This window comes from Psittacula echo, assembly GCF_963264785.1.
Source record: "Psittacula echo genome assembly, chromosome: 12".
NCBI lineage: Eukaryota > Metazoa > Chordata > Aves > Psittaciformes > Psittacidae > Psittacula > Psittacula echo.
In genome coordinates, this window is record NC_137747.1 from 1,950,273 (window position 1) to 2,019,321 (window position 69,049).

The 69,049-nt window shown below is 40.1% G+C and overlaps 2 protein-coding genes across 2 annotated transcripts; one reads left to right on the forward strand and one right to left on the reverse strand.

Annotated features, from left to right (window-relative positions):
* Positions 1-37,289: 37,289 nt before the first annotated feature.
* Positions 37,290-40,038, reverse strand: PFDN4 (prefoldin subunit 4). The gene is made up of 4 exons (XM_080628233.1): positions 39,811-40,038; positions 38,817-38,924; positions 38,040-38,183; positions 37,290-37,708 (listed from the first exon to the last, which is right to left on the reverse strand). The coding sequence occupies exons 1-4, from the start codon at positions 39,991-39,993 to the stop codon at positions 37,577-37,579; spliced, it is 567 nt and encodes a 188-aa protein (XP_080484359.1). The 5' UTR covers positions 39,994-40,038; the 3' UTR covers positions 37,290-37,576.
* A 12,552-nt stretch (positions 40,039-52,590) lies between these two features.
* CYP24A1 (cytochrome P450 family 24 subfamily A member 1) lies at positions 52,591-59,695 on the forward strand (the record flags this gene model as incomplete). Its single annotated transcript, XM_080627725.1, has 11 exons — positions 52,591-52,812; positions 52,915-53,105; positions 53,458-53,551; positions 54,220-54,316; positions 55,499-55,590; positions 56,416-56,527; positions 57,945-58,090; positions 58,418-58,584; positions 58,772-58,850; positions 59,280-59,474; positions 59,585-59,695. The coding sequence occupies 11 exons, from the start codon at positions 52,591-52,593 to the stop codon at positions 59,693-59,695; spliced, it is 1,506 nt and encodes a 501-aa protein (XP_080483851.1).
* Positions 59,696-69,049: the final 9,354 nt, after the last annotated feature.

The window sequence follows — 69,049 nt, forward strand, 5'->3', positions numbered from 1 at the left end:
GTGATTTGGAAGCCAGAGAATGTTTGTAGGTAGAACTTAAGTTGACAAATGCCAGTCAGTAATTGTGAAAGACTTTCTATTGTGGTTGCCACAAAAGCTGAAATGTGTACGCAGAGACTTGAATTTGCAAATCCAGATGGACTAAATACACTCTTGCCTGCCATTTTCACACATACTGCTCCAGTCCTATAGCCAGGTTTAAACTCAAGTTTTTCCACATTGAAAATTAAGTAATATTGCTTCAGAATCATTCCCGCAGTCTTATTTTCCTCAGTATGCATGGTTACTTATGATCATTTCAGGTTCCATGTCTAGATTTGCTTTAACCTCTGATCATAAATCACAGGAAAATAAACAGAAAAAACACCCTAAAAGTTTGCATATGTATAAGAAAAATCTATGCCTGATCTTTTTTAATGCTTTGAAGGGAAACTGAAGCTGTTCGTTTATGCAAAGTGAAGTCATTTTGAAATATTATCTATTATTACATCTGTTGAAAAAACCAACCATACATTCCATGGAGTTCTGTATATTTTGACAGTTATTTTCATTCTGTTTCAGAACAAAGTGAACATTTGGATGCTCTTCACAGACTAAAAATTCCATATTGTTATGCGGGGAATGTTTAAAATATTAAAGGTCAAAATTAATCATGACATATCTTATTCAATATGCGATGACTAACATTAATGCATTTAAAATCTGAAACCGAACAAAATCATTAAGGAGCATCAGAACAAAATAAGGAAGCCTAAATGATGTGTTTTCATAAATTCCTATCAAAAGCATTGCCAAAATTCATACATCCATTGAAATACTTCTAACACTGTTCTCTGGGAAAATTTATGATGGAGAAGAAGCAGATTCAGTTACAGTTTGTGTATGGCTCAGTTCATAGGATAAAAACCCCATGGATCTATTTTCCAGTGAGGTTAAGAGCCAAAATGACAGAAAATGCCCTGGAGTAGGCCGATGAGTTGGCAAAATAAGGGCTCAGTGCATGACGGCTTCTCAGCTGTGTAGTCCTCACTCATGCAAGCTGCTTCACACCTATTTGCATGATGGGGAATGAAGGTCAAAGACAGACGATCTATGTAAGGGGTAAACACACACACAACCCAACTCTGTGTGCAAAACTGGGGGGGGATAAAACCATGCCCATAACAGAAAGAAAACGAGTCAGGGAAAGAATGGATACATGCAGCTTTACCTGGCAGGAACTTTCCTCCTAATGAAGTCTGCCTGTGCAATTTCACACAGAACTCACTCTAAACTGCACTCCTCACCACTGGCAGGGTAGTGAAAATTACTGCCGGGTCTATGTTCTTCTGCCTTGTGGCAATTAGGCTTACTCAATTTAAAGACCATTTTTCTTTCTAGTTCTCAGGATGAAGGGAAAGAAATGCTGCCAACCTATCCACAGAGCTTCAAAACTGCATTTGAGAATAGTGAAGCAGAGAAAGTCCCAATTTAATCTACTGCAATACTCATTTTGAACCAATCTTACCCTTTCCAATTTCCTTCTCCTTTTATAACAGGCGCTCAACTACGAAAGCCCTAAATGGAGAATAATGAAATCTCCTCTCAGCACTGCTCCCCACGATGCTATTAAAACTTGGGTGTGTCACAGCTCTACTCCACAGTTATGAGTGTTGTCATTCAAGGAGGAAGGATACAGAGATGCAATTAGCAACATAGAGGAAAGCACGGCATTATTGATCCTTCCTTTGAAGAAGTTATTCTCTCTTAACTCTTGCCAGCTAAATGATCGCAATTTTACTATCTTCCTAAACATCCCTAATCTATTAAGTACAACTAATAATCCAGAGGAGATTCCAACATGCCACCTGAGTAAATCACTGTATGCAATTGAATCATAGGTTGGTGCTTGTGAGTCTCACTCCAAGATTAATCGACATTACACTATTATCATTTTTACCAGGTTTGCTTATTATCAAGAGATGGAGTTACACATGTTCTAAAAGGAAAAGATGTTATTTAGGCTAAACTAAAGTACTCTTTAGTGTTATTAAACTGAAGGCAACTGGAAAAAAGAATTAAAGTCTTCACTATTATGTTCTTCTATGCTGTTTAAAAAGGTGGCTAATAATTCACAAACTGAGTGATTTGCAATGCAGGTAGCATCTAGATAGGAGTGTTGCTCAGTTTTCCATATGCTGTATTGGCAAAAAGGAGCAACAAGAAACATGCAGTCTCTGCATTTGCCATTTCCTTGCTGAAATAGAATTTAAATTTGGCACCAGCACTATCCCTGTTCTAAAAAAAATGGCACTGCTAATACATTAGAATTTCTAAATTTGTGTATTGATGCAGACCCAGTGCAGGAAGCATCATGGTGATATTAAAGAAATTATGAAAAGAGATCAGTATGTATTATTTAATTAAAAAAAATACAAGGCTGGTAATTAAGTCTATAGCTCCTGAATCACAGTCTATGACAGTATCTGAAGTGTAAATAGCTTAGATATCAGGTCTGAAAAGTGCATAATCACATTTCAATGCCATCGAGGCAATGATTCAAGGTCAGATTTCTCTTGAATAATGATATTTCATTCAGTGTATGAAGGAACCTATTTTCTTGCTTCCTATATTTTTTTCTACCTCTGCAGAATAAAAAGTCAAAAGGAGCTATGCCATGCTCCTGAATGAACTAGAAGTCTAAGTGGCAATGTAATATTCTGAGAACACGTGAGTTACGACAATGATGAGACATGACTTCAGTTTCCTATTTATGAAAAAGTGAAAGAAATGCAACTACTGTTACAGTTTATTTCCAAATGCTTATATAAAGAGCTTTGGGTTTTATACTATCAGCAAACTACCTTCATAATGAATTTGGTTACACCTATGAGATGGCCATAGTGGTTAGGCCATGTCCTGTTCTAACCCTCAAGGAATCTCAACAGCCCTTTAGACAGAGCATCAAAACCCAGGCTGTGCTATTCATTCAGTGGATTATCACTGCTGCCAAAGATTCACAGTAAACTAGTGTGCTTTGTTCCTGAGCCAGGAGATTTTAATTGCTTCTGCTTAAGCAAAAATTTAATAGATACATCCATTTCCCTTCCAGACCATTATTTGATTAATAAGGGGATGAAGAAGGCCAGGTGTCCTATATTAGTAAGCTGTTTAACTACCAACTGGTTATTAAATGCACAAGAAAATGTCAAGAAGGGAGTCTATTGCCATGGGGATTAGAAGCACCAGGCTGCATGCCATTACTTCTGGAAAGCCTGAAACTGCAGACCACTACAACTGTGAGACTTTGATTGAAATACCATCAGTGCTCCAGAAAGGTGGTTTGCAGTTTAAGGTTAGCTTTACTTCATCATAAGTAATATCATTTCCAATTATATGTTGATTTTTGCTGATATACAGATGCATAGTAGTTACAGCTGTTCCATTGGGACCATATTTACCAAGGCCATAGCTGCTAAGAATACAGACTAAGAACAGGATAAGAAAAACTGAGGCATCCTAACAGGCAGCCACCAAATCATGAAGGGCAGGACACAAAGCAGAAAGCTGCATAGTTCTCAGTTTTGCTGCTGTCAGAAGCAGCATTCAAATGTCTTTGATAGCTGCTGTGAGGATTTATGTGCCAAGAGAAAATACTGTCAGCATGGAGGTGTGGTTGCACAGGAAAGTAGAAGACAACACAGGAAGATACAGACAGCTGTGGGATTTTATACAAACTGATTGTGATTCATTATATAGACCCGAGTGAACATCATCAAAGGGTGTTTTTTAACTTTACCTGAATTACTATGAGTGAAAGAAGGGAAAAATACCAAGCAAACTTCTATGATCATATAAACAAAACTAACGCCCACAGACATCGGCACATTCATTTGTCCTGCACAAGGGTGCAACAGCCATTCGTATATCCTATGCCCTCACTACACACTCTCAAAACTTGTGCAAATAAACCTGGCAGCATCTACTCTTTTCCAGGAGCAAGATTTAAATTGCACACAATCATAAGCATTGTGTGGGCTTCCTGGGGAGCATTCAGCAAACAAAACTCATGAACAGATGCAGCTGGAATTCACTGCAGGATGATTTTATTTGCCTAATCAGGAGGAAATAAGAATCTGTTTAGAAATTCCAAACTCTATCACTGTTAGCAGCTAAGCCTTGGAACCTGTGCAGTCACAGCATACCAGGTTTGTGGGGTTGTTTTCAAGAAGAATTAGAGTCAATGGAGTTGGATTCATCAGTTCAAGGTGTTCATGGGTTTTGCTTTCAAGGTTCAGCTGTCATGCCGTTTTATTATGCTCTGTCTATCCTAAATTGCTTAAGAAAGTTCCACCTAACAGAATGATCAGAACAAATATTGTGGCTAAAGATGCCACTGAATCACGTCAGTGATAGAAGCAAACGTCTAAGACCTGACCGTTGACTAGTTACAACCTTTCCATTTCCAAAGCTAGATGCAATTATTTGGTTATTTAATACATCTTCTAAGCCTTAAATTTTTGCTGCAAATCCAAGTTCCCAGGCATTTAAACCAAGTATTTTCATTGCTCCCTTTGACCAGTTCTAAAGAAGTGGTCATTTTACAAACCTCATTATATAACTTGAGGCTCTAAGCACGCTGATCTGAAGAAACTAAAACTAAAATGCATTAAGACTGGAATGTCTGCATGCTTTTAAACCCTGCTGAAATTTGGAGGGTGGATAACAGTTATTTCAATCCTCACCTCTGATTTTCCTTCTATTTATTAGCAGCTGGTTCAGAGAATCAAACCATCTGCTCTTTGAAAAATGAGTATTGCCAAAAATAAATAGTTTAGCCTTGGCAGTAAATTCACCCAGACTGCAACTTGTCTTACCATTGCTGCTTCTCCTAATAAGATTACAGCTAGAATATTATATCTGCCAAGAACCCTCATAATTGCTTTTAAAAGTGAAATATAGTTCAGAACAAAACTGTTAGCCAGTTGTTGAGGCATCTCAGTGCTCAGTTTTCAAACGTTTGAAAGTGATTTCCTTGTAACGCAAGCCAAGTAAAGCAATGGGCATAAATGTTCGTTAGTTTAATTAACATTATTTGAGGATAAATACTAATGGAATACATAAACAATAGTCTGTTTTCTGTTTGTAGTTTATGGAAACAAAACTCTACACTTTATAGGAAGCAAATTCTGAAGTTACTACTTGTCTGTGCAAACCACGTGCCATGATTTAACCCCAGCCAGCCACTCAGCCACACACAGCCAAACACTCATTCTCCCCCAGTGGGATGAGGGAATCAGGAGGGTGAAAGTGAGAAAACTTGTGGGTTGGGATAAATACAGTTCTGTTTGTTAAACAAGGAATTTGCTCACCACTTCCCATCAGCAGGCAGGTGATCAGTCATCTCCAGGACAGCAGGGCTCCATCATGCATAATGGTTTCTCAGGAAGACAAACATCATCTTTGCAAATGTCCCCTCCTGCCTCCTTCTTCCCCCAGCTTTATATGCTGAGCATGATGCCATGTGCTATCCATGTGTCACCCCAAAACTCCTTGTGCCCCCCAACCCACTTGCTGGTGGGCTGAGGAGCACAAAAGGCCTTGACCCTGTGCCAGCACTGCTCAGCAATGACAAAAACATCCCTGCATTATCAACGCAGTTTCCAGCACAAATCCAAAACACAGCCCCATACCATTATCCCAGCTAAAACCAGCACACCAAGCAACCGTAAGAACAAACATTTGACTTCAATGAACACGGATAAAACCCTACATACATAAATAAAAAACCCTAACTGGAAAACTGGGGATGATCTATTGTTCATTTCCTTGTTGATATTTCCAGATAATATATCTCTTGCCATACTACAGAAGGCAATTCAGTGCGCTCCATTCACACTTAACGCAAGTCACTTCCCATTAGCTTCTAAGTCTGGAAAAAGGGAATAATTATGCCTTTGAAATCAGATTTAGAGAGAAGTCTAGTCAGTATTGCTGCTGTAACAGCTCAAAACGCATCTTATCACAGAACCTGCAGGTGTTTGCGCATACACGACTGTGAGCAGATCTCACTCCCCTATGTTCTAACCTCCCAGCCTTCTGGTTTATGTTATCCCTGGTCACCTAGCATGGGTGTTGACCTGATAAGTAAACAGAGCCACTGAAGCCTGTGTATTGTAACACTGCTGCTGCTCTTGCACTTCACTCCCAAAACCTTTTAGGGATTTCAAAAGGCATTAGCAGCACTGTAATCTTCACAAATTCCTCCCGAGGTAAAACCGCTGGTGAGGTAAAAGGCTAGGATTTTCAGATGTGGGTGCCTGGCATTATCTTCTGAAATGTCCCAGGATATAATGAAGATGTCAGTGGGATCTTTGTCACTTCTGAAAAATTAGGCCAATTATTTCAGTGCCAGCTCACTGCACGGCTTCAGAAATCTGCTCTGGAAATGTCAGCCCAATGCTGGTCTCAGTGAGTCAGTGATAAACAAGTTTAAAGGCTCGAGAGCAGCACAGACATTTCAAGGGACTGCAGACAGGAGCAGAGAAAGACTTTTCCTCATGTCCTGCAGAGTCATAAAGCTGCATCCTTTCTTGCTTTTCAAAACGCAAGGTCCAAACAAGCTCCCCCTTTTGCCCCAAACCCGGCAGTTTCAGCAAAGTAACCTATTTCCCTGCTTTCCTGCTCTAGTGTCTGGAAGCTTCTCACGTCAGTAACATCTTTCTTACACAAGAAAACATGCCTGTCATAAAACCAGCCCTTTCTTTGGGTTGTTTTCACAAAATAGCACATCTTGGGCATAATGGTTAGAGCTCAATCGTACCATTCCCAGTTTTGGTGGACTCTCAGCAAGAAAAACTGTGCCGAAAGCATATTCCCTGTATACACTAGATATAGGACTTTTTAGAAACTATAACATTATAGAGTTATAGAATAATTTTTTCTGCTACTCTTCTTGTCTCCAAGGAGTACAAACTGCCAACACTGTTAGTTTTGAGGCAAAACAACAGAGGATGGAAGCAAGCCTTTCATGCAGTGGTCACCATTTTGGCTTAGGGGATGAGTAAATAGACCACATTTCAGGCAGCAAACAAAAATGAATTACTTAAAAAAAAAGGCAAAGTGAAAATCAATCTGCTGAACTAAAAATATGTTAATATTTTAATTGACATATTGCATGTCAGCAGGAGTTAAATGAAATAATCTATCTTTCTAAACACATGATCATTCGTGTTGTTAGAAAACTGTTCTTGTTTTTTAAGGAAGAGAGCGTCCCTCTATCCTTCCCTATACATGGAATATGCCATCCCTCTAATGATATAACTATATTTAACTACACCAGAAAGAATGGAATTTATATTCATGAGATACAGATGGCTTCATAATTCACTAGCAATGGAGTCCTGCGTGAGTAATTAGGCCTCCCCTATGGAGCAGAAAGCAATTCCAAATCTCAGTACAGCTAATAAATAAATTACATAAGGAGACAGAGGTCCTCTTACTGGCTCTACTTTGACCTGCTCTGTGACATTGGGCACCTCCTCTCCCCACCTTTTTTCCAACCTCTTCATTATACCCATTTAGACTGGCAGGTTTTGTTTAAGGGAAAGCTGAAGTTCAGCAGTGAACAGGTCTTTATCCTGCATAGAATTAATTGCAAGGGGTCCTGGCTACACACTGAACTTTCTCATTTAAAGGATTTCTTCCAAAATATAAGGCGTTCTGTATACATAATAGGGATTATGTTTACTAACATACTATGTATTAAGTCAATTAATGAACACTCAAAAAACCCCAAATAACCTTATATTTTTTCAAGTTTTTCCAAAGTGGTTATGAAGCCTGCTAGGCTTCTAACATCCAAGTGAAAAAAGTAGTGATAGAGTTCATGTAAGAGTTATTCCTCAGAATATTCCATGGTGGCCAGGGAATTTCCCCCGCAAAGGTAGCAATAAAGGTTATTGCTACTGCAGGTTGTGGCTGAACAGTAGTAGCTTGGGCTGAACAGGGAAACAGGAGGTAAGTGGTTAGGCTCAGGGATCTGGTTTGTTTCTAATTTGTTCTACCCTGGATTATAGAAAACAAGGCATCTGTGAATGCAGCTGTATATCTTTAAAATTCAGACAGCAGGCTCTCTCATCTTGAAGCAGAAACGTGAGAATCAGTGTATCTAAAGTAAATATACTTCAGCTTGCTTGCTTTTAAAACAGCCTTTTCATTCTCCCTTTTCCTGAGGGTTATATTTTTCAGCCAGGAGCAACTTGTGCCTGCTTCGCTTCTCCTTGACTTGCAGAATAGACCTATAAAATTCAGGAAAAGAAACAAATACGAGGGCAGATCCTGGAATATACAAATCCACAAGATATAACCTACAAACACAGTTTCACCTCTGCTTTATGTTAGACACATACTAAACATTAACCTCAATTCATCTGAAGAATCAATTCTCAGTGCTCTGAATTAGTGTCATTGTCTCAGTCAAAGGTAGATATGATTTGGAGACAGTCACTATCTCTTTATGTTTCAGGTATGACCTGGAGAATTTCACCTAGCTCTGACTGTTAAATCCTTCAATTGCATATATGATCTCCAACACCCAGCACAGTGGCAAACCAAATAGATGGATAGTAAATTCAGGTTTCAGTAAGCAACAGAAAAAGTTAACCTTGTTGAGAGGAAGATCACATTTGCATGGACACACCTCAGCTGATGGAATTAGGGGGAGTGTTACAGTAAGAGTTAGCAATACAGAGGTGTCTAAATTTAAATGAAACTGTCTGGAGCATTATTTCATCTTCAGAGCCACAGTGAACCAGAAGAGCTTAGGAACATGTAATGGTCATTCTAATAGAACGTATTCTCCCAACTCTACAAATTACAGCTTCCACCAACCAGACAACCGTTTAAGGAAGGCAAATCACTTATTTATTTTTGGCCTCAAGATAATTTTCTTGGTGTAAAGACCAGACCTGCAATCAACCAGCAGCTAGCTGTATTATCAGAGGCTCTTTCCCACTGATAGGAAGCTGATGATATGATTGAATCACTTTGCAGGGTGGCTCTCAATGCAGTGGCTGGTGTGATCCCTGTTTCTTGCCAGTTTTATTAAGATAAAGGCTGTATGCTGAATGACCTGGCTGCTGCCTTGGTTCCTGTCACAACTTCTCCCAGTCAGTTCAGTCCCTGACATTTACTTCAGATAACCAACAGAGCTATGAAGGTGGAGGAGTTGTTACAGGACCTGGATCCCTTTCTATTTATTTTTGGTTGAAATATTTGATATTCTGTAAGGATAGTTTTAAAATTTCATTACCCTTTCTAAAAAGAGCCCAAAGACGATGATTAACTCTTAAGCATGTGATTGATGCCATTTCATTTCAGTGTAACTTCAGCACATATTTAAAAATTAGCCATATTTGTGCATTGCTTAGCCCTGTAGCTCTATTAGAAGCAAACTGGATTTGTATATGTGAGCTGTCAGCTTATTTGATCTGTGCATTCACTCAAATGCTATTTGCATGCAAGTGCAATTACACTTGTAAACTGCAAAGAAAAATGGATCAAGCAGGTCTGGAACCTCTCTCAAGAGAAAAATCACTCTTAGTGTATTTTAAACTAACCTCTTCAGAAAAGCTAAAATAAATTCTACTCACATGTATTACACTTGCCAGTATCCTCTCCAGAATTATCCACTGGATGGATGATGGTCTATTGGTTTATGTATGATTTTGGGATCTGTGCGCCTGAGCTCTTCACTGATTTGAATGATCCTGAGCAAAGTACCTGAACTGTTCTTGCTCCTTGTCTGTAACCAAAAGATTAAAGAAATAAAGCAGAAAAATAATTTCTACCCTCAGTTGATGCAACAAAGAATTGTGGAATGTTTGAAGTATTTTGAGGTCCTTGTATGAAAGAATAAGGATGTAGTAGTATTAATAGTACAAATGTAACTAGGCTCCAGCAGCGGTAGCTGAGTGCATCCAGGGCTGAGTCATGACACTTTCTACATATATAACATTTTCCTAAATAAAAACATTACTCGACAAACCAGAGCTGCTTTCTGGATCATAGGTTCCCCATGGACTCCTTTTATTTTTCCCTAGATGGGCTTTTGGCATGGGATCTATAAAAATCCAAACATGCTACTGAAGCTGATATTACAATTTACCTCTTTAGGGCTGAGAAACAAACAGATGTTCTTCCTGTCACAGGGGACATTAAAAACCCCATGAAGATTTCTTGAAGCAGTTAACTTTACCCCCAATATCCTTACACTGTGTTCCTAGTCCTTGTCTGGACTGCTCTATATACCACCAGACCATTAAGGTGAACATGTTTAATACCTTACCTAAGGCTGCTCATACTTACTGTATATACTTAGTATTTATCTGTCACTTTGCCTATTTCAAACCATTTATTGTAACTCATAAAAGTGAACTTTTACCAAATCTACTGAGACCAAGGTTGTCATGAAAGAAAACATGAGGGAATACTGCTACTCTTGCAAAACTGCCACATGTGAGGATATTTGTACTTGCACATAGAAGAACTGCACACTAAAAATGATTCAAACACCAGGGCTGCGTACAGATTCCAGTTATCGCAAAACAAATACAAATCACTGTAGGCCTATGAAAAAGGAAACTATATTGTAAGTGTGTAGGGAAACAAAGAGTGTTTTCCAGATCTAGGAAAAGCTACCTTCTCATTTCAGCAGTGATACCAAGATATCAAGATACCGGTGATATCAAGACATACTTGTGCTTCTTGATACAAGTATTTTTTTAACCAAAATGAAGGAACCCTGACTCTTCTATGCATAGAATGTTGTGTTTCCACAGAAATAAAAATAGGTCAGTATGCTGCGTAAGTATGCTGAATATGCTCTGCTCCAATCACTTCAGTGGACTGGGGTACTGGATTACCAATATGATTATTGAAGGGGATAGGATCTGATGCTAGTTTGGCATCTGCTGGGTAAGGCAGTGGTGTAGAACTGTGCTCTCTTGGGCACAAAGGGATTAAAAACATACAGACTTAAGCTGTAAAATCTGACAGTTGGTGCTGGTCAAAACGTGAGTGTTTCATTTGACTTTTAGAGACATTTTAGAGCAATACTGATCTGCATTACAAAATAATGCAACCTAAGTCTACTGAAGTTTTACAGTCTGGATTAATTCCATCTCACAACTTCAAATAACCTATGTGATATTCTGCTTTATATAAAGGGGACCAGGATGATCATCCTAAACTATGCATTTAAGTGTGATCACATATGTGCTTACATGACTTTTCCTGGGTCATACTTTTCCCAAATATTTTTGCCATTCAGGTTTCCTATCACTGAACCAGGAATGCATTTTACAATGCTGAAGCAGCTGCTTGCTCCTATCAGTTTTATGCTTGCTTCTTGACAAATCTAGATACTGCTTTTTGATTATAACAAAAATCAAATTTAATAAAATTAAATCAGTTTATACAAACTGACTCTACTCCACAGTCCAATTTTTAATTTCATGTCTCCTCAAGGCTGTTTTTTATACAATGAATACTTTAGTACTTTTTTACTTTGTGTTCTAAATCATTGAACTGAGACCCTGTGATAAATTACTATTCAATGACATAAAAAATTGACTTCAATTTTTTTGTATAACCACTTCTGATTTAATACATGCCATACATTACACAGATCTTGCTGTACTAAGAAGCTTAAGTAGTTCCAAAAAGCTTTGGCTGCTTCAGACAAATGAGGTATTGTGATGGCAAACAAACCTACAACAGCTTGAGGGTAATTAGGGCGCATGTGGGGCAGTGACATTGTTACCTGGGGAATGCTTGAGTTCTTTGGACCATAATTGCCAGTAGGATGGGTGACTCTGCAGCCTTTCATTCTTCCTTGAGTATGAACTAGAAACTGGGTTTGCACATTCAATAAGAGGTGGAAAAAAATACACAGGCAGCTAGGAAAGTATCCTGTATGATCACCCAAGTACACATATAATTTGGCTGGGCAGAAGAACCTGTATTTGGACTGATCTTTGATATCCTGGATGCTATGCTCCCTGAGCGATGCTTTTTCTCACACTTTTTGTCTTCATTCACAGTGTAGGAATGTTCTCTAGCACTAATGAAAACCATTTATTTGGGTCACCATTAGCATTTCAAAATGCCCTGAAACAATTACTAGTCTATTGGTCTGCAGGAATGGATCTGAAAATTGAACTCATGAATATTGCTTAGAATACTGAGTCACATCATGTTTCTTTGTACGGGCCTGGTCATTAGTATTTCAGATGCTTAACTAGGTTCGATATAGCTCAACTCAAAACATCTGTCACTTAAACTTACAGATGACCTACGTGCCTATAGAACCCATTTAAGCAAATCGCTGGAACCATGTCAGTGGTACGAAAGAGACCAAGCTATAGTATATATTCAGTATAAAATCACACAGAATAAGCCAAAAGTGCAACTTTTTTTTTTCACTGACAGCTTTTCACTACTCACATAATAATCCTATCTGAGCGAATCTACCTCAAGTGAATCTTCTTCACAGACATCTCTTGTTTCTTTTTCATCAAATCAAATATCTCCAAGTTACCTTCATTGTGCGGTGTGGAGAAGAGGATCATCCTGGCCAAGGAGCAGCAGAGGGGTCCGAAGGCCAGGAGGATCAGGTTTTCTATTTAGCTGTCACGTGAAGACTGTTGAGCTGGTTTTTGGAGATGTGCCATTCTGTATCCATCTTTTCTGAGATTTGGGAAGTCCTTCACTCAGCAAGACATGCAGTTTGTGACTGAGCAGACCCCAAACAAAAGGGTCAGTAGAATTACCTACTAACTTCAGAAGAATTAACTGCTCCTCTAATTAAAACTCGAGTTAGATATACTGTTTCCTGGTTTTATTTGTTAATAAAGCCAGTGGTAATAAAAGCTTACGTTTGAGCTTTCACAGTATGTGGTAACTACAGGAACTGGCTGTAAATACCACCTGTCTAAGCATTAGTGATCTGGTCACATATACTGAATTTATTATAGCAATAAAAAATATGAAATGTCTAGATTATATTCCGTTATTACAGTGGCCAGAGCAATGTATCTCTTATGAAAAGCTCACTAATTAAAAAACTCACTGTTTTCACAAGTGTATGGGTATTTTCATCTCAGGGTAATTTTCTTTACTATTTTCAAGCTTCTCTTGATCAAAGTCTACATTTCTCAGTGACAGCTCTTTGAATTAAAAGGGTTAAACTTGCCTAGCTTATGTTAGGCAGATTCAGAAGATAGCTACATACCTACATGCTGCAGTTATAGCTTTATTTTGTAGTCAGCTACATCCTGTATGTCTGTACAATGCAACTGGCTTTACGCCAAGAGCAATCAAATACACAAACTAAAGACATTAATTTCTGCATTGCTTTTAATTTGTTTTTCATACATTCATTTTCTAATAAATTTAAAAGTTGTTCTCTGGCACTTTTCTGTTCTGGTTTACAAACCCAGACGCAATAATTGTTATGGAATTTCAAAATAACACTGCCTACAGATTTCCCTGAGAAAGGGTATAATCTTCTATTCAACGTTTTGGTTGTGTTCTCAAGTATTTGATAAGTTAGAGAGTTAATACAGAATTAAACCTTTATGAATTTTATAGCAGTCAGAAGCTCTTGAGTATTCTTTGTTTTTTCAGGAAGAAAAGCTAAATGATATGCAGGAAAAGTATCTCCAGACTTGAACCACACTGGTCAGGAAAGACAGCTGTCTGGGCTGGTGGCTTGTCATAACCATAAAAATGTTACACAGAACAAAGCCTCACAAGAACAAAAGTGCTGTTTGGTCACACTGGGCTTTTTATGTCGGGATTATCTATGAATATATATTTGTTATGGAAGAAAGTGTATATTAATTTTTTACATGAGCTTCCAGCATCCACATAACAAATGGATTATCAGTTCAGTAATTTGCTAAACAATTGCTGCCACATCATCTCCTTCCTCTGCCCAATGCCCAAGTGAAGTACAAAGATGGGGGTTCAGCCTTGCAACTTCAGGATAAATAATCTCAGTAGCAGGCCAAAAGCTAGCCACTAAAATTTACAATTCTTTCGAATAAAGCGTAATTGCTTAAATTCATGTTAATTCTGTCACTTCTCTTTTTGAGGAGTTCTTTTTCTGTATGCGTAAATTGTAGCAGGCACAGTAGGACTCCTGGTTTGAGTCACTGGGGTTACACAAATGCCTTATTAACTGCAGTCAAAACTGACACACTCAGCATGATTAACTTGTAGCTCTGTTACAAAATGCTTAAGTAAAAAGCAGACTACTAGTTTAAACAGAAAAGGGCTTTTAAAAGGAAAAATATAAAACCTTAAATACATGGAGGGAAGGTTACTGCTTTAACTGTATTGTGATTGCTCTGGCTCAAACACAAGTGTACTGTAAAATAGATTCACGATAGCTCCAGGAAAGATGGCGGTAAACCTTCTAAATTCAGACTAAGAGCTACTTGGCCAGGACAGTTTCTAGGTTAGAAATAACGGTTGTTGTCTTTTCTTGTCCAGTACAGGGATAACTTCTACGAGCAATAATCTGCTCCATTATTAACAGGACCCAAGCCATGAGTCTGCAAAAATGTCACAAGGTTCTGTCCTGTATTTTTAAATGATCAATGTATCTAATAATTTAATCCCATGCTATTCTTTATGCTCTCCTATGACTTATACAACCCTATCAGTTCATCTGCAAACACTGTAGTGATCCTGCTGTGATTAATCACTGCCTTTTCCTGCCCTTTCTAATCTATAAATTAACAAACAGATCCAACGTGAGATCAAAGGCTAGTGAAATATCTCTCCAACTCTGATGCCTGTTAAATGAGTGATGAAACACCAGTTTTCAGTTCAAAGGAGGCCTTCGATAGCATGGAAGCTATTTTAAAAAGTGTTAAGAATTTTTTTGGTGTCCACAGCACATAATTATCATGAGAAACAGAATTATACTCTGGTATAACTATAAATGCAACCGGTGGAAGCTGATAGTTTGCTTTTAGCAGCTTTTTGTTTTGAGCACCCTGATCCATAAACTTTGTTGATTTAGCTATTGAAATTTTGTATGGTCTTCAAGATTGACTTGAAAGCCCTTGGTCCAATGGTTCTCCAGCTTCTGATGCCTTTATGGTCTTTTAATTTTTTTACTTGGGCTAAATTGTTACGTGCCTAAGAATCCTCTAAGGCATATAGTAATTTTTAAAAAATAATATAGAGAAAAATACATCTGAAGTATTTGTTAATCTGCACCAGGTAACAAGGTGTTTGTTGTCCAGGGTTTAAACGTGCTTGCCCTTTGGCGTATATTTGGCGAATGACTGTTACTCCTTGGTATTCTCAAAGCTGAAGACACCTTGCACAAGGGGTAATGGGTATAAACTGGAACACAAGAGGTTCCACTTAAACTTGAGAAGAAACTTCTTCTCAGTGAGGGTGACGGAACACTGGAACAGGCTGCCCAGGGGGGTTGTGGAGTCTCCTTCTCTGGAGACATTCAAAACCCGCCTGGACACATTCCTGTGTAACCTTATCTAGGTGTTCCTGCTCTGGCAGGGGGATTGGACTAGATGATCTTTTGAGGTCCCTTCCAATCTCTAACATACTGTGATACTGTGATACCTTGTTCCCACGTAGTCCTCACATTTTATACTACCCAAAAGAAGACATGAGGTATGCCCCTACTTTTTATGGGGGGGAAATGTCTTAAGCAGGTACCTTTTAAGTTCAACAATAACGTAACCAGGTTTTGGTATCTAGAAATCCTGTCAGAACACTTATGAAAAATTAAATGCTTGCTACTTGTCATTTTGCAAAGCACTGCAAAGATTTGTGATCCAAATGGCAGTGAAAATAATTTGAAGTCATTCTAGTAAAGTTATAATTAAAACCAGTATGCAGCAGCATGAGGGGTAAAGGAAGACATGCAGGATGTGGTCAAGTATGTTGACTTCGGTTCTTTATGTGCCTCATGTCAGAAAGGTTAATTGTTCATACAAAGGATATCAACATTTTTACCAATCCAAACAAAAACCAAATTCATTAGTGCCATGATAGAATAATTATCAGATTGTCCACAGGTAGTTATGCAGCTAATGATCTGAAGATGGGATTGTAATTACAGCCTTCACTCACAGGCTTCACTCACTCTAATATCCTTTCCTCTCTCTCCATTTATGTTCTGTTCATTAAAACCGTACAGATCATTAACTCATTAATAACTGCAGAATGCAAATGCAGTGAAATAGAGTGAATTTAATGTCTCCTTGGTTGTGAAGTATGTTCCAGTGCTGGAATGATAATTTTTTACAACTGCTATTAGAGTGTTTCTTTCAAGGAAAGAAGCTTCTTCAAAAAATTGAAGCTAACAGGAATTAATATTTCACTGTTAAATAGCAAACCCAGCTGCCAAAGGAAAAGAGTGAACTGCTGTTCTAAAAGACACATTTCAGAATGTTATTCTCTCCACTTTCTTGAACTACAGAGCTGTTTCTAAAGGCGCTGATCTTGCCTTTTTTTTTTTCCTATAGTACTGTAGGAAAAACTACCTGTGTTTTCACCAGAATTAATGCCGTTAACAGAACTATGACACATGTGAACAGAGGTCAGGCAAACTTGTGGGAAAACCTGCAATGATTTGTGCATAATAATTAGTTCCATAATGTAATGTATGTCAGAGGGTTTCTTCCTCAAGTCTGAGTTGCGCTTGGGCCAGCTGAGAACTCTGTTGAAGACAAGCATCTTGCCACCTGATCCTGCAAACCCTGCATTCACTCAGCTTCCACATAACTCACTGGAAATCTTTCCAGTCAAGAACTATTAGTTAAAGATCTCATAAAGCAAATGCTATTTTGGAGCTATGTGATTTCCTCTTGTTTTTTAAAAGCCCATTTTGAGGTAAGGAGATAGACTTAACTCCTAGTGAGAAGGGTGGCCTTACAAACTGTGTTCAAGAGACCCGAGGTCAGTCCTTAGCTATGCTGTACCTCCTCTGAGCATTCTTGCCTAAGCTCTTGAGGGCCAGAATTTCAAACCAGCTCCACTCCCACTGTACTGATTACAAGAAATACATCACTGTTAAATGGGAGACCTTCGCATGCTTTTCTGGTGACCTTTAATTTTTCTATGCCTCATATTCCAGTCTGTAAAAGGGAAATACAGGTTTTTCTCTCTCACTGTTGCAACAAAGTTTTGCTTGGTGGCAGAAGAATAGTAAGAGGAGGAGTGCTCATGGATGTACTGCTGTAATAATAAAATACTCCCTTCAGCTTTTGCTTTATACAGTGTGTATAATGAAGTCACTGATGGAACAACAGTTCACCCAGGTCAGCCCACTGGTCTTTTTCTAGGCAGTTCAGTTAGCTTTAAAAAATGATTATACTTTTACGAGTAACATAGTAAAAAAAGTCAAATAACAGGGCACTTAATCACATTTTTGGACACCAATACCTCAGGTATAGATGTCATCTGCATTAATATCCTCCGCTACCTGTATTTCTCAAGACTCTAAAAATACTGTTAATGGACTTGAAAAGAAGAGATAATTTTCTTGGTGACCTGAGTCTGTATGATTAGGTGCTCGGTCTCTGGTAACAAATGAATGCAACAACCTTTAAACCCTTTCCAAACAGACAAATTAATGCATTTCTCATAATAATATTGCTGGAAATGTAGACAGGCCAGTGTATCTTTGTGACTTTCTCTGCATGAGTCAGATTTACACTGCTGCACTGAAAAAAAGGGTGATGATGACAAGTTGATAAACAGGTTAAAATACTATAATTTGCCCCGTTTTGTCATTTGTATGTTGTCAGCATACATAAAATTCCAAAAACCACCATGGGTAAACCCATTATAGGTCTGTTAAGTACTGCTGCTGGGTACATTGAGTCCTGATGCCTCATCATTCATTATACCCGTTAGCAATATGCATGGCAGGGCTACATAGCTCTTATCTGAAGGATGAAAGTCACGCTTCCTACTCCAGTAATGCTGACATTTAAATTTGATGTCAGTGTTTCAATCTCATCCCAATTTCCAAACCCTTTGTGCTAATAGTGCTTAAGCCTTAATTGCACATTTAATAGTAAGAATTACAGAATCACTCTGGTAAGTTGGATAAAAAAATGCAACTGACACAGATACCGAAGCAAATCAAATAGGAAAGAGAAAGGAAAGAAGTAATTTTCTGTTTTATAGGAAAGGTTAAACATGTTTTTCAACCAATCAATCAGCTCCAATGGTGAAATAAGAGATCTTGCAAGTATCACCTTTGCGCTGCTAAATGTTGTGTGCACACTGTAACTAAATAGCTACAATTCTAAAGTGGCTAAGGGACTTATTGCAATCAACTGAATTCAAGAAATGGACATGGGTTTTTCTGGCTGGGTTTTTCTAAAGCTCTGCACACCCCAAAAAAAGACATTAAAATCCACAGACTTTTAAGATGGCAATTAAAATACTTAGCCTCAAACAGGATATCAATCCCATCTGCAGGTGCTCTGAACCTAACTTTTCAAGACTATCAATGAACTTGCTAAATGATTACAGGCACCAAGGAAATAAATGTTACAAAGTCTGTGAACTAATGAACTTAAACTAGAAGCTAAGATAGTCAAGAATGTTCAGTGTTAATGCTGAAGTGTCAGAACTACAACTTACATATCAAAACATGGATATAATGCACATGGATATAATGGACTATTTTGGGAGAAGTAAAAATAAGATTGCTGAGCCAAATTCCACAGACACTGGAGAAAATCTCACTTCATGTGATACTCTAGCATATTTGTTACTGGCATATGAAAGCCTTTGTTAGTCTGTATTGCTTAACAAATGATATTCTGGTTTTGTAATTTGTTCATAAAAACTTTAAAAAGCTTATTATAAAGAATCCAAAAGTATGAAACTGGTCTGGAGGCTGACCAAAGACAGGATGAACGACATAACCTAATCCAGTTATTGACAGTGGGAATAGGTTTGCTTTTTTAATTCAGCTAAATTCTACAGTCTACACTCTGAAAATGGATGAGACTGCTTCTAGTTTAACTGCCATCAAAACCAAATTGATACTATGAGAGAAAATAAAAGTGATAAATTAAGATGGTTTTGACAACAAAAATTGTATGTTTGTTCATTATCTGGAAGCAGATATACTGAGCTGAACATCTATCTGATTATTACAGTTGTTGCTGTTAGCATTCAAGATAGCAGCACAAAAGCCAAGAAGAGAAGCTCAAAGTGCAGAGCAATGCTGGGTTACAGTAAGACTAAAAAAAATTAGAGGTGTTTAAGGTGTGAGTTTTCCTTCAGATGTCAGAGGTGCATCTTAAGGAACGTCTCTGGTAAGCATCATATTGTATTTTGCTGCATCTTGAGATGCTGCAGTAATCGATGGCATTCTAGTGATTAGTATATTTTAATCACATCACAGTGTATTTTTGAATCACTGTGTTGCATCTTGGCTCATCAAACCCTTAAAAGTCCAGTGCATGAAGGGCATTCATTCCTTTCTATGATCAGGTGTAAATCAAGTCAGAAAACTTTCGAACCTCTGCCTTGTGACCCTGTCGAGTTTCAATGTCATTTGCTTTGACATTAGCTATGTGTTGTTGGTCAGATCAAGCCATCCCAACATAAACTGCCAATACCAGTACACCCTCTTTGCTGTCAATAATTCCCTATATCAATATCATATTGCTTGAGGTTGTGCTTCACTATATCCTGGAAAATTTTCATCTGACTACCCTGCTGACATACTCCCTCTGTTAGTTCAACAAATAACATCTGCCTTGGCAATCTTCCCAAACTGTTGTCTTCAATTCCAGGTATAAGACCCGGCAGGTGAAGTGTGCTGTAGCGATCACAGTTTCAGCTCCCTGGAAGATTGCTATGCTCTAAAATGACTTAAAAGAAAACTTCTTCCTTCCTTGAATGCACAGTGTGATAAGCAGATGAAATCTCTCCTGAGATGTATGTATTGTCAGTAGCAAATCTGTGCCTTCTTGTATAGAAAATTAGATAAAGCATCCACTTTGCAGACCCTTAGTTTAATCTAGAGACTGATAGCATATTGCTTCCAAGCTTTAGTTCTTAAAAAACCCCACCAAAGATGGACAGGCTGTGCTAACGATATTTGACAGTTCTTTGTCCAAGAGAACACTCTCCAATAATGTATTTCCAAAATAGCAAACATTTTCATGGCTAACATATGTTGCGAACTAAAATGACTAATGACAGGCTGTGATACAAAATGACATACATAATGTCCTTTTCCACCAAGTCACCTGTAAGCAAATACCTCTCAAACCAGGCGCACGTTTTTTTGTGTACCTGCTTACTTCCTTGGGGCAGTTATCAGCAGATCAGGGGCATTCAGTCCTTGTAAAACTTCACAGTCTGTTCAACTGTGTTCACAACACAGTGCTGGCCCATAAGTGGTGCAAGGACAATCGTACACCATCTGTCGGGCTTTCTGTCACAGAGCAATCTCATGATACTGCCACAGCCACTCAGCTTCACTTGTGGCAGACGCTTTCCTGGATTGCATCTGATTCTGTCCCTGTCTGAGAAACAACCCCCTCCCTCTTGCCATGCTGAAACCCCAAGGCCTCTGAGGGAATTTTACAGCTGGTTTGGATACTTTTTTCTTGGAGAGCCTAACTTGCAGGTCATTGTGAAAGTCCCGGTCTTGACAGTGTCAAATGCTTCGGTCAAATCCACTGATAAGAACTAGAACAAGGATGCCATTCTGTACTTCTACAAATACCTCACTGACTGCATCTCTTCCACATTTTAAGCTATATCATGAACCAGATAGCATGTACTGACTATATTCTTCTCAAGAAAGCATTTCAGCAGAGTGCTATTCGAGACAGGATATTTTCTGCTGGTTTTCCTTTAATTGTTAATGGTAATGAAAATGGCACTTTTGAAATCCCACTTTTCCTATATTTTCCAGTTTGAGGGGACAAAGCAAGCCATGAGAGACCAGTTTGAGGAAGCAAAGGGATACATACAACTAATGACGATTGCTGATGGGATATGCCTTCAGCAAGGTACCAGTACATTGCATTTTCTAATAGGTTCATGTATCTATTCATCAGTTCATTCACTCAATTCTTTCTTAGTATTTGCCAAGGTTTTACAGACTCTGAACATACCTCTTTTTGAGGCTTTTTATTCCCTCTGACAGCCCAGCAGAACTTTAATATTAAAAGCTATTGTATTTATAGAAGTTATGCATAGATCCCCATAATGTTAACTGAAGTCCCACAAAGCCTGTGGTGGGTTTTCTTCATTTATAACTACTTTATAACTCTCATTGCTTGACTTGGATTAGGTATGAAATAGGTTTTGCCTGCATACCTACCTCTTTAGCCTAGTATTGCATACAGAGCCCTGATTCTAGATCAGTTCCTCTCTTCCACTCTTTATTGATGCCCCTTCACAAATCAATCTGGGCTTAGTTTTGCTGTGATACTCATGAGCTATGAAGTCATGAGAAGCTTGCAGACATAAATCATGTAGCCAGGGCTCATTGTGCTTTCATTGTTCATGCAACAATGGCTTGAGATAAAAACCCAGGTAAAACATGATAAAAAGCTCTACAAGCAGGAGGATACTATTCTCTTGGCAACGAAACACCTTGTATATCATCTTTGTTATTTATAAAGGTCAGTGAATTGGACCACACACACAATATTCAGAGGAAACAATGTGCCTGCCGGCTTTCTGACAATTTTGGTACCTATCTGGCTGTAAGTACAAAACAAAATATTTAGAGTAAATAGTCACTATTTGTCTGATCTCTTCCCAGCTGCTGCTTAATACTTGCAACTCTCACCAGTTTCTGGCAGCTGATGACTTTCAGCATTTGTAAATGTCAAACAACATTCTCTGTTGATACAGAACAGGGTTCCTGCTCTAGAAGCAGATCCTTAGCACGACTCGGAGAAGTACCTAGGCCACAAGCTCATGTGTAAAGCTCTCACAGAATCTGTGTAATACACATTAATATTCCTTCCCCCAGATAGGAAGAAATCTGGAATTGGACAATACATGACATACAGAGCTCAGCCTTCATTCAGCTTTGATCTGCTGAGAGCAGCCAGGCCAAATACAGGCTGCTATAGCCCCAGCTTACAACATTTCTGTCCAGGGTTTTGAATAACTTTAAATCTATTGCAAATATGCAGTAGTTTTCTTTTACATTCATACTAAATCTGACGCAGCCATGAATGCTTCTGTTCAGTGCAGACGTACAGAGCTTCACACTCTGGAACTACTGGATTTCACAAGCTGGATTTACTATTGAGATCTTCAGCACCTCTAAATAATGACTAGCATCTCCACTTACACTGGAAAATGAGACTTTTGAACATGTGCCAGCCCACTGAGGGTTCCTGAGCACATACAGAACTGTCTCACGTTTCCATCTGCTAGTTCTATCAGGTCACCCATAAGTTCTTCAGAAAACTACTGGACAATTCTGCCTCCCTAGAAGTCAAAAGTAGGCTGGAGAATGGACAGGTCCAGCATTGTCCTAGTCCAACTAACTATTGACTCATAGAAAGAATTTTAATGAATGCCATAAGAAAAAATCATTATCACCTTGAACATAAATGTTTCATTTGAACTATGCAGTATAAGCAAACGGAATTACATCCTTGTTTTTAGAATTAACTAGTGAGCTTTGAAAACACCTTTTGCCTTTGCGCCTGCCGCTCTGTGTATCAAACAATCAAATAACTCTTAAATCTCATCACATGAACTCCCAAAGTCATTGAAGAGATAATAAACTAGGTTACACCACTTGTCTGGTATACAGTTAAATGTCTTTCATATATCTTTAAGTGGTTATTAATCTCTGAATTAGTTTAGAATACATTAACCTTCAAGGTAAATTAGATCAGTCAAGAAAATGACTCACAAGACTAGGTCTATCTTTTTTGCTCAAATTTGGAGCATGTGCCAAGAATATAATAGAAGCGGGGAAAAGCATTCAAACGCAGCTTTTCCCTGTATGACATTTATCATGGAGAGGGGCTGGATGTTCATATTATACTTGATGCTTATGGATGAAGTTGTTCCTTAGGATAAGAGGAATCAATGACCAGGTGAGAATGTTTACAATTGTGCTAAAAGGGAGCTATACTGTGAATGAAGAATGACATGAAGCCCATGAAAATTAGGTGCAATCATATCCCCAGCTCCATTTATTTTCCACTCTTCATTTATTTTAGCCTTGTTTACTTTAATTATAGAAGTGGCTGAGAAGCTTATCCTGTTCCATTTGCAAATGGCACACAGTCCAGACATTTGTCACATTCTGCTTCAAAATTACTTCAATCTTTAACTTTTTGATTTAAGATCTTTTGGAAAAGAGGTACTTAAATACTCATGTGGGAATGGAGCACCATTACAGTTACTTTATATACTGTCATGCTGTGCGTTGTTCTAAAAACCTGTGAATTCAATGTTTAGCCACTATTTTGCAATGTGAATGATGGGTGGTGAAAGCTTTGTGGTGGTTTAAGCTAATGAGTTATTTTGCTGTTGGACAATGCCATGCATAGTTATCCTGGCTTAGTGGACAAGTGATAAATCACTGGGACAAATTCAGGCTCCAATTTCTGTGAGAAGATGGTTAACTATTTTTACAGGATACTTCAGATCACACCGGTGATCAGCATCACTATTTACAATGCCATATTCCAAATCTACACTTCAGATCCTTAGCTGTGATAAGTCTCACAAGAGGTGTATTTCCTCTAACTGTAGTTAGTGAAGCACAGCTTTTGTGCATAGTCATAACACTGGAAAACTGAAGGAAATTGATACCTTGAAAAGCTTTTCTTTGGCTGGTAAGGGGATTATTGTACTAAAACTTCAAAGACTGACATTCACCTTGACACCAGAGTATCTAGAAGCATGAGATTTAAAGTGCTGCTAGATGAAGGATTAAGAATCAATGTGCTTTACAAATGGACAAAAAAATCTAAAATATAAACCAGAGCTTTTAATACCAGTGTAGCATGTTCCAAGGTAAAATAAGAGAAAGAACTTGCAAAGTGAGATCTGAGAGCATGATGGAAAGGAAGTAATACTTAATATGGGCTCTAGTTTGCAGATACTGCACATTAGACACCAGATTTAGGAACACATTTTGCTGTTATCAAGCTTCTGACATACTTGTATGGTCCTGTTTTCAGTGAGACTGCTTATAGGCTGGGATTTTGTGCACTCTTCAGGCCTTTGTTTGACTAGAATCTAAGGGCTGGAGCCTGCCCTTCTTGCCTCCAGGGTACAATGTGGTATAACCCAAGTAGTCTCATTTAAACCGTTCTTCCAGTCATAGAATCATAGGTTTGGACAACGGACAGGGACACCTTACACTAGAACAGGTTTCTCCAACCCCCTCCAACTTGGTCTTGAACACTGCCAAGGATGGGGCAGCCACAGCTTCTCTGGGCACCCTTTGCCAGGGCCTCACCAACCTCGTAGTTCACCATTACCTTCCAGCAGCATCAAGAGCATCTTGCATGACACAGATTAGACTAGCCTCAGATGAACAAAATGAATATTTCTCTTGTTTTAGAGCATTGTGCCCTTACGGTCACACAAAAATCACACTGTGTAGACTATGGGGAGATTAGGAGCCCCAACATCGTCTGCAATAGTGCTGCTTCCACTATAGTGAAGAACTTCAACACAGGCTGGTGAGCTCTGCAGTAGGAGAGGGGGCTCTAGCTATCACAATTCCAGCTTTTCCTGAGCTGTGTTTGCAGATTTTAGCACAATAAATGCTGGTAACCAGATCCCAGTTTGGGGCTGACCTCTAGAATACTACAGCCACTCAGCCAGCAGGGCCACAGAAACCTGCTCCTCAGCTCTTTCCTTTGGAGCTATTCTGCACCTTATGATTTAATATTCCTACTTCATCCCAATTGCAGAGCATTGAGTGAAAGCTTTGTCCTTGTGCATCTAGGAATACAGACACCATTTCAGCAATCTTGCTGCAATTAAATGCAAGTCTGAATGTGCATGCTGTAATTAAAAATGTCTGTTTCTTTAAAACAAATCAGTTTTAATTGTCATTCTAATTGAAAGCCTATTACATATAGTGATAAATGTTATCTGAGAGATTACTTAACATCTTGACACCTACATGATGCTTTAGAAAGCTCTGAAAACATTGACTAATTCACACTTGCAATAACTGAGACAGATAAGTAAATGCATCCAGCTTATTTGAGGAGGAGAAAAAGAACTGGACGGAATATTAATCCGAAGAAAAATTAAACATTTTCAAGAGCATACTGATTTTGGTTAAATGTTCAAAAAAATACAAAGTAAGCTGTATTTATATTGTCACAGCATTCAATCAAAATCAACAGTTATTGCTGCAGTAAGTCAGAATGCTATCCTGAAATGCCCTGTGTCAGAAAGGCCACACCAGCTTAGCTTGAAAATCATTCTAGCTCATGTCACTCCTTTGAGAGTAATCCACTGTGATGAAAACAAAGGTGGCTACGTGAACAGAACCAACCTATGGCAGTGGTTCTCTTTGTGTAGCCCCTCAGCCTGGAGAACTATTGCCCTGACTTCCTCAATCAGAGGTGTTACTTTTGTGATTTGTATGTAGAATATAAGAAAATCTTCAGCCAATGACTTTGAAGTTATCTGGAGAGAAATTTTCTCTTTCCTGTGTATATGGTTGGCTTATGCCTTAAAACATGAAGTTTAGGGCATGAGTTATATGACTCCATTAATATTAAGTAAACTCTGAGGTCTCATTGGGAATTTGTCTTAATTTTAACCCTTGTAATACTCTTATCTCACAGAATTTGGTGGTGGTCCTCTGGTGTTCCACTGTGAGGGATAGTATTTCCAGGAATACTGGTAGCTATAGGAAACAAATTTAAAGCAAATACAAAACTCAAACATCAGATGAAAAAGCAAAGTAACTTTAAGTAAAGCAAAAACTCTAATCAGTTGCTCTCACAGAATCATTTAGGTTGGAAAATACCTTTGAGATCACAAAGTCCAACTGTTCACCCAGAACAATCAAGTCTATCACTAAATCATGTCCCTTCATTCAAACAAGATCCATAGTGTTAGATTTGCATCCAACTAAACAGGTTACTTTACAAATCTCTCTTACTTTTAATAAAGCTGATATGACAGCACTTGAGACCAAAAATTATGTACTGAATTTCTTGAATAATTGATCAAATAAAGTCACTCAATTTGTGGCCAATTTGTGAACAGAATGGGAAACAATGTGTTTGAATAAACTGTTCATCATGAATTATTTTTCCATTCTAGTAAATCTTTGCACGAGGATGCTTTTCCTTACCTGTGTCAATTCTAAAAGATGCATTATTAAAACAGCACACAGTTCTGTATTCATTATAACTGAAGAAGCAAGTTAAAGTTTTCTGTCATCCTACATAGTCTCCTTTGAAACGGCCAACGTGAATATACCAAAAAGAAAATACTTTATGTGCTAAGGAAGAGCATCTGCAACACTTTTGATTCCTCTGTGGGTAAACTGTCCAGAAAGCTACATCAATACATGCCAGGTAAAGCTCTTGCTAAAGTTTTAGAATACACCCATCCCTGCTTGTTTTTAAATGGCTGGAATTCATCCTCTGCTGAGGACATAAGACTTTGAGGAGCCTCATTTATTTCAAGTCTTGGCTTCATTGCATATGTAATGGTGGCATTATTAGTCTTTCCATGAGGATTTTCATGTCCATAATTTAATTTTCCAAATTCTGTACAGTGGTGAATTCTCAGTCCCACACTTAGACAGTCTGCAAGCAGAGTGTTTGATAGCAGAAGGTAAGTCCCTCCAATGAGATTTATCCCTTCCACTTAATCCACAGATTTCAAGTCTAAATTACCAGATGAAATTACTGTAAAATAGATACTTCCAACAGATTTAGATTCTTTTTTTCTTAACTGCAATTCTGGCCTAAAAATTACTTTTTCATTGCTAGCTCTCAGTTTGGAAAATGTTCATATGTAGCTTCACGAAACACTTGGAACAGTTGCTGTGATGTCCCTGAGACACAGAGTATAAATATTTTTTATACTTTCAGTGAAGCTTCTAGCACCGATTGGATCTTTATGTAAAAGATAGGCTTTTTATGATTAACTGAGAATAATGGAAACAATCTCTAAAAGAAGGCCAGCAGAGTTATGGAGCTTAAACTTCTCTCAAGTTATAAATCACACTGTACTGTTCTGCATACCTGAATATTCATCTGTCTTCAACTTTCATGAACTAGTTCAGACACAGTATAACACAATTTGAACCTCCTCTGAAAAGTAAACCCAAATGGATTAGTGTATAAATGTCAGCATGTCTTGTCTTTGCTTCCTCTTTAATGACTGCTCTGACAAGGAGACTGTGGCTAAAAAACAGGCATTCAAATCTCCAGCTCTTTCTCAGGCCAGACACATGGCTAGTCGAAAACAGGACAACTACATGCACTTTAAGTCTTTAGCTACAACAGTGTGGACATCACAGCTGTCTGCCTCTATTCCGTTAATACTGTTATACAAGTTACAGGAAAAGAATTTTCCTCTCCTTAGGGACTAAGAAACAATCCTGCTTTTTTGCTTTAACACTTTGCAGGCATTAGGGATAGGTGTGTTTTTAGATGCAATGACTGTAATGTATACTGCTTTGAAAACCTGAAATAAGCATTCCAAACACCTGCTTCACAGAGAACAGAGATGAGATACAATTAGCTTTTTTTAAAAGGCAAGAGAAAAGGAAGTGGGGGAGAATAAAGAAATAAATTCCCAATTTCACTTCTTCCTGAATAATTACTTGTGATATCCTCTGAAATACCAGTGTCACTCTAAGGGGTTTACCATTTAAAGTGGCATTTCCATGGTAGTCAGTACTATGACTATTATTCCTTCCGAGCTTTTAAATACTCTAATAAAGCTCAATATCAATAATCAAGGAAAGAACAGTTGTAGCTTTTACTGTATTTTTCATCTCATTACTCTTTATAAAGTGGCTGTGTCCTTTCTTCTCACAGTAATGCTGCCTTGCCTACTGATTGTACACCTTTTTATGCCACAGGGTAAAAAGAAAATACGAATAATGTGCTTTTTCAGATTTTCCATTTCTGAAATACATAATCTTGAAAACTACGTTGCAGAGACACTGAGAGACTTACACTTAATGTCAGTCAGCTTTTTTTTCAATTTCTGCTTTTTCCTTTTCTCTTAAGAGATAATGCCAATTACTGCTTTTTGTTCTAAAGCAGCATTTCTCACAGACTTTTAGCGCTGATTTTGAAGTCAATTTTAATACAAAGTCTAGGAAAAATGTGAACTATTTAATTAATGTGAATCACATTTAACTTTTGCAGACTTTGAGTTGAGGACATTTGTTTTTACTACAGCAGAGTTCTTTGCACATGTGGTTTTACATTCACCATATTACAGACAGTGCTGAAGCTTACGCTCAATTTGCTTCCTTCCTCTAGCCTAATGTGTCTGGGGCATTCAGTAATGGTTTAACAGACCAGAGTCAACTCCAGAACTTCAACAGAACTGAAGTGTTAACCATGGGGAAAAGTGGGCAGATTGTTGAGGGTTTTTCTGCTCTGCAGTGCTGTTTCTGTTATGGCCAAGATTATCAGCAAAGCTGTTTCAGACATACAAAAGGCTTGGAAGTCTGAACATCTCTCTTCTTGTTCCCAACTATAATCAAAAGATGCCCTATAAACTCTGCAAAATTCCACATCTAAGTAAAAGAAAGAATATAGAGGGCATGCCACAGCTTGCTTTGTGTGGGAGAAAATCCCAATACCATGAGATTCAGTGACTTTGAATAAATCTACTAACATCAATACAAAACCCCAACAGATATGACAGGAAACTATTCTGTGTTTCCACTCCCAGTTCCACACATAGCAATTTCACACAAATGCAACAGCAACAAATACAGGAACTCTGCACAAGTATACACAAAAAAGAAGCTTAGGTGTTTTTCCGTTTGTTTTCCCAGGTGTGCTCAGAACCCTTTTAGAAAAAGCTGGAATGGAACTCATTAATGCCCTGTGAACAGAAAGCCCTACTGCACTTCTGTTGTCTATAAAATACAGTACAGACACGTCAAACATTGCTAGCGTCACCTTTTCGCTGCAAGCTGTAAGTTGTTTCTTAATCTTTCTTACCCTGTTGCTTCCAAATGAACCGTAACAGCTGTGAAATGGAAGTGACTATAGTTTCTGAGTTGTTCCAAATTTCCATGTTTGCTTTGTGCCTTAAATCAATTGTTCCTGTATAATTATGCAGACTACCATAGCTCATTAATTCAGTTCTATTGCACAACCAAAAGACCAAGATAGCAGCATTTTCAAAGCTGAACTAGATCTTTCTACCTTCATTATGATGATAAACAGAATAGAATGTGACACAATTTGGTTCATGTAATTCAGCTAGGTGTAAGTGGTACACTGATGCATAACAACCAACTTTGTGGCCTTCTTTGAAAAATAGTATGGAATAAACTTAGAGGTATACATTAATGAAGTTAGTTACTCTTTTTCCATAGCTGAGATTTCTGTTTCCATAGTGAGATTTTTCAGAGAAGTTACATTTACTGAGAATCTCTATTATTTGCTCCCTTCAGAATTCATTATAGCTAAGGAGAATTGACTTCTGTTGGCTCTGAATTAATCACTTTTTCATTTTAATGGACTAATTCACTTGTTTTTACAATTTGTGAATAGTGTTCATTATTTTAGCATCTATACACTTCCATTAATTGAAATACAAACATTTCAACAGGAAGCTACAGATCACCATGGAAGCAGAGAAAAGTAAGAGCCTAAATGCATATTTTTCAGCATGCTAGGAAGTGTATGAACTATAGAAAAGCCTGATGCAGAGCTCACTATCAATGCATCAAACCTGCTGTGGAATAAAAAGCAAACTCCATATTCTCCACTGCAGTACAAAGGACAAATGAAAATAGCAGGTTAGAAACAAATTACTCTGAAAAATCTCCTAACTTTTATATCAAGTTTGACATCAAGAAGAACTTCACCTTTGAAATAAATGGGAATCAAAACCAGCATTTAAGAAGCAGAGGGAAAGAGCCTCTGATCTTTCTCCCACATGTCTTGTCTAGTACAAGGAAAGCTTTGCAAGTCATTCATATTTGACATCAAGCTCAGGAAATTCTTGAGATAATTCCTATGCTAACCTCAAAGTTACTGCATGTTGTCATAGCAACGGGCATTGGTTGAAAATTTATGATGATATTAAATAAATCTTTGCTTTGATATAAAATTAAATGCATTTTATTAGATGTTTGTCATATCAAATATAACGGCAATAAAATTACGTGTCAAGAAGCTCTAGCCAGTGACAATAAATAAAAGTCAACCTGATGTGAAATTCTTGTGCTGATGTCACCAAACAGCATTATAAATACATAGAGCTACTTAGCAGTCTGTTGTCTGGAGAAGTGAAAGCATACAAAGCCCAAGCTGGATGTAAAAAAATGAAAAGCAGCAGCTCAGTGTCACAGTACATGTGGCTGAAATGCAAAGTATTGTTTGGGAAGTGTTAAAAAGATCAAAGTTCCACATCTCATTTGAGATCAAGGTTGTTACTAGAAAGTAACAATACCATACAGATAAAATACCAGCTTTTTAACTGACAGATACCGTATCCAATTCAAAGCTGACGACAACATCCTACTTTGTGCCCTCTAGTTGTTTTTTATTTCAAGAACTTAAAAAAAAGAGAAAAAAAGAAACCCACAACCAACCAACCCACCCATACTTAGCTCTAGAATATGATATATGGGTCCTTCGTCCCATGGTCCTTTGTACCTGCAATAATGAGGTGCCAGAGAAGTGACCGCACAGGTAAGCAGGACTGCTATAATGCACTCCTTCACTATTAATCTTGATGGCTACCTCACATAGGAATGAACTGCAAGGAGGATAATCTGGGAGAGAAGAACTGCAAAACCTCTGCAACAGTCATCTCATAGTAACAAGCACAAGCAGAGAGCTGCTGCATATCACTAATGTCCAAAGCTGGGTGGTGAAGAGAACAGAAAGAAAAACATCCTCAGCTGTAGCTCCATCAAATGTTGTAGAACAAATTAATTAGTAAAATAAACTACAGTTGATTTTGCCACCACTTTCAGAAAATCAAAGACCATGGCCACAATAAAATGTGTAATCATGGAGAAAACACTTCTGAAGTCAATTCCATTTTGCTCCTTTATCAAGAAATAGTAATTCTTAATATTTGTATTTGTGCACATACGAGCTGTAGCAGCATTTTCTGCAAAGTGCATAGCCTACCAACACAGTCCCATCTGTTCAGACAGTCTATATGTATTTGTGCACTACTACCTTGCTCCAGTAAGCCTACCAGATTTACTGTCTGTGTCAGTGGGAAAAATAGACAACACCTTTCCTCACTTGTGCCAGCTGTGTTGAGAAAGCAAGCAGGAAATTTTCCCAGTATCTTAAGGAAACGGCCAGGTGCAATACTGGCCAAGCCTGTATTTCAACACCAAGTCCATCTTGTCTCCCCTCTTCCCTGTACAATGCCAGACCAGATCACAATGGTTATCCTGAAGCAATCCTTTGATGAACTGACATTATAACCCTGTACCTCAGCACTCAGTATCACCAAGGCTGGGGTTTGCTGGCCTGAGTATAGACAGCCACCTAATGATACCTGCAGATCATAAATGGAGATCAGAGTAACAGGATACTAACCAGCTTTGGAGAGCAACAGCAAACAAAAGATTTTTGTAAATCTGCATGTATTTACTCAGGTTTATAATATTTTATTACATCTCTAACAGCTTGATGCAGTTAACAGTCCCCTTAACTGTAAACCTGTCTCATCGCTTGCTGAGGGAAATCCTTCATAACTATTTATGCCTGCCTGGTGCACTGCGTTCTGTGCACTCCCATCAGCAGCTAACTTTTAATTACAAAATAATTTGGTTTTCTGTATGACTCATAGAATCAATATAAAGACAAACTTGGTTGTAAATAGTTTCTGTCAGGCCTTATCATGCCTATATATATTCTTGTTTTTTCTTTCATGAATCAGTCTATTAGAATAACATTAGATAAACTATCTGAACTACTGACTCATGCAAACTAAACTACTTAATTCTGTTGCTTCTACAGAAAAATATGGCTTCAGTATTTAGAATTCAATTTCTTTTTGATCGTTGTGACAGTTAATACCATAAAATTATCTGTACTTTGGCTACACATCACTTCCTATAGTTATTGAATAATTATCAACCACATTTATATTATGGAATGCAATGATATCCCAGGATCTCCTATACAAAAGCAATGAAGGTTCTACAGGAGAAAATTTGCTAGAGATCATCATGTGGAAAACATTTTTTCATCAGCTGACAAAATACAGAATCACAAACAAGCCTATGAAAATATAATTGTGTCCTACTATGTTTAACAGTTTCAAGCAAGCTACTTTGAAAACTGGCAAGTTAAGGCTCCTGGACCTCCTGAAATGAGCTTTCTTTCACTGCAGTCTTGCTAGGTCACCTGCTTTGACTGCTACAACCAAGTGAGAAGCCAGCCACTGGTGGCTATATGACTCACAAAACAAAACCAGTATGGAAATGGTATTTTAATACAGTGATGGAGCTAATTCCTAAGAAATCTAATTCCCTAAGAGATCATAAGAGATCATTGGCCCAACATTCTATATGAAGCCCTTAGATTAAAATTAAACCCCTTTTATAGTGAATTTAATTTTTCAAGTGCTTTACAAATGTCACTCCCTTGACAAAACAGAGAATGACAGTAAACTATTTACATTCTGACAACAATATTAAAAAATCTATAGTCAAGTGCAGCTAAATGATTTATGACATGTACACAGGTGCACAGAGGATCAGGGGGTTTTAATGGGCTTATATTATCTGAAGACAAACATCATTAGAGATAAGAGAATTTTCCAATCTACCAAAAATAAAAAGTACTTAGAAGATGGGGCTTTAAACAGCATAAATGCCAACTGAAAAACAATTGCATGTATTCCCTAAGGAGGAGAAAGGTTATTAAAAGAAAAAACTAGGACTCTGTCAAATACTTCCAAGCAACTGATGGATGATCTGCAAATTAACTTCTACAATGACAACTGAAGAACAAAAAAAAAGTTTCCTGCATGTTCTATTTTACGCATATAAAAATAGCGAATGATTGTCTGGGATAGTAGTTCTCTAAACTACAAAAACCCAGGGACTAATCTGGAAAAGTCTGTTGGATAATTATTTGCCTGACTTGAAAACACAACTGTCCAAATCATAGCAGAAAACTGGACACTGCATGTGCAAAAAGGCACCTACATTTTCAAGGCTGCATGGACATACAATTTGTAGTAAGGACAAAGCAAACAGGAAAGATGCATCATACATATAAAAGCCTAAACTCTAGTAGTGCAGGCAGGCCTAGTGAAACAGTCTAAAATATACCAACACTATGATAACCAGTAAAAAAAGGAAGAAAATCAGGGTGTGGGCTCACGAAACAAACCCCATTGGACCAAAATCCAGCACTAGAGAGTAAAGACCTTTGGTATTCATAAGAATAGTCTTAACAGGCTTCTTTTCCCTAATCACCAGGGCTGTCATATATGAACAATTCAATTTATAGGACACCAAAGAACATCAGGGATAATGCAAGCTCTCCACACCTTGCTAGCATTCTCCCTTTGGGTCCTTTACTGTAGAAAGGTCCTCGTCGGTCTTATAGCTGCCACTGGAATCAAAGTTAAGCCTTACTAGGTGTCTTTTTCCTCTCCATAATGAAGCCACATCCACACTATTTGCCCCTCTGGAAACCACAATCATTTTAAATACTTACAGTCTGCACGGCCATGAGCATGCTCACAACAGCAGAGCTGGCACAGCAATCACTTTGGAGTGACTTTTAAAGTGTACCAACCAGTCAATGAGAATAGGATCACTGCAACTAAAGTTTCATGCTACTAACATCAGCACTGGTACTCAAGGCCGACGCATGGGCGCGCCTTAAAAAGGGCTTCCGCGTTCTTTGATGCCATCTGCTGGATGCTTCTCATCATGGGTCTAACTCCATCACTAGTCCAGTTCTCACCTGGAGAAAGAAGTCTTTTACATCTTGTTTGGTTTATAATTATATGACAAGTGCACTGGATGGTTTACTTTAACATACCAAATGAATGGTTTGGCGGTTTAGCAAAAAAACCTCAACATACCACCAGCTCCTAAGACTAACCTTGCTCACAGTTTTGGACTGACAGCTGTATCTAATAAAGGAGGATAAGGCAGAGCTGACTCACCCAAGTCACCCACAAGACTCTCATCAGCTTCTATCAAATAACTGGCCACCTTCTTCTCCCTTTATTGCCTAAAATGACAACTCTGGGTCAACCCAAAACTCCTCTGAGCAGTTTGATGCCTAACACAGGAAACTGTATGGAAGGTTCAGAAATTATGTAAAGGGACACCTGTATCTCCTTGAAGGCCCAACACTTGTTTTGCAACAAGCATTGGCTGGCAGATAGAGCAGCACAGTTGCCACGGCTACCAGATCCACATTTTACTTAAGAGTAACTGAAGTATTCACTCAGGAAGTAACAAAAAACTTGATCTCTTTCCTGAGGCAAAGACTTGAATTAAAACCACAGTCAGCTAGAAAACAAAGTTAAAAATCTGTACAGTTATAGCCAGGTGTCCTGGGTTCAGCAGTAGCAGTCAGTTTTTCTCCTTCTTAGTATTTGTAAACATGTCCAGCAGCAGAAGCATACAAACCACTGGAGTTCTATCAAAAAGAAACATGGGAAATGCCAGGGCTAGACAAGCAAGACAGAACATTAGCACAGGTTTTGAAACTTAAAGCCACCAGTTGATACACATTGTATGCAACAGAGGTGCTTGTGCTGACGTGTTAGATCTCCCCAGTCAAAACCAGTACTTTTAAGGTTATGCTAAATCTTATTCAACATTAAATAAATTTATGTAAACAACTATGTAAGTTATAATGATGTAATACATAAGTAACAGTGCACTGGTGAGATCTTGTTCAGATATACTAAAGATCAAGTTCAGCATCACTACCCTCTTAAAACTACTTCAACAATAAAGCATGTGCTGTTTTTTCTTCCTCTAAGTTTATCCTGTTTGAAGAAAAGATGCCACATAACTGACACATGATAAGTAGGTATTAATCACTTCATAAAAATGTTCTAATCTCATACTCTATTTATATTAAGAACAAATATATTAAGTCATTTGCTGAGGTGAGTAGCTCCAAAGAAAACGCCTTCAACACCAGAGTGAGGGAAACACAGCGTCCAGGAGCCTCAATTCTGAGCGGCAAGAGCCACCGAGGGAGCCTCAAGTAGTGGACAGGACTTGCCCAGGAGCCGGCAGCTTAGCTGATGTGAGCAGTTGACTCACAGGGGGCAGCACCAGGAGGGACAGCATCAGTACCCAGACAAAACTGATGAGAGGGGAGGCTGCAGCACAGATCTCGGCGTGCAGAAAGTGCCTCAACTGGTCTCTTGAGGCAAGGGTATATAAATGGACAATGTGCACTCGGTGCACCCTGGTGGAGGCCCTCCTGCAGCAGGTGGCTGAGCTGTGGGAGACTGTCAGTAGCTGAAAGGTGTCAGGGAAGCCAAGAGGGAGCTGCACTGCTTGCTCCAGGCCCAAACTGTGCAGGGGCCACAAGCGTGCACCATAGCGCATACAGAAAAGGAGGAGGGCATCAATCCAGGGAGCGGGGAACTAGTTACAAAAAAAAAAAAAAACCACCACCAAAAAAACCACACCACCACAACAAAAAAAAGAGGAAAAGGACAATTAAAAGCAAAGGGCTTCCTCCAAAATCCGACATCTCCACCCAGAACCGCTGCACAGCTCTGCAGGGGGCTAACAAGGAAGTGCCCACTGCACCAAATGAACATCCTGCTGATGCACCAGTAAAGAGGATTACTATTAGTGCCTTCAGGAAAAAGCAGCTGGTCATAGTAGCAGATGACTCTACTCTGAAAGGCAGAGAGGCATTCACCTGTTGGCCTGACCGTCTCAATGGAGGTGTGTTGCCTACCAGGGGCTCGGATTACAGAGGATGCCTGGTCTGGTAAGTCCTGCTAGTGATATTGACAGCAGTAGCCTGGGAATCATTAAGGACTACTGTGCCCTAGGAGATGTGGTATGGGGCTCTGGAGCTCAGATAGTTTTTTTTAATCAATTCTCCAGGTCAAAGGGAGGACCCTGAAAAGGCATGGATTTGGCAGGTTAATAAATGGTTAGAATGGTGGTGCCATAGTCAGGGGTTTGGTTACTTAGAACATGAGACTCGATTTGGGAGGCCAGGTCTACTGGAAGATGGCACAGCTGGCCTGACAAGCGAAAGAGCTGCTTTGTTAGGAGACTTGCCATGCTGGTCAAGGCAGCTTCAAAATAGATGTGCTGGGGGAGGTGGGCATCAACCCATCCCAACACTCCCAGTATGCTAAGATTTAATTTTTAAGACCAAAGTCATAAAAAGCAAATATTTCCATGGAACAGCACATTTATCAGCAGGCAAAAGTCCAAAAGCAGAATTTTAGAGTGAGCCAGTACATAATTTTTTGAAGGGTGCAAGGAGTCAGCAAATTAAGACATTTAAAAATTACTTTTGACTCCACATAGTGATGGAGGCGTAGCTCCAGGGATTGATGCTGACACAGCAACATCATCTATGAATAATTCTGCCATTAATTTGGTATATAAATGTGGATTTAGGAAATTATTGTTCAGGAAAATTAGAAGTTAAAGACTCACCATTCTGAGTTACAGCATCTTTTGTGACTGCCAAATACGAAGTAGTAAATGAGTGAATATGACTGTGACTACAAAAGCTTTTCTTCAATACCAATGCGGGTTTCAAGGAGATCTCCTTTCTCCCCTGTCAACTTGTTGCCATGCTGTGCACTGAGCTAACTGTGTATGCTATCTGAACTAAGATTGAAAGACAAAGGATAGACTTAGTATTTCCAAGAGTGCGGCTAAAACCAGCATTATAAATAAAATTATAATAAATAGCATTACAGACAAATCATGAATCATGTATAAGAGAAACTTCTTAGATGATCAAACAGCCGTTACAGCGCAAATCAAAAGTTCCCTATTTATACTGCTTTTCTACTTAAATACTTTCATGAGTGGAAAACAAGACCAAGGAAACTACAATAGGTGCCTGACTTTATTACTTTAATATACAATGCAAATATTCCAATCTTGATGCTTTATCATCAGTAATGAAGCTAATGCTTTCCTGAACAAATAAATAACTGCAATAACCAAAATAAGAAAGCTCTCATTAAATAGATGGAGCCCAAGTGAGGAAAGTAAAAAAAACCAAAACAAAACAACAAAAAGAAGTGTTGTATTTTGTTCTAAATATAATTGGAACAATGATATCAAAATATTTATTAAACCAGGGAAAAGTTGTATGGCATATTTAGAACACCTTCAACTGTCCTCAGCCTCAAGATTTATGTTATTTCCAAACTTTGCATAGAGCTGAACTTTCAGGTCAGATAAGACCCTTTGAATTGATTCCACTCGGGCTTCTAACACATCAATTTCTTCTTGTAAACCTTTCTGAAAAAGAAGAAAAAAAAAAAAAATCAACCAGTTACATTAAAACAAACTCAGTCACGTCTGCCTGCAACATATAAACAAGTAAGAGGTACCCTTTGACAACTTTTTGCTAAGTCAGGCTGTAAGATTTATTACAAGGCAAAACAAAGGTTTTGTATACTGACATGCCAATTAGGATTTGCCATGCATGCACATTCCCCTCCTCAAATCAGAAATCAAACATGAACTTTAGAAAGTAAGAGGTTCAAGGATGAACAGATTATCCCATTCCAATGCTCACCACACCACAGCAGCCAGCACAGTAAATGAGCTCCCTTTTGCCCAGACAAACCTTTGCCTCCTCCAGCATCTCTTGTGTCTCTTCTTGGGAATGACTAATGAAAACATCTCCGATTTGGTAGGGTATCAGTAGTGAGTCATCATCATCAAGCATCATGATGTCATCACAAGCATCTTCCAAGTTCTGAAGTTGTTTCTGTTTATCAAGACACAAGAAAGGCGGTCACTTCAAACTGGGTAAATGATTTCAATGGATACATTGTCATGTTACCAGCTGAGTAAAATGAAGTCAGCAAGTCCCTATTATGAGCAAAAAACCTATCTGGCATGATATCAACATGTTTAACAGTATAGTTCCAGAGCTGTAGTTTAGCATAAGTATTAGATTCATTCTCCCAGTAGAAATTTCTAGTCAATACTCATTATCTGTCATTAATAGCGTAATTAACTGTCTAGACAAGGGAAATACAGACACTCAATTTGTCAGTGCATCAAAGGAAGAATATAATATACAACTGCCTTACTGGTTCAAGAAAAAATAAATATGAACAATCACAGGCATGAAATTTATAAACACTACAAACAGCCACTATATACTGACAATGCTTTGTATATGACAACTAAGGAGTTCCAAGAACTGCATGCAGAAATATACTGGTGGCATTTATTCCTCATGGCTTCTTTCTCCACTTTAACTTTCTCTATTTTCAAAGTCTCAGAAATCCAGTATTAGAACCAAAGCATTACTTGCAGTATTCCACTGCCCCTATTTTCTGTGTTACAGCTGAAAATTAAGGCAATGAACAAGTGATATTTGAAGCAAATATACCTTTTTCACTTCTATTTCTTCTTTCAGCTCTGTGATCCTGCTAGTATTTCTTGCAAACTTGTTAATTTTCTGTTGATCTTCAAAAGTAACATTGACATCTTCTGCAGCCTGCAAGGAGGAGAGGTCAAAATGAACTTGATTTCTTTCATTAACTTGAATCTCACTACAAGATTACTCCTACAGATCTTCTGAAAAATAGTTTTACATTCTCCTTATACACTTGATTTCTTGAAAAGCATCCTCAAGGACATCAGCAATACCCACACTTAGCCAGGCAGAGGCTGCAGTAACAGCCAATTAAAACACCAGCTATCCATGGCATCCAAATTGTTGTTTCCTTGACAGCACTGACAGTTGCAGCGGACACCTCTGCTCCATGATCACTGCAGGGTTGAGTGTAACACGTTAACGTGATCCATAAGCAACATCATTTTATGCTAGTTGGTTAGCAGTGATGTGCTACAGTGCAACAGGAGTCTGGCATCATCCTCTTTTGAGATATTGATTTGCATTAACAAGATTCGTTCTCAAGTCTCCTCTTCTCTAGACTAAACAGGCCAAAGATGCTCCAAACTCCTGACCGAGAGAGCCAAGCTCACAACGTCAAGACCTTAATCCACAGACAAGTGACCAGGGTATTTTCGGCAGGGCCTAACCCGGAGCTGGCCAGACCTGGCACAGACCTAGGGAAAAAGACACACACACACATCCGACCCTGCCACCCGGGGGCTCAGTGAACGTGGGGCAGGTGCTCAGGGAGGCACCTCTGCGGTGCCGGAGCGAGGGGCGGGAGACAGCACTGAGGTGACAAGGCCGCGCCGCTCCAGCACGGAGAGACGACGGGCCTTCACAGATGGAGAGGCCGGCCGGCCTAGCCCGGGGGGCAGCACAGGGGCTCGGAGGAACCTCCTCCTCGAATTCTCCTCTTCGGAGGAACCACGGAGCACTTAGATGCCGAGAGAGAAAAAACACCCTTCCCTCCTCCCGCACTCACCGCTTTCTTCATGGTGGCGGCCATGATGGTAGGACTGAACCATTCGTCCTCCCCACAGAGGAGGAGCGGAGGCCTGGGAAAACGAGAAAAGACGAAGGAAAGCGCCCAGCGGCTGCGGCCCTGCGCGGCTCGGCGCTTCCCCTCCTTCCCACCGCTCCATCCCGGCGGGCTGCTCGGAGGCATCGCAGGGCACACAATAAACCTCAGCCCATCCCGCCGCGCTTGGTACGTCCCGTTTAAAGGGGCAGAGGCCCAACTCCGGCGACAGGAGTGCTGTGGCCGCAGCCTGCCAGCGCTGCCGCCAGAGGGAGCCATGGGACGGGGCGCGGATCTCACTGCCCGCGGTGATGCCACAAGGGCGGCGGGGCCCGGGCCGGTGCCGTAGCGGCGGCTGGGCGGGTACAAGGGGTCTCCTAAGGGAGGGCGGCCCCGGAGCACGGGGCTCCGGTGAGTCGCCCTCAGCCCTCACCAGCCGAACCAGCCGCCTCTCTGGAAACGGAGGTGTGCGCGGCCTTCAAGTTCACATCTTTGCAGAGGGGCTTTTAAGCAAAACTAAGGTAGTTTTTTTTTCTGAGAAGGCTGATTGACAGCTTCTAAACAGGAACATTTACGCTGCATGATTACCTTCACATGCTGAACGGTATTTAGCTTCTCACAGCTACAAAACAAAAAGAAAACCCAAAGCAGGTCATCACATTTCCCAGCTCGGGTGTTGTGTGCTCTGACATCCAGCTGCAGTGCGCACAAGGCCTGTGATCCAAGAGCCTGGGGCCCAGGCACACGTGGCTGTTGAGCGACAGGAGGGCTCACCGCTGGCAGGATTGCTGGAGGCACTGGAGCTCCACAGGCTGGCCAAGCTGCTGCTAACAGCGGCCCAGACTCCTTGAGACCCTGCTTGGGTCTGCCAAGACCTCCCTGAAGAATGATCAGCATCGCCAGTACCTGTATTTAAATGTACCTCAGCTACAAAGCTTTGCGAGCGATGCGCTGCGGTGCCAGTGTCAGGTGGGGATGGCAACGAGCCTGCAGTGTAAGTCAGAAAGGTGTTTGAAAACATCTTCAGATACTCTGCTGTGATTCATCTTTCTGCTATGCCCTTTTGTGAGCCATGAGGTTAGACCCAAAGGAAGTACCTGGGTACAGAGGGTTCAGGGCCCTTTCTGGTGTGTTTTTAATGTGTCTGGCTGTGGAAAGGAATTTGGAAAGCTGGGGTAGAGTCTGCAGCTCATTGAGCAGTGTCTGGGGAGAGTTTGAATCTCCAGAAAGACAACTGCTGTGACAGGGAGGTGTGTAGGGTCAGCACGTGCAGTCCCAGGCAGCCAAAACCGCTGAACCTTTTCTCAGACCAGTTTGGAGTCCGAAGATCAAAACCATTTCCTGAAGGCAAAATTTATAACCTTTCTTTCTCAAGTTATGCTTTGTAAATCCTAATGCCCTGATTGCACACAATGGCCTTGTTCTTCAAACACTTAATTGATAATGCAGGAGGCTGATGTTCATTTCCCTGCTACCTGATGGCATCCTAATTCATGTTTCCCACCACCCTCCTTAATACCTGAACCGTGAATAACTCTGTATGTCATCCAATGAACATTCTAATGAAAAATATGGGAACAATGCATGGAACAGAGTGCGTGTCTTTACTTTTGTTAGAACCCCTTGCTGCTGAGGAATCATAGAATCATAGAATAGTTAGGGTTGGAAAGGACTTTAAGATCATCCAGTTCCACTCCCTCTGCCATGGGCAGGGACACCTCACACTAAACCATGGCACCCAAGGCTCTGTCCAGCCTGGCCTTGAACACTGCCAGGGATGGAGCATTCACAACCTCCCTGGGCAACCCATTCCAGTGCCTCACCACCCTCTCAGTAAAGAATTTCTTCCTTAGATCCAATCTAAACTTCCCCTGTTTCAGTTTGAACCCGTTACCCCTTGTCCTGTCACTACTGTCCCTGATGAATAGTCCATCCCCAGCATCATTATAGGCCCCCTTCAGATACTGGAAGGCTGCTATGAGGTCTCCACTATGCTATGAGGAAGAATCCAATCCTGCAGCTGTGGGAGAATCCATCCTCCATGGTAGCCCATTCCAAAGGGGATTCATGAAGGACAATAGAAGACAACACCCAACAGGAGAACGCGTGTATATTTAAAAAGTTTCCTATTAATTTCCTGCAACTAGGCCTTATTAGGAAGAGCTGAAATATGGCATACTCCATTTTTTTTGATCAGAATGACTGCTCTTCTCAAAACTCCTGTCACAAACTAATAGAAAAAACAGAATAGAAAAGAAAGTATTTTGAGTGGCCCTCACACTGACTTACCTTTTATTTTGGTGCATAAGTATGACTTGTTTCCCACTGAGGAAAAAATTAGTCACAAAAGTTTGCCTTGGAGAACTATGTTATCATTAACTTATATGAAAACATAATCTCATAAGTATCTCTTTTTCTTAGAGAAAAAACTCTCATCTCCAGCCATTGTCCTGCTCTTTCCTAAGTCAGCTATCCTCTCATTTCATAAAGATCCTACTATGAAAGGATATAACCTAAACCTTGGTTATTTCCATGGGTGGATTAGCTGAATAATGCTTGTTAGGTCTGAGCCAGTGTAATTTCCTTCAAGAGAAAAGGATTTCGTAAGAATTTGATGAGTTCAAGGCTTTGAAAATAAATGTTTTTCTCCCACATGCTCAGGCAAGATCTGTGGAGTGAGCATGTTGCCAAGAGTAACTTACTGTAGACCTTTCTTATGTAAATAAAAGTGAAAACAGTGCACGAGTGCAAGCGTCTAGTGGTGGAGTAAGATAAACTCATTGAACTCACTGACCTCATTTCTCTTTCAGTTGCATAAAAAGACTTGCTCTTTCTTGTACTGGTCCTCCTTGTTGCAAGTGTGGTTAGCTTCACCTCGTACTGCCGCAGGATCCCTCCCATGGTGTGTGTAACCTTCATGCCCTTCATCTTACTTGTCCTTTGTGGTTCTTATTCACATTTTCATGCCATGTTACTTGCTGTAGCCTTTTGCAATATAGCTCAGTGGGAAAGAGTCTTCCCATGCTCTTTGCTGCCTGAGTTGTTTTGAATTAGCAAACTCTTTGCCCTTTCCCTGAAGTTACACCGAGCTCTGATCAGTCTTTGAGCATCCTGAAATACCTACACATCAATAATGTTTCTTAATAAAAGATGCATTAGAAATGGAGAAAACTTACTGGGGATGAAGTGGTTGGTTTGTATAGTTTTAGATAAATCTAGATAAATTGCTATTTATCTAAAAGTAGATTGCTATTAGCAAAAGCTGCATAAAGTTGTATTATTTTAATAGACTATACCATAGTATATAGTAATAGTATATCCTGTGGCACTATACTGAAGAGGTACAGCTTCCATATCATGGAGACTCCAAGGTAGAAGTAGCTTGGCATTTCCAATATTAGACAACATGACTTATTGTGGTATAAAGGTCCTTACATCAGAATGTCTATGTCTGCCCTTCTTGTACCAGCATTGTGGGGGGAATGGAGGCCAGAGGAAGAATCCCCTTCTGAGGGTGTTTTTCTTTTCCAAAAAGACATGCCAGCTCTTAATGGTATACAAGTCTTAAGTATTTATAGGACAAATGCCCCTTAACTTTTCATTCTTTGTGGTCTGAGGAAAGGAAGATTTCTAACCTTTTTCTTTCAAAGAAAGAAAATCCCTCCTGTTAGTAAGAACCAACATCACCACTTCATCATTCAAGCCCTCCTCTATGTTCATATATATCCAGCATTACAGTTACTAAATTGCATTAATTCCTTTCTACAAGTTATCCTAATAAACTTCACCCTCTGTGAAGGAAACTTGTCTTTTCCCTTGCTGTAGTGCTTTGCAGAGAGTTCTGCAGCATCACCTGGATCCATGGAGCTAAGGGGAGTTTCTGCTGGCTGTTTGTGCCTGAGATGGAAGCTAGAAATTCCCTTTTACTGGGAAACCCCTTTATGTTTAAGCACAGTAGAGATGTTACTCCACCTTTGTGGCAGGATAGTCTGTAAACACAATGCTTTATAATCCCATAATTCTGGCCCAGCAGAACAGTTATTGCCTCATGCTGGTTTTATTTAAAACAAAAGGTAAGAGCTGGATTTGCAGCCTTGCCCTTCCTCACCTCTACCTGGCATCTCAGTGTCAGCGAGGACTATACCAGGCCCAAAATATTAGCCATGTTGCTCCACAATCCTGTTCCCAGAAACAGTTGTAGTGGTGGAATATCTCTCTTTACCAGGAACTTTTTGTGGCCCATACTGGAACTCGCTCTACAGGGCCTACAACTGCAGTGTCAGTCTTGCTGGTTTTTTTGCTTTTGTCATTCATCTTCAATAAGAACTGCTCACAAAGTACCTGAAATTAGGTCTTCAATTACACCTGTACAGGTAGAAATAATTTGCTTTCTAAGAGTAGCACTGTCAGGGCCAGTTTTAAAAGTCAATATGTATTTCTTGGAAAATACAAGTAAGGAAGAGTAGAGTCCTGTTCCCTCCTTAACTGTCACCCTTCTGGATACTGTCATCTTAAAGCATTATAAGTTTATTTGCCACTGAACTTAGAGGCTGTTTCTAACCTCACAGGAGGTCTGTCAGTAACATGCCCTGGCTGTAGCGTTACTCAGCATTTTTTAATCTGCACAAATTTGTCTTTTTTTTCTTCCCTTTTTTTTTTTTGGGGGGGGGGGGGCAGGGGTGGGGGTAGTGCACGCAGAATCATAATGGCATCTGGGAGAAGAGTTTTCCACAGGGAGATATCAGATGTGCTCATTTGATACTTTACCAAATAGAGCAATAAATATATTAAATGTTTTCCCGAGGGCAATAGTTGCATTCAGTAGTCATACATCTGAGGAAACTAAACTCTTCCCTAGAGAGGTCTGCAGCCAGGCATTTGAACTGAAATAAACAGTAGGATTTCAGGCAAGAGCTTTATCTGATGAACTACTGATGCAGTCAGCTCTAATCCCTCCAAAAGCAACAACTAGAAGTAACCAGGATGTGGCCCAGAGGGTATTGAGTTCAGTGAAGCATAGCCCAAGTGCCTTTTGGCTGACTAATGGTGAAGGGAGATGGAGTTTTCATATCTTCTTATGACTCTCATGAAGACAATAGAAGCAAAATGCACTCATTTCACAGCAAGTCACTAGTTAAAGTTCAAACTCATCTCTTTGTGGTTTTACAGAAGTACTGCTGGATTAATAGTATCTTTAACGTATCTATTAGACCTTTTGCCAGAAAATACTCCAAAGGCCACAGACAAGGATTGTTTCACGCACCCCTTCCCTGGGATGAAACAGCAGTGCTCCACAGTAGCAAAAACGTTTAAAATTTCCTATTTATTTGTCATTTCTGAGAACTTAAGAGAACACCAAACTGTAAACATGGACGAGACAGCATCAGAAGGCATTAGCTGCAAAGGGCATAGAAGCTACTAGCAGCTAGTTGAGGCTCTGAGGTTCTTTACTGGCTTAGGGGGAGGCATCGCTTACTTAGGCACTAACTTAACCTTCTAAACCATCTTTCTCATATATTGGCAAGAGTTCAAGATGCTAACCTCATGAGAGCATCACCTATTGTCTGGGTATTTCAGGGTAATTTAGAGACCAGAGATTAATATCTGTGAAACTCTAATTCTAGAATTACAATACTGCATAATGCAAAAATAATATGGAAGGCTATTCACACAATTCTGTTTTATGAGATTTTAAACATGTCAGTGCAGCAATACAATAAATATTTATTATTGTAAGATAAATGTAAGCAAAATGTGCAGAAACAATATTGTTGTTGCCTTTTCTTTGACAAACTGTCTAGTACCGTCTCATAGAAATAGAGCCTTCAAAATCTTAGCAAGTAACAAGCATCTGTTTGCTTTTAAAAAGACTTGGTATGAGGTCAGTTTTACCTCGGCAGAAACGCATCCATCAAACCGAAAGTAAAATAATCTGTGCAAACGTTACAGGCTTAATCAACAAATCCAGTAAATTGCGTGGGTTTGCACCTGATTCAAATGTTTGTATAACCAGCTGTAGCAGATTCTCTCAAGAGGACATGGGATTATTATTTTTCCAGGCATTTAAGACAGTCACACAACTAAAAGCTTCAGATTCATAAACATAGATCATTATTTTAAATTTCAATAGTTGTTTAAAATAAAGTCATACTCAATATTTCCTGCTTCTGAGAGCTTTCCTTGCTTTTGGCAAACAGTTTTAGTCTTTACTTACATTGTAGAGTTATTAATCCCACTAATGCTGAAAATACTTTCATAGTTGTTTCAGTGCCATAACACAAGTACCGCTTTGCTTATTAACTGCATGTGAACAAGGCAACCGCACATGTAAAATGTCTTAGCAGAAGGTTAAATGTGTAATTGCACATAAAAATTAATATACACAATTGATTTTGAGTACATTGTTTCTGTAAGCAGAGCTGTGATCAAGATTAATTTCTCACTAGGGAAGAGTCACCAAGAGTTAGTGTCTCAGAATCAGATAGCTGCGTACATTCTTTTTGACAGAGATGCAAGCTGTTAGGGGGTTTTACAGCTGGAGACATAAATACATAAATACCTACAGAATTGTTTTGCATTTGGGATGCCTGAAGATCTAAATTTTGACCTGCACAGAGATCTAACACTCCATGTCTCCATGTGATATGGCAAATTTTAACAGACTCTTTTGGCCTGAATCTTGGGCATAACTTAACCACCCACATGCTTCCTTAGGTGGAGTTTTTCACACTCCCTCCTAATACTTCCCAGGACCCTCCTGCCCTCTGTACCTTTAGGATCAGTCAATAAAGATAGATACCTAGATATTGCATATTTACGCAAGACGGTCTGCAGGTCTAACCTGAATTGGATGCAAGCTGGCCTGATTCTCAGATACAGTCTACAGTCTGTAGACTGTAGAATCATCTACAGTCACTGACACCCATCACAAAAAATAAAGTAGTTTAATGGTAATTTATGGAATCTATATCACTATAGTCTCTTGTTGATGCTGCTAAACTAAAATGTTTCAATAAAGACTAGATCTAAAGGCACAGTACTTAAATGGCATGGATCATTAGGCAGCATGAGAGAGGGCAAGTCACCCTGTTGAAGTGGTGAGGAAAATACTATTTACATTATACCTTTTATATCGTGTAAGATTTCCTTTGCATAACACCATGTTATGCTGATAACAGGAGCAATAAATTGACACTTATACTTTTACACTGTCATAAACATACATAACATTTTGCAAGCAAATAACCAAATTGCATCCCTACTCATCAAGACAAATGTAAATATAGTTAGTTAGATTGCACATTAAGCCAGTGAATAACTGCAGAACAGAGAAGGATTGGATGAGTGTCAATGGAAAAAAGATGGGTTATGGACATCTGGGAGAAACAAGGCTGAGAGAAGCAGCAGAGCTTGTCCTATACTGGCTTAGGATGCAGTTATCCCCCCACAATTATTGCTCAATCACAAAATCATTATTCCAATAGGTACTGTTGAGCTGTCCGGAGGGATTCAGTTCTCTCTGAATTTCCTCAGTTTCCTGTGGAAGTGTTGAAGGATGATAAAGAAAACCCAGGACTTCCAGTATCATCTTCCATGGCAGAACACCCAGTCGTGAAAATCCTATCCCCTGAACAGGAACCAAAGGCTCTGAAAAATGAAATATTCTGACAGATTCCTAAATGCTGCTCCTTTTTAAAGTAAATGTGCCTTCCACAGTGCTGTGTGGAAGGGGAAGAAAGCTTCTAGACTTCTGTAAATTCTGTCCAAAGAGAAGAATTCAGCCTGGGGCAGTAACTCATTCTTGCAGCATCCTAATGCATAAATCCTTTACTAAAACAGCTCCCTTCCCTGCTCAAGGAGGACGAAGCTACTAAAAGAGACAAGAAACTCTGAAAGGCCAGAGAGTGATTCTAGTTATCAGGAGAAAAGGGAAGAGCCAGTCGAGTCCTGCATATGTCCAAGCTGACTGTCAGAATAGCTTCTCATGGACCTCAATTTCTTGGTCTATGCTCACCACTTTCTCCCTGACTCCCTGTAAGTTTTACCTCTCTAGAGAATGCAGTGTGCTCAGAGCATTGCTTTTGCCACGTAAAGCAGATAGTATTTATGCACAGAAAATATAGTTGCATTTTAATTTTTTAGGTAAGCATTAACTATCTTTAAGTCAAGAAATCTCTCAATTTTCTTGAACCATGTACTCAGTTATTTAAAGACTCCTTCAGTAATTGAATGTTGAAATATTTATTGCAGGAAGATATCTCAAATAGGTCATGGCCAGCTAGAAGATTCTTTGGCTGGTGGAGCTTGAGCTGTTCATCTACCTTTCTGTTTTTCTAGATACCTCTCAAAGGATTATTTTGGTCTCAGTTTGCTCAGCAGACCTTTATTTCCACACTGCTACTGTCATCCTGTAGGAGTAATCACCTAGTATACAGTGAGATCAGAAGAGTTTTGTGTTAAAATCCCTGGTGTTTGAGTAAAAATATAATAAAGATTTCTTTAATTTCACAGTCAGTGTCTATATAACAACTTGGAAATCTTAATTTTCAAATACATTTCAGTTTCTCATCTGTAGAATATGAATTACTGTACTTTCCCATTTCCTAATCTGGGGCAAAAATCACCAATATTTACAAAACTATAAGATCCTCAACTGGAAAGAGGTGTAGAATTAAAAATGTATAAACAAACATGAGCAAAAACCTAGAATAATGACTTTGTGTTTGACACTAGCATTTACAAGTGTGTTCAGTTTGTCTTCCCCAGCACCGTGAAATACCTTGCTTCTGAATCTCTGCCTGTGACAGAGATTCTCCTCCTGTAGTCTACCCTTTCTCCTTGGGCACTTCTACATTGTAGCATTTTACAAAACGCAGGACACTTCACAAGCATTTTAGAGCCAAAATAGCAAAAACCTTTTTCGAACAAGGACAAAGACTAGAGGTCAGGAGACAGGAAAATTGTGTAATGTCACAAAACAAACCTCCTGGAATTACAGGTGTTAAGAAAGAAAATCCACTACCAATCTAAAGGTCTTTCCTACTGAGAAGTTATTTTGGTAATATTGAGTGTATTTGAAACGCGCTGGTTCACTTTGCAGGAGCTCGCTGCTATTGATATGTTTATTAGAAGGTCAGCTGCGTTTCAGTGCGGTTTCCAAGCACACCTCAGTCTGTTAAATCCTGGTAAGGGTTTTGTAGCTTGATGGGATTTCCAAGCTTTATTTAAAGGATAAGTTAGTATTGTTTCCCAAGTGGTAGGACTAGCGATTCCTTCTGCTTAGGGAGCAGCAATAAAACTTGGATTTCAGGTACTGATTAAATATTTTAGTGATGAAAAATATGCTGTGATACAGCCTTTCTGGACCTCTACAACAGTCCCTGTCAGATCTTCTGCAGGAGCATCACACTGGCAGATCATTTGTCAAGGAACATTCTCTCCTGATATCTGAGACTGCAGAAATGAAATGACATTTTTTTTCTGTAGCGAAATTGAAGCATAGAAGAATATGTATAATAAGCTATTTAGTTTTGTTCTTCACACATTTCCTGGTCTTTGACCTAAAAATACACCTTGCTGTGGTACAGAAATGAAGAGGGCTTTTCACTCAGCTGTGGTCATTACCTGTTACAGTCATCAGAAAGTATTGGGAAGTCATATGGATAGACATCTGTAGGACAAGGGCGACATCTTCACCAGTACAGGTGCCTTGGTGCAGTGATACTCTTGTGAGGATATGCCCCCAAAACTCAGTTCAAGAACCCTGTAGTGTCACGCTTAAGATAACCCTTGATACATTCTAAAGGTCACAAGAAAAGATGTTGCTGAAAATTAAAGGCTTGTTTTGAGATCTCTTAAAAGGGAGGGGAGGAAGTTGTGAAGGCTGAAAATGCCCTTAGAACTGCACTTAACCAGAAATTAAGGCAATCATTAGCTCTCCCAGCTCCAGGCCTAGAGGAGTGACAAATACCGGAGTTTCCCTGCCAGAGAGTTATGTCATGACCACAGAAGTTAAATAAAACCTTTTCCATTCTGTAATTTGAAAATAGCTTAATAGAGAAGATTTCGTATTAACAGGGTGGATTCTTTCCCATAGCAGCGATGAACATAGAAAGATTGACCTGTGCCCAGTTTAGTCTTGACTTGCCTGTTCCATCGAGATTCTTCCACAGAGATCGTTTCATAGACACTAAGCTATGACCCTTCAAATGAGTTCGTTTTCATTCCTTAAATAGACAGGTGTCCACAGAGCATACAAATTGTATCTTCCTGTCTGGTTTCTCAGAACTCGCCATCGAATGAAGCCCAGACTGCCCTCGGTCAACAAGGACAGCAAGATGTGTTCTCAGTAGAACTGGTTCAAAGAAAGCAAATCACAAGAATATTAACTTCTTGTGGTGTTTCATAGAATAATAGAATAGTTAGGGTTGGAAAGGACCTAAAGATCATCAAGTTCCAACCCCCCTGCCATGGACAGGGACACCTCACACTAAACCATGCCACCCAAGGCTCTGTCCAACCTGGCCTTGAACATCACCAGGGATGGAGCATTCACAACTTCCCTGGGCAACCCATTCCAGTGCCTCACCACCCTTACAGTAAAGAATTTCTTCCTTAGATCCAATCTAAACTTCCCCTGTTGAAATTTGAACCCGTTACCCCTTGTCCTGTCACTACAGTCCCTGATGAAGAGTCCATCCCCAGCATCCCTACAGGCCCCCTTCAGATACTGGAAGGCTGCTATGAGGTCTCCACGCAGCCTTCTCTTCTCCAGGCTGAACAGCCCCAGTTTTCTCAGCCTATCTTCATATGGGACGTGCTCCAGCCCCTGATCATCCTTGTGGCCTCCTCTGGACTTGTTCCAACAGTTCCATGTCCTTTTTATGTTGAGGACACCAGAACTGCACACAATGCTCCAAGTGAGGTCTCACGAGAGCAGAGTAGAGGGGCAGGATCACCTCCTTCGACCTGCTGGTCACGCTCCTCTTGATGCAGCCCAGGATACGGTTGCTTTCTGGGCTGCGAGCGCACACTGCAGCCAGCTCATGTTCATTTTCTCATCACCAACACCTCCAAGTCCTTCTCCGCAGGGCTGCTCAGAATCTCTTCTCTGCCCAACCTGTAGCTGTGCCTGGGATTGCTCCAACCCAGGTGTAGGACCTTGCACTTGGCATGGTTCCCTAAAAACAAAACAAAAAACCCCCTAAATAATAATGCAAATCTTTGAACCAGCTTTGATTTTAAAGCCTGCCTCGAAAGTGCTCTCATCTTGTAGCCTGCATAGTATGATCCCATAGAAGAAAATCACTGGAATAGAGGGGCAAAATTGGGAAGGACATACAAAAATCACAGAAGTCTGCGGTGAGATGTTATGCTTTTGTACATTTTTCTCTGTAGTGATCACCGATACCTAATAAATTTAATAATAATTTATTAATAATAATAATATAATAATATTAATAATATATTAATATTATTAATATTTATTATATAATATATAATAATTATATTTATAATATAATATTATAATATTATAATATTATATATAATAATATTTATACTATAATATATAATATTGAATTAATATTATATAAATAATATTAATAATAATATCATAATAATTTATTATTATTAATTTCACTGTGAGACTTGTGCCTTTATGGGTCTCAGGTTCCATGTCAAACCCATCTTCTGATTATTCCTCTCTTTTCCCTGGTCTAACACACACATCAGTCTGCACACTCTGCATCTTACCATCAGACAAATAAAGGGGATTAAGAGCTGAGTCACAAAATGCAACTTTGGAAAGATGAGAAAAGGTAGTGTGAGGTGAGAGAAATTAAGTCGTCATTGTAGGGTTTCTGTCTTTCCTGGAAATCCTCTGGTTTATGGGAAGCTGTTTGTCTTGCAGCAAGATCCACACACAACCTCTCTAACTTCTTTTGCAAGGAGAGGACAGAGCACTAAGGGCCCAGCCGCCCTGTGCTGCTCTCTCTGTATTAGCACCTTTCCTGACTTCACTTAGAATCTGAGGGTTACCCTCTCTCTGAGGGTTACGGTGCAGTTTCCGATTAAAATTCTTCTGGAAATAACTGATTTTTGTCAGAATTAAATGGCTGCTAACACTAAGAGTGAAGAGAATTCTGCCTTCCTAGAGGATGCACTCACATGCCCTTTTCATAAATAGGTGGTTAGTCAGCTAGATAGGGTAAGAGCAGCCCAGCCACCAAACGCTGTTATTCCTCAGCTCCGTGCCTTTTTGTTTTTATTCCATCATTTCAGAGTGCAAACGCTGAAGGAAGACTGAACTGTCCATCCACCTGCGCACTGCAGGATGAACACCGCAGCCCCTCGTGCTTCATGCAGGTGAGTGCTGCGCCCCTTATAAATAAATAAATAAGAGAAATAGCTGAAGGGGAGCATCCGCACAAAGCCGCCAGCTCAGCTCCGCCGGGGAGCGGGTGCTGGTACCTGCCCCGTGGCCGCGGCAACCCCCGGGCAGGTCGGCGGGTCCGGAGGTGGCCGGGAGACCCCAGGCAGGGCGTTGGGGAGGCCGGCGCTGGCGCGGTGCCCTCCTGCCTCGCCTGAACCCTTTCACGAACCGCATGCCCCGCGTCCTCCCCGGGCCGGGCCGGCCCCACCTCACCGCCCCCGGGGCTCCTATTGGCCCCAGACGAAAGTCCAGCGGGCCTCCCGGCTGCTATATATGTACCTATAGACGAATGGGCGCCTGTCACCGCGGCGATGAGCGGCTGCAGCATCCTCCTCCTCCGGCGCCCCGCCCTCACCTGCGGCCCCGCCGCGCAAGGAACCGCCGGGTTGCGGCCGCTGAGCTGCTCCCTGCGAGCCCCGCGGGGCCGCGGGCACCCGCTGGCAGCACTGCCCGGGCCGCCCCGCTGGCCGCTGATGGGCAGCCTGCCCGACGTCCTCTGGAAAGGGGGACTGAAAAGGCAGCACGACACGCTGGTAAGGCGGGCGGAGGGATGGGGATGCTGCAGCGCGATGTGTGGGGGAGCCTGGAGCGCCCCGCACTCACCGGAGGGGGTTCGGTCTCTTGTACATCCCCAGGCCGAGTACCACAGGAGGTTTGGGAAGATCTTCCGCATGAAGCTGGGGGCTTTCGACTCAGTGCACATCGCAGCCCCCTGCCTCCTGGAAGCTCTGTATCGCCGGGAGAGCTCCTGCCCCCAGCGCCTGGAGATCAAGCCCTGGAAAGCCTATCGGGACTTTCGCGACGAGGGCTACGGGCTGTTGATCCTGTAAGTGGCGTCGGCAGCGCACCTGCGGAGATGTGGGGAGGGCCGCTTGCTCCCTGCGATCTCCGAGGTGCCTGGGGATGCTGCGGGCGAGCGGGCGGCCGCGGGGCCGGTCCGGCCTGCCCTTTGTGGCTGTGCCTACGGCTTCCCTCCCTCCCGGAGTCGGCTGCATTCCTTGCCCCCGAGAGGAGGCTGCGGCATCAAGTTTGTGCCCGTCGGGGTGGTGAAGGAGCATCCGCGCCCCGCGCTGCCGGGGAGGTCCCGATGCACATGCTGACGGTTTGGGGCTGTTTTCTTTTTTCTTCCTTCTTTTAGCCTTTCTCTTCCCAACCTTGCTGTTTTTAATTCAATCTAGGGAAGGAAAGGACTGGCAGAGGGTAAGAACTGCCTTTCAAAAGAAACTGATGAAACCCAGGGAAGTTGCGAAGCTGGATACTACGATCAACGAGGTACTGTGCTTTGAGAAAGTCTTTCTCTATTCCCACTGCCTTGGAATCCTGGGAAATAAAGGCAGATCAAATGTTCCAGTTTACTCAGATAGCTGTTGACTACAGCAGTAAAACCATAAGTTCATACTCTGAAATCAGCCAGGGAATAATAAAGACAAATGGATTATCAGGGTCTGACCATAAGTGAGACCACACAGCTGACACTTTCTGTCTCCCCAAGAATAGCAAGATTATTCCACAACGATACAGATATCTGCAAACCCAGACTTTTTTCTTGTTTTTCTTGCACTCCGTGTTTTTTGCCTTTATTCCTTCATCCTCTTTAACCCCTGTGTTCCTCACAGAGTTTGAGGAGCATCTGTGATAAACAGTTTAATCCTTCTTATTGTGAAACTCCTATTGTCCCAGCATCAGACTGAAGCATTTCATCCCTGTGGAGGAAAGCTCAGTTCATCAATGTACAAGCAGTAATAACAGGAGAGTCATGTAAAATCCAGACATATTAAGACAGGAGGAAACTGAATCTCGTTCAAAGAACATAACAATTTTACATAGGAGAGGAATACTTATCTATTGAAAAGACAGCTGAAATGCTAAATTACATGGGGTTTTTATTAGTTGATGTCATTTTATTCCCTTTTATTCTCTCTCTTCTTTCCACCACTTAGGTCCTGGAGGACTTCATGCACAGAATAGATGATGTTTGTAACCACAATGGACAAATGGAAGATGTCTATTCAGAATTCAACAAATGGTCCTTTGAAAGTAAGTTGGTTTTGCCTGACAGCAATATGAATTTTGTACTTTCTAAGGCATTTCAGTTAAAGTATGGTCAGTGAGAAATGTGTGGGCTGATCGTTTCCAAGCTATCACCTACGACATCACGGGAAGCGGGTTGCAGAAAAGCCAGGGACTAGCAGTACACGTGCAAAATTCAGCAGCAGGTATACAGACTCTTCTGGTCATCTATGTGGCTTCCAAAAAACCTCAAACATAAAAGTGGCTTATAAATCCAAAGCTTGGGGGAATCGCAGTGCATTTATCTAGAGTGGGATCAGAGAGCACTCGACTGTTTTTGTCCATCTGATATTTGTTAATTATCAGCAGCACAAGATTGATGAACTGGTTAAATAACAGTGAAGTGTATTCATTGTAAACAAGGGTTGGAAAATCCCCTTTGAAATGTTTATATTGGGATTGAGGAGCACTGGAATAAGTTACCAGGACGGGAGCCTCCACCTTTAGAAACCTTTCAGAATACACTAAGGAACCATGTGCCAGGAATGACTTAAGGCAGAAGAAACTGCATCAGTGGTTCCCAAAAGGAGGGATGGTCAGCTATAGTGTGGAACTGAAGCTCTGCCAGACACATCTGCTCTTGGCTGGCTCATCTCAGCAACCTGTGTACTGAGCTCAGAAAGTGTTTGGGTGTGGTTTTTCTTTCCACTCTCTATGGTGATGGCTGCTTTTAGAAAGGGAGAAATAGGAAGTGACAGCTTTAAAACAAGAAAAAAAGCAAGTGGAAAGAGGTGGAAACTGGTGGAGTGTGGGATGCAGCCAGTGTTTGCAAGTGCTTTCTGTCTGTGGAAAGGGCAAGCAGATGCTGGAGTAGATGGCTTCTCCAGCTCCAGTTTTCTGCGACTCAGTTCTCTTCAGTAGCATTGCCAAATATGCCAGCCCTGCTTGGCAGAATGATCTGCTGCTTGTGAGGGGATCCAGGTAGTTATTCTTTTTTGTGAAGAAACTGCTATTGTAAGGACACCTGAGCTAGACTTACTGCTTCCTGGGTCTGAGGCAACTGTGCAGAAGGTGTTTTGAAGTGCTGCTCTCATAGGTGTGTATCATAGAACATTTTTCAGGATAATCCAAGCCATTCCTTGACGAGAAATGGTGACACCATGCACTCTTCTGTTTTTATCTTTTAATTATAATATTGCTTAACAACAGGTATCTGTCTGGTGCTGTATGGAAAGAGGTTTGGTCTCCTACAGAAGGATGTAGAAGAAGAAAGTCTGAATTTCATTAAGGCTGTAAAAACGGTATGGAGGAGTCTTTACAGGGTCTGTTTTGATTTGCTACTATTACTAATGAGAGGGTACCTGAAAAAAGAAACTCAATCTTCTGTGCTACAAGTATATTGGCAGCCTTGCGCATCCAAGGTGACACTCGTATGTGCAAAGCTAGCACTGAACATCTGACAGTCTCATTTATAAAATGCCTAAAGCTGTAGGGGAAAAATGTTGTGTGGACATCAGGGTAATCCTGGAAATAGAGTTGTCAGGTTGGTTGGTTAACTTTCCTCTCCCTGTGAGACACCCGTTGTGCAACACTGCTGTTTGTTGAGCGGGACTCCTGCAGTTGTGTGGGATTATGCAAATACACTGGGCTTGGAGGTTAGTCACTCCTGCAAGTACACCTGATGTGCATTTTGCTGCAGTGTGGACTCAGGTGATATGCATCTGCCTAATTGTAGCCTAAAAATACTAGGCCAGGTACCTATCTTTTAGATGGCTCACATTAGGCTCCATCTGTTTTCAAGGGAGAGAGTGGCACTGCCAAAGAGTGGCACTGCCAAAGAATGGCTTGCCCCACTCTAAATAGCTAAAAATAGCTAAACACTCTAAATAGCCTAAAATAGGATGAATCACTCGCTGGAGAAGTCTCCTAACCTCCACTGGCTGTCCCTAATTTTTAGCTGGATATGCTCCAAGTATACTTAGACCCATCCTTTCGGTCCAGGTTGGAATACCTGCCAGAATCTTGACTTCTTTAAAAATTGCCTCCTACTTTACAGTCTAATGTTGTTTGGAGATTGCAAGTAGATAGATTAAAGAGAGATTTCAAAAACTTTCTCTCCACCACAGATGATGGCTACTTTTGGAATGATGATGGTGACCCCTGTAGAACTTCACAAGGGTCTGAACACAAAAGTCTGGCAGGCTCACACAAAAGCATGGGATGATATATTTAAAACAGGTTATTGTCTTAAACACTATTTCTCTCCTTTCCCTTTGTCTCTGCTTACTACTTGGTGGAATTAACTTCCTTCATACTTGCTACTGCCCTGTGCTGCTGTTCATTGGTGCCTTCAATGCAGATTGAGACACTTGCTGCAGCTAACCACAAAGCTCTTCCAAGTACGAGAATACTGTTGTCTTATGACTACCACTTAGGTCTGCTTGTAGGGCAACACCCAACACCCAGGAAAGCCCCAGAAATTTAGTAGCTAGCAACGCTGTGAGCCAACTTTAATCTGTCATAAAATGAAATAGCCAGAAAGTGTATAAACTCTTTAGAGGTGAGGTATATGGGTGAGAAAAGGGACTGCTCTCAAAGGCACCTCAAAGGGAGTTATTTTCTTGAGAAACAAGAATTTTATGTACTACAAATGCCTGTTTGCTTAAGTAAAACAAAAAAATAGAGAAATTATAGGTTTTCTGAACAACCTGGAATATAGTCTAAACTCTTAAAAGCATCAGCAATCTAAATCCTAAGATACAGTTTGGCTTTTTGACAACATTTTTGACAACAAAGTCTGAGATGGATTGGCCTTCACATTACAAAAATTGCTCAAACTCCAGATATGAAGTTCAGTTTCTCTTTTCCAATATTTTTCTAGATAGTGACAGTTACAGGTGAAGATTGAGAAAGGGTTTGGCACTTGCATGATTGAGATACTGAGTGATATATTTCTCTTAGGTATTTGAGTACTTGGTATGTCAGGACTTTTGGTCATGCCAGACACATATGCACTTATTTTTTGCTTCTTAGTTTATGAGCTTTAGGAAGGACACTTAAAACCAGTTTTGTCCAGAAAAAACAGTTTGACACCTTCACTGGACAGAAAGAGCTCCTCAATAGGAACTGCTCTAAAGAGTTGGGATATTCATGAGAAAGGGTGGCCAAATCTAGTCCTCTATATTTAAAAGCAAACAAACGAAATGTAAAAATTTGGCATCTATTTTTGCCTTCCCTTTGTAAATCAAAGGCTTCAATTTCCCCTCAGGGAGTCTGAGTGCTAAGTCTCTTTGATTTTTCTAACTCCTTGACCCCCTTTGAAAATCCGAGCTAATAAATTTTACATGCTTGTATTCCTGTTTGCTAAATATTTCACTCAACACATCAGTGATTTCCATTTCTAATTTAAGAAAGCAGAATTCCTAATAGTTTGCAGAAGCTCCTTCTGTTCAGAAGTGATTTTTGTGATCTATTTTTTTTTTTTTGTCTAAAAGATGAAAATGCCATTATTTATTCAGTATAATGCTCATTGCTTGACAAAAGAGCACAGTTTGTTATCTTCTTTCAAAATCCTGCATGTAACATGCTTTTGCTTTTATTATCACAGTACTTATAGTGATTTTCCATTAATCACCTCCTGCTCCTCCCTCCTCAGCCAAGCACTCCATTGACTGCCGACTGGAAAAACACTCTGCAAACCCTCAGGAGGATTTCCTGTGTGACATCTATTCTGGAGGACAACTTTCCAAGAAGGAGCTGTACGCTGCCATCGCAGAGCTCCAGATTGCTGGAGTTGAAACGGTAAACCTGCCTTTCCAAGAGCTCGCTAAAATTAGCACCCTTCCAACTCCCTGCGTTCTTCCATCACCTAACCATCACAACATCTGAGAGTGAGCTCATCCTGAGTACCTTTGGTGGCCTACGTGCAAGTGAATTTTTACCTTAAGTCACTAAATTCTTCCTTCTATTCAGTACTCCTAAAGAACAACTGGGATGGCTCATAACCCCTTAGGCTTGCAAAATACTGCAGAACAGCGACCAGCCATAGAGGCTGCTTTGAACTTTTGGCAACTTCATGTTTCTGTCACCACCACTGGAGGCCTTGCATTTCTTTTTGCTTTGTTTCAGACAGCCAATAGTTTACTATGGGCTTTGTATAACATTTCACGCAACCCGCATGTTCAGCAGAAGCTTTTCCAGGAAATACAGAGTGTTTTGGCTCCTAATGAGGGTCCAAGTGCTGAGAACCTGAAAAATATGCCTTACCTAAAAGCATGTCTGAAAGAATCCATGAGGTAAAGTTCTCAAATAATTTGCAAAAACCAAAATGATCACAAGGGTTTTTACCAGCCAGTGTGTACCAGGGAGAAAGAATTTTCTAGTATATATAATTATGTTTACCTTGCTGGTTAAGGGAAACGATGATAAATACAGGAAGAAAAAATGCTGGAAATTTAACCCATTTTGTTTCTTCCACTGTAGATTAACACCATCGGTGCCATTTACTACTCGCACCATTGACACAGAAATGGTTCTGGGAGATTACCAGCTGCCCAAAGGGGTAAGTCAAATTAATTTACTTTACTAGAATATGTTGTCATTGATTAACTGTCCTGTCAACCACTGAAGTTGGTCATATTTCAGTCTCAAAATGACTTTCCCAAAGGACGAGTCCCAGGGTGAGGAATGGGGAATTTGCACCAAGAATTCCCATAAACAGAAAACCATACCTGCCTGCACTGCTTTTGGAGTTAGACAAAAATAGTTTTGCGTGCTATTTAAAATTTTTTTGTCAAATTTTCCCATGGTTTTCTGAGAAAATGATGACCTTTTTGGTGTTGGAATTAATCTTCAGAGAATTACGCGACATCTTCTGAGGAAACTGCCTCACTTTTACTGTTGAATTATTTTATTCCATTAACAAACTGATTCCCTTGGTAGCTCTAAGCCAATCTGTAATGAGACTCTCTTTCTATTGCTTTGTTTATAGACCGTACTAATGATAAATAGCCATGCCTTGGGTTGCAATGAAGAGTACTTTAATAGCTGGACTCAGTTTAAACCAGAGCGCTGGTTTCAGAAAAACTTAATAAATCCATTTTCTCACGTTCCATTTGGCATTGGGAAGAGGATGTGCATCGGACGCCGCGTCGCAGAGCTACAGCTTCACTTGGCTCTTTGCTGGGTAAATACTCTAAAAATGGCATTCCATGCACAATGCCTGGTTGTTCAACACGTGACCTAATGAAAAGATCTTGAAGCCATAGCACGCTGACCAAAATGTCTGTGTTTCAGCTCATTCGCAAATACCAAATTGTAGCAACTGATGACAAACCAGTAGAAACACTCCATTCAGGAATACTGATTCCCAGCCGGGAGCTTCCCATTGCGTTTCACAGACGATAAGGTATGTGCATAAGGGTCTCTTGAGTGCAAGAGGCTTTTCTTTGAACCTCATTTAAAATTTTCATAGGACTGTGAATGTAAGAGAGCAGATGTCTGTCTAAGCTTTACTCTCACAATGTGAGATTTATTAAACACCATCACATCCTGTTATTTTTAACAGAAAATATTCTGTGTACTAAGAAAACAAGTTTTGTACTTATGGCTTTGAAGTTAGCTGTCAAGTTTTAAACTTCACAAGAGCATGTCTTCTGTGCACGGTGCAGATCAGAAATGGGGAAATCAAAATGTATATACCATTGAAGAAAATAAAATAGTGGCTATTTTTATACCTTCTCCACTGCATTTCTAGAAGACATTTCCTGGAGAATAGCATTTGATTTTGAGCACCAGTGCACAGATTAAAAAGAAAATTCCCTAGCAAAGGAAGAATGCACCAGTGCACTACGGAGTTTTGATAAGAAAAAAATATTTTAGGCAGAAAGACAGAGAAAAGAAATACCTATTTGTAAATAGTGATGCAGTGTTGCAACTGATTATACAGTTTTTGCTTCCAAAACATTGAATGCAAGATTTTCTGTGCTCACAAGCTTATACAAATAAGAGAAAACAAATAAAGCTTATTTGTGTAAAAATCTGAATGGTAAAACGGGGTCTTTGGTCTAGAATTAAGTTTTTAAATTAGAATCAAGTGACATTTAAATACTGTGAAAGAGATTTTTTTTTTTTTTTTTTTTTGCTGGCCAACACCACAGGAGAAAAATCCCCCAGTATAATCTGAATAAGGGTATTGATTCCTTTAACTGAACTTTGTTCAGAGCTGTTTGCTTTTAAATAATCGATCACTCTGTATATTCTTTTTCTGTTTAATACAGCTTGCAGAAAATGACACCCCTGCTTCTGCATCTCCGAAAAAACACATATCAACTGGGGAAGTCAAAGCCTATGGTAACCAGTGGAGAAACTGCTACACACATCCCTTGAACAACTGCTGAGCCAGAAATAGCACCAAGAAAATCTCCCATACTGTTTTACTGGGAGAATGTGGTTAGTTAGTTCAGCTGTGCTTAGCAGTGTTAAAAGGAAAGAAAAATACCATGCACATTCATATACCTATGCAAATATACTGATTTATTGCAGTTGAGGGACTGTACAGGGTAGAGCTGGATAGTGAGCTGTTGAATGTTATGTACAGTTCTTATTAGTGACCAGTGAAATTATTATAGCCTCAAGGTGTTCAACAGGCTGGCTTGGCAATAGCTGACTTCCAGTCTGTGGGTATCATACAGGACACCTGGGGAACAACAGCCCTGACTGAACTGCCCTGTTAGCTCAGAGTTGAGGAGCTTTGGGAAGTCAGCCTAAGGGAAAAGAAACTTGCTTAGTCTTTATCAAATTGTCAATGTCGTGAATTAAACTGAGAAGTAAGATGGCAGTCTGCAGCTAAGGTAACAACAGGGCTTAAAAATTAGGATAATTAAAGAAATATACTTTCCCTAACATTATTCACTTCCTTAACAACAGGGAAATAAGGACAAAGGGATATAACAGGATTTATTCCTCATTCCTGCGCAGTACTTTGTTTCCAACAGTTGCAGTACTATTGAGTACTGAGTATACTGCTGCATACTCTGCTCTTACCCATAGAGTTTCATATCTCCAACTCCCACACAAGCCATTTTATCATGACTTTGTTGCAAAACCTTAGGGGTCTTTTATTGCATGAAAGGCCTTATCCATAAATAGAATCACTAGAATCCTATGGGTTCTGCCAGTATTAAATGATGATTATCCTAACAGGATAGTTACTTTATCAATGAGTAATATAAAATATGTGTTTTGAAGAACCACAGGAAATAAGGATCCTAAATATTTTGAAGAGGTCTATTTCTTGTGGAGATTTCAGTATCTGTATCTGAAGGTTAAGGTTGTCACTGCCCTGCATGTCATACCATATGTTAGCTGTTAACAGCCACTAGCGTATTTTCCCATGATGCAGTTTCAAGTACAGGTTTATATATATATATATATAACATGAATGGTTATTGTTATTTTTTTACATTCTGAAATGTTACAACTTCATGTCATTTGTTGGTCTGTCTCCTGCATTTTTTAGTTTTCATCTTCTGTTTGTCAGCTGCTGCCGTATTACAATGTGTAAAGTGATTTGTGCATTATCTGAACCTTTCTAGTCAATTTGGTAATAGTCAATTTTATAACAAAATAAAGATTTCTATTTTTTTGGCTAGAAATAGTCTGCCATAGTTTACTACAAAATCTTTGTGGCATTACAAAAATCTTGTCATTTGTGGTAACTTCTTGCAACAAGTTGCAGTGGTGCTTTTATCCCTCTGCTTAATTGCCTCCATAGGCTTGGACTTGAAATTATACAAAATGCAGTTACTTTAACGTGACAGTGAAAAACTTCCTCTTTATGACATCCCCAAGCTGCTTCACTGTGACTGTAATGACACCCTAGCTGGGAAACTGTTTGCAAAGCCCAGCTCTGGTGGGAGGGTGTAGTGTGCACTGCCCGGCACCTGGCCAGCCCTGGTGTGGTGGATCCCAGCTTAGCAAGTGCAGGGATGCAATGCCCTGGAGCATGGAGCTTCGATGCCAAACTCCTTTTGTGCCACTAGCCTTGCTATTCCTTCAATCTAGGCTAGCCCCACTACTTGATAATGTGTTAAGTCCATGCTGATAGCCCGTTTACCCTTAATCCTATGAGACCTCAACGAACGATAATGTTAAGAGGCTTCCTGCATGCATAGCACAGCCTGAACACGTTTCTCCCCAGCAGGCACAGTACTGAGGTCTCCAGGGATGGGATTGTAACATTTTTCTGCCATTATGACAAGATAAAATCAATATAGAGTTTTGAGGAAGGATAAAAATATTTTGAAGCTTTGCAGGATCAAAAGAAATGATGGATATGAAAAAGTGCCATTGACCCAGCACCGTGACTGACAGCTGGGTGGTTACGCAAAGAGCAAATCTGACAGTTATCAAAACCGTGCTGTCTGTGCCAAGTGAAGGCTGCCTCTGGCTGAGTGAGAGGTGGTGTAAGAAAGACCATACAGCACTCTGTGAGCATGTCGCTTCTCTGAACATCATATTGCAATGTGTCCTTTGGAGTGACTGTGGTTTGTGTTGCTGAAACTAGTCTGAGAGCTGGGAGCACTGGGTGGGCTGGGAGACCATAGGTCTTGCCTGATCCACGAGAAGCTTTGACAGCTCCCCTAAGGTGCCAGACAATGTGCAGAGATCTACCCAAGGTGCTACAACAATAATATGCACTAAGTCTCTTGTTAGAGTATTAAAACTGATATTACTCCTTAGAGCCGATGGAGTTGTCCCAATGTGAAACAAGTGCTAGCAGGAAGCAAGGTCTATTGTTCAATTCCAGGCACATCACACTGCACACAAACGTTCCAACGGCTTAACTTCTAAAGACAACCAAAGAGAAGAGTTGTTATCTAGTTGCACTGACCTTGATAGCCTAGTTATCAGCTATTTTGAAACCTGCATAGTAAATCACAGGTTCATGCTTACTGGAATACTGATTATTTTCACTATTTAAATTTAGTGGACTCAAAGATCTACACAAGTGTTGCTCTAAGGTTTTGAGCAACAAATGTGTGCTGTCTTCTGGATTTCTGAAAGTACAATATCCACTGACCTGGAAAATCTTGTTCCGGAAGCTTTGTAGATTTTCAAGTTCCTGAAGTTTTCAAAGAACTTCATTAATCTGCTACCTCAAAGTAAATGTCCAAAGCAATTTAGCTAGGAAATAGGTAATTATCAAACTACACAGATAATGAATGACCAAGCCAGACTTTATCATTGAGAAACCCATGTGGCTTGCTTTTTCTCGTATTTCAGAAATCCAGCATGATGCTTCTAAGATTAATAAATGTCCATGAAACCTTTCATCTGTGGTCAGCTGGATACATTCAGTTCGGTTCTTGGCTTCTTTGAAATGGTTTGCTCATTCAGAATTACTTACGAGAAAGATAATGACACAACTACTTCCCTGTTGTAGTTTCCTACACTTACTCCTCAGAGGAAGATAGCTGGATTGTAAAATGAATGGAATTAATTGGCCTCCACATTAACTTTCTCGACAAGGAAGTGAACGAGGTTTACCCATCCAAGAGGAAAGCAATTCTGCTCAGGCTTTAGGCAGGTTAGTGGGAATGATATAAATGAAGTTGGAGCCAACTTATCTGTGGGGATTTTTATGAATAGACGATGCCAGTTTCCAGGACTGACAAGCTGGCGTTTTTCATACATGTCCTGCTCATTATAAGCCGGCTGTTTCACACTGCTCTGAGTCAGTCTTTGCATACACGTCTCAGTGCTGTGATTAGATGACAGATAAGGTGTTCTAGTTTGCCTTGTATACTGAGAAAGAGCTTTGTTCTCAGCAGCTAGAGGTAGGATTCATAGCTGTGTCAATGCTGACTTTAACTGATGGGACAAAATAACCCAAGCTCTGAAAGTATAACTCTGCAAGATGTTCACAGCTAAAGTTCATTCTAGAACAAACTGTAGGAGAACAACTTTGCACATGCTCAGCTTTCAATGTGTGAAACATCACACTGACCTCAGTGAGGCTGTATGTGTGCCTGTGGGGGTTTTACTGTATTATCGTTATTTCCAGCATGTGGCACACATACTCAAAATTAATGTAAGGGTTGTAGCTTTAGAGGAAAAAACTACCTTTTTACTTCAGATAACTGAAACAAAGGGCCTGTTGAGATTGAAACTACAAGCAGTCTCTTCAATCTCTTGCCCTGGATGTGTGTATTGTTCTGATGACTTGTGGATTGATATACCATCGTGTGGGTGGCTGTATTCAAATTTTTTTGGTGTGTCCTCCTAGGCATGGCTTGGGAAAAAGCATTAATATTATATTATGAAACTGAGTATTACACTTACATTTAATCTTGGGTATTTCTGAGTGTCAGCTTTCAAGAGAGTAAAAAATAGATGCTAAGTTGTTTTGTCACAGAAACAGCACGTCCTGTCCTTTCTGCTGATGTTCCTAACTCTCAGCTCTCTTGTACTGTAGCTCAGGGCTGCAACCTCACTGCCTTAAATCCCTTTCATACATTGAGATATAAACCAGGAACCCATTTGTTGACACTGAGAAATGTAAACTAACACAAAACTGGTATTGGCCACTACAGAATCAGTACAATTGTTTGGGCAGGGAAGTGTAACCGGTACTGATGGAGACCACATTTGGGATCTAGTTCAACATTACAATGTTCTTTTTCCAAGACAGTCCAACTCTCTATATGAATATTACTGCTTGCTTCTTTCTTGTCTGTTTATCTGGAAGTGCATTAACACCTCATACTATACCTATCCGCACCTAAACCTCTATATCTCTATATTCTTCTTTGCTAGCAGAGGAAGGACTACACCGACTTCCACCTCTTGTCCATATTTTTTGCCTCAGCTGTATGATCAGTAGCCTGTGGCTTTAGAACAACAAAAAAAGTTAAACTTTAGCTATAGCATTAGGGTTCAGAAGGAGATTTTATAAATCTTTACATCATGGGGTTTGGATGGAGCTGAGCACTTATAGAGCAATCCTCCTCCTGACAAGGAAAACAACATCGAGACTTCTTCATGAGGCAGAATATTTTTCTCCAAGGGACAGTGTCAAAACAGGTGTGGAATGGAATGCAGTTTATAATCTGGGTAAATTATACTCTGCTTTCACAGGCATGTTCCTCTCAGCAAGTTCGAACTCCTTGCCTCTAATTGTTCAGCATGTTGAATGAACTCCAGGCACCACATGTCAGAGGAGGGGGGAAGGCAGTGGAGACTGCTGCTGGCAGGGAGCACAACAAAGCAATAAAGGGAACACTGAGTACGAGAGTTACCCCTTGGTTTTCCCCAACTGGTATGCACGTTTGTGAGACTTTACCTTCTGCTATCAACTTAGGCACCCAGAAACTTGATCACATCTGATTCACCCTGCAATTGAACTGTGTTCCACATAAAAGAGGACACAAGAGAGAAGCAGGGGAATGGTGCATGTCTTGATTGCCTTAAACTAAAGGGGATCCTCACTGTCAGAATGGCTTCCAGTGGCACAGAGTAGGCTCAAGGTGAAGACCGGAAAAATGTTATCCAAATTTAATGTAAATAATGAAAGAATGTAAATAATGGAAGGAAGTCTGAAAACCTCACAGCTCAGGCAGTATGGACTGCACTTATGTAGACATTTAAGTCCCCATAAAAAACAAAGAAACCTGTATTGTTTATCTCAGTTATACCAATGAGAATCACAAATAGTGTTGCAGATGAGGTCAATGCATGAATCAAGCACAGTCCCACTTGGTTCAAGGTACCAGATAGATTAAACTGGCACAGGAGAAGGCCTCATCTGGGGCCTGCAACGCATAAGTTGAATAAGGAAGACTTTGAGAGCAAGACTGTGGGCAGGATAACATTGTAGGTAGTTGGGTTCACACACATCATTTGCTCTGTTCAGGAGATGCCAAGTTCTGGTGCTCCCGAACAAGTCTGTCTTCCCTCTGGCTATGTTTGACAGTCAGAGCAATAGACAAGAAAAGCTATAAATATGCATTGCTCCTTGTGACACACACATTCAGTATCTCATTTCAATGCAAGTGAAAAGCTCCAAAGCACACCCTACTAAAAAGAACCCAACCAAACCAAAGATAACAAAACAGGAGATATCTTGTGTGTAGTCACTGAGCACCCTGATTTACATTTCTCAAGTAATTGAACAACCCGGACATATTATTAAATTCTTATCAGGAGCTTCCACTGTAGCTTCTCCTTTTAATAAGTGTACAAGAGGTTGGAATGGCACTGAAAGTTGTTCTTAATCATTAAAGACTAAACCCCAGAGCATCTTGGGTTTTCTACCTGACGGAAGCAGGTTGTGCAGCTTGCAGAGTTGTGAAATCCTTAAATAACTTCAAAGAAGGAAAAATTAGCTGCTCCTTAAAAATGCTTCACATACTTGAATTGCTCATGATACCTGACCCACAGCAATATACCTTCATTAAATAGCTAATTCTGGGCGCTAATTTTTCAAAATAGAAGGTTTTCTCCTTTAAAATTAAATTGAATGCAATGCTCTGTTTAAATATCGTCACAGGATGAATCAGACAGGTATTTTCTCACAACAGTGTTTCACTGATGACATTTTTCAGTCATTGCAGCGAATGAAACACTTGGGTATGTCATAGAGTCATAGAACAGCTTCAGTTGGAAGGGACCTTTAAAGATCATCTGGTCCAACCCACCTCCCTGCAGTAAGTGGGGAGATCTTCAACTACATGTATAAAAAAAATTCAAAAGCCTATAATAAGCATTGATAACATCTCTAAAAATACTCAGTAAAAACTCAGGATATTTTCTTCGCAAGGTCAGTGACCAAATAAAGTTCTTTATGGAACTGAGTTTCTGCTAAGAAATTTCAATTTTACATTCTAATACAAATTATTCATCAGTAAATGAGGAAGATGTTACTTGAGAGGTGAAAAGTAAAGGAATTTGGGGGTATTTGCTTTTAGGAAGTGAGGCATACAGCAGTGCTGTCATTTAGCTTTGAAGAATATAAATCAATGGGGGAACAGAAATTTGTTTAGATAACACAAAATAATGATGGGTTGTCATCAAGGAAGATATTAAAAAATCATGTTTTGGTACATATCAAAAGTATACATCCCTGCAGAGACGCTTTCGAATAAATACTGGATTTTTATGAAGAAAAAGGTAATTTCTGGCCATGAATGATCTATTAAATAAAAAGATGCTATTGTTCTAAGTGACAAGGGTCCAAGTGCGCTTTGCTATTAATGGCAACCAGCTCAATTCAAAACAGTATTCCATGCAGATGGTCAGTTATCATGACTGTTCCATTTTTTTTTCCTCACCAACTTCCAGAAAAGAGGAAAAATAAGAGATAAATTCATATTATTAGAATTTGGCTCCATATCAGGTATTGCTTTTCCTAAGAAAATGTAATACTTCAAGGTTCATGTCTAAGCGCTTTCTCTTGAAAGGCCTGATAAAAAGTGCATACTGAGGGAAACATTTGCAGTGAAATGCAATATTGCTTTGTCAAAATTGCTTTTTGCATCCAGAAGCAATGCTGCACCTTTGTGGAGGCTCAACCTGCCTGCCTATTAAATACCTATTTACATGCAGATTGTGAAAGACTTTTCAGGGAGGGAAAGTGCAGTAGAGTTACAAGAAGAATGCAGGCCCATAATTGTAAGGATAGTTTTGGAGGTTTTTGAGGTGTCTTTATAAATGATGCTTTCATCATTGATTTAGCCATCTAGGGCTTCCATTATATTAGCTCTCAGTAAGAGTTAAAACTGCACCTCTTCTGAAAATGGAAAGGACTTGTCCTTAGAAGCCACTGACACCAATTCAAACTTGCAGGTAGGGCAGTTGTGTGATTTTTTAGGTGTGGTTAGCTACCCTCCAAGAAGAGCCCCATGGGGATTGCACCCCAAGAGAACTTCGTGGGTTCACAGACTAATCATGGGTTGTCATCATCCACCCTCTCTCTCAACCGGGAGACTTTGATCCAAACAAAGCCCTTTTTTGCAGGTAGGATCAGAGAGCTGCTCTGATTCACTGCTTAGCTACAAAACTGCTGGAGTCAACAGCAGGAAGGTGGCATGAACATGTATCTGGGGTATGGCACCACAGAGCTGTAAAGGGCAAGACCACTGTGTCTGAGCTGCAGCACAGCTTCAGTACTCAGAAGAACCATATAACTGTACCTGTAGTTGCAGCTGACTCCCAAGATCGCTCAAGAGAAATACGGGTGCTGAATCATTTCGTTTGCAATGCAACCCCTCAGATTCTTAAATATTTACATGAAATTAAGCCATCTGCATCCAGGAGGATGCTTTCCTTTGGGGGCTTGGGGATTTTTTTTTCCCCTAAATGCCAAAGTTTCACTCAGGAACTTTCCTTCTGTTTTGAACAAACCAGAAAAGAAGTAATTGCGAAAGCTGTTCTTGTTGCTGAACCATGGCAAAACAGATTTCCAGCAAAGGGGCACGCACAGCAGGAAGTCTGGCAACTCATGCATGGGAAGATGTGCTTGAGGACATTTTCCAGAAAGGAGGCTGGCTTCAAATGCAGTTGACTCATAACTCCTGCAAAGTTTTTCTTGCCCAAAGGCAGAATTGAAAGAGAAACCAGATCAGCTCAATCCTTGAGGAATCAAAGACTTAGCTCTGAGCCAGCGCTGTGCAGATATTCACCAGTCACCGCGGGAAGGGAGGGAAGTTTTGTTTATGTGTAGATATAAATTAATGGAATAAATATTAAAAAATAGCATAT

Coding starts and splice junctions, on each gene's coding strand:
- PFDN4 (XM_080628233.1), bottom strand. CDS start 39,993: ATGCCTCCGAGCAGCCCGCCGGGATGGAGCGGTGGGAAGGAGGGGAAG. Junction 38,184..38,816: donor AAGAAATAGAAGTGAAAAAG/GTATATTTGCTT, acceptor CTTGATAAACAG/AAACAACTTCAGAACTTGGA. Junction 37,709..38,039: donor AGATGCTGGAGGAGGCAAAG/GTTTGTCTGGGC, acceptor CTTCTTTTTCAG/AAAGGTTTACAAGAAGAAAT.